Source organism: Chiloscyllium plagiosum, unplaced genomic scaffold (assembly GCF_037043375.1).
Source record: "Chiloscyllium plagiosum isolate Xiang-an unplaced genomic scaffold, Cpla_swu_hap1 HiC_scaffold_38, whole genome shotgun sequence".
NCBI lineage: Eukaryota > Metazoa > Chordata > Chondrichthyes > Orectolobiformes > Hemiscylliidae > Chiloscyllium > Chiloscyllium plagiosum.
The window spans coordinates 31,098,200-31,170,025 of NW_028270176.1; the positions used below are offsets into that span (position 1 = coordinate 31,098,200).

The window sequence follows — 71,826 nt, forward strand, 5'->3', positions numbered from 1 at the left end:
TTGAGAGGCTGAATCGGCTGGGGCTATTTTCGCTGGAGCATTGCAGGGCCTTATAGAGGTTTATAAACTCAAAAGGGTCATGTATAAGGTGGATAGCCAAATTCTTTTTCCCAGGGTAGGAGAATCCGAAACTAGAGGGCATAACTTTAAGGTGAGAGGGGAAAGATTTAAAAGGGACTTAAGGGGCAACATTTTCATTCAGAGAACGGTGCGTGTATGGAATGAGCTGCCAGAGGAAGTGGTGGAGGCTGGTACAATTACAACATTTAAAAGGCATCTGGATGGATATATGAATAGGAAGGGTTTGGAGGGATATGGGCCAAGTCCTGACAAATGGGACTAAATTGGGTTGGGATATCTGGTCGGTATGGATGAGTTGGACTGAAGGGTCTGTTTCCGTGCTGTACATCTCTATGACTTTAAGAGTCCAATTTTTTTTTTAGATTAGATTCCCTACGGTATGGAAACAGGCCCTTCAGCCCAATAAGTTCACACCGACCCTCTGAAGAGTAACCCACTCAGACCTATTTCCCTACATGTACCCCTGACTAATGCTGAAAATGTGTTGCTGGAAAAGCGCAGTAGGTCAGGCAGCATCCAAGGACCTGCCTGACGCTTTTCCAGCAACAAGGACCTGCCTGACCTGCTGCGCTTTTCCAGCAACACATTTTCAGCTCTGATCTCCAGCATCTGCAGTCCTCACTTTCTCCCTGACTAATGCACCTCACACTACAGACAATCTAGCACGGCCAATTCACCAGACCAGTACAACTTTGGATTGTGGGAGGAAACCAGAGCACCCAGAGGGGACCCACGCAGACACGGGGAGAATGTGCAAACTCCAGACAGTCACCTGAGGCTGGAATTGAACCCAGGTCCCTGAGTGCTAACTACTGAGCCACCATGCCGCCCCCAATGATGACCATTAATCCATTGTTGATTGTCAGAAAATCCCACCCAGTTCACTAATGTCCTTTAGGGAAGGGAACTGCCATCCTAACAGTCTGACCTGTGTGTGACTCCACCTACAGCAATGTGATTGATTCTTTACTATCCTCTGGGCAATTAGGGATTGGCAATAAATGCTGACCTACCCAGCCATGCCCTCATCCCATGAAAGAATCATCTAAAAGATTTGTTTTCCATTAATGAAATTGGGCTCGAAGAAACCTACCAAAGTATTTCAAATTGCAATGTTTCTCCACATTACACTCAAGTGTCCACAATTCAATACTCAGTGTTCACCATGTGCACTCCTTATCGGGCATATAGCCAGGGTCTGACAGTGTTTTTAGCTCTCTCATTGTAGATACCTTTGAATTAACCAGGTCAGAGGTGTTATGATATGGCTCTGGAGCAGGTGGGATTTGAACCTGTGACATTCTAGCTCAGAGGATGAAGTCGATAGGAGTCCTGTCCTTGTACCACGTCCGAAACAAGGGGCTTTCACCATTGTATCTGCGAAGATTTTATTGCAGCCCCTTAACCTGTAGTCCTGGGCCTTGGAAAGTGCCAGTCTGTAACACTGGGTCATGAACAACTCTTTCCAACAGCTTGTGGGGACACCCAAAGAGGGTCTTTCACCGAATTGTTGGGACGTTGTCTGCAAGGTCATGTTTATCTCAATACATCTGCGTGTAACCAGCCCGCACAACACAGAGCCATGTATTACAGAACTGCCCAAGATGAACACAGGACATAAACCGTTGCATCTCGCCCCAGAATGTAATCCCAGGCCGAATAGCTGTGACAAATGAGATGAGAGAAATAAAGAGCTTATCTTTTGGCTGTTTATCTCGTGTCAGTGTTCTATTCACAAAATGGAAGGAAGTGCATTAGATCAGAACACAGTTCAAATAAGATCCCTCCTTTTCACTTATTCCAAGTGGAAAAACTTTGTAAATTCAAAATGAGGAATTCATTCATAGAATCCCTACAGTGTGGAAACAGGCCATTTGGCCCAACATGCCCACGCTGACCCTCCGAAGAGAAACCCACCCAGACCCATTCCCCTAAAGTATTACTCGACATTTACCCCTGACTAATGCTGGAAAATCACAGCAGGTTAGGCAGCATCTGAGGATCAGGAGAATCAACATTTCAGGCAGAAGCCCTTTATCAGAAATGAGCAGATGAAGGGCTTATGACTGAAACGTCAATTCTCCTGCTTCTCGGATACCGTCTGACCTGCTGTGCTTTTCCAGCACCACACTCTCAACTCTGATCTCCAGCATCTGCAGTCCTCACTTGCTCCCCTGACCTAATCACCTAACCTAAACATCTCTGAACACTATGGGACAATTTCCCATGGCCAATCCATCCTAACCTGCACATCCCTGGCCACTATGGGACAATTTCCCATGGGCAATCCACCCTAATCTGCACATCCCAGGACACTATGGGACAATTTCCCATGGCCAATCCACCCTAACCTGCACATCCCTGGCCACTATGGGACAATTTCCCATGGCCAATCCACCCTAACCTGCACATCCCTGGACACAATGGGACAATCTCCCATGGCCAATTCACACTAGCCTCCACATCTTTAGACTGTGGGAGGAAACCCATGCAGACACGGGGAGAATATGCAAACTCCACACAGACAGCCATTCAAGACTGGAATCGAACCCAGAGGCCTGGCAGTGTGAGGCAGCTGTGTGAACCACTGAGCCACCATGTCACCCAATTCACATGGGGTTGATTGATTCGTACCTGATGGTACCCACCGTTTTGTAGGATATAGTGGGACTTTGACTGTTTAAAGCCAGTTTTAATAGAACCTAAAAGGGAGAGATTGAAAGCCTGAACTGTTTGAGCTGAGCAGTTCAATATGAAATGTGCTACACTGGCATTGATGAGGAACCTTTGGATGGGGAAACAGAGACACTTCTGCAAACCCCAGTTTCTGCATTACCAGTTTGTGCTGCCACTCCATGGCCACCCCTTTGAAAGCTTGTTTTTATCACTGAGTCTACAGGGAAAGAAAGGGAGAGACCAGCACTGCTGCCTCACAGCGTCAGGGGCCAGGGTTCGATCCCAGCCTCGGGCGACTGTCTGTGTGGAGTTTGCACATTCTCCCTGTGTCCCACCTGGGTTTCCTCCGTGTGCTCCGGTTTCCTCCCACAGTCCAAAGGTGTGCAGGCTATGGTGGATTGGCCATGGGAAATTGTCCCATAGTGCCCAGCGATGTGCAGGTTAGGGTGGATTGGCCATGGGAAATTGTCCAATAGTACCCATGGATGTGCAGGCTAGGGTGGATTGGCCATGGGAAATTGTACTATAGTGTCCAGGGATGTGCAGGTTAGGGTGAATTGGCCATGGGAAATTGTCCAATAGTACCCATGGATGTGCAGGCTAGGGTGGATTGGCCATGGAAAATTGTACTATAGTGTCCAGGGATGTGCAGGTTAGGGTGGATTGGCCATGGGAAATTGTCCTGTAGTGTGCAGGAATGTGCAGGTTAGGGTGGATTGGCCATGCTAAATTGCCCTACCGTGTCCAGGAATGTGCAGGTTAGTGTGGATTGGCCATGGGAAATTGTCCTGTAGTGTGCAGGAATGTGCAGGTTAGGGTGAATTGGCCATGGGAAATTGTCCTGTAGTGTGCAGGAATGTGCAGGTTAGGGTGAATTGGCCATGGGAAATTGTCCTGTAGTGTGCAGGAATGTGCAGGTTAGGGTGAATTGGCCATGAGAAATTGCCCCATAAAGCTCAGGGATATGTTGGTTTGGTGCACTATGTAGAGTAATAGGGAAAGGGAAGGGATCTGGGTGGGTTATTCTTCGGAGGGTCAATGTGGACTGGTTAAGCCGAAGGGCCTGTTTCCGCACTGTCGGGTTTCTATGATTCTGTGATCCCTACAAAAGCTTGTTTTTACTCACTGCGTCTACAGGGAAAGAAAGGGAGAGTGTCCACAAGGCTATCAGTGAGGACTTCAACAAAGTACTAACCCTACAGTCTCCTACAGTGGAAGTATTTGGCCTTTCTGAGGTTGTATTGAGTCGAAACTCATCAGACTGGAAGCAGAGCCTAGCAGGGAAGACAGTAGAGCAAAAATGGCAGGAGTTTGTGGGTAAAATTGAGGACACTATACAGAGGTTCATCCCCAAGAAGAGAAAGATTATCCGGGGAGGGATTAGACAGCCATGGCTGACAAAAGAAGTCAGGAAATCTATCAAAGAAAAAGAGAGATCCTATAAAGTGGCCAAGAGCACTGGGAAATCAGAAGATTGGGAAGGCTACAAAAACAAACAGAGGATAACAAAGAGAGAAATAAGGAAGGAGAGGATCAAATATGAGGTTAGGCTAGCCAGTAATATTAGAAATGATAGTAAAAGTTTCTTTCAATATATAAGAAACAAACGACAGGCAAGAGTAGACATTGGGCCACTTCAAACTGATGCTGGAAACCTAGTGATGGGAGATAGGGAAATAGCAGGAGAACTTAATAAGTACTTTGCATCAGTCTTCACAGTGGAAGACATGAGTAATATCCCAACAATTAAAGGGAGTCAGGGGTCTGAGTTGAGTATGGTTGCCATTACAAAAGAGAAAGTGCTAGAAAAGCCAAAAGGTCTTAAAATTGATAAATCTCCTGACCCTGATGGGTTACATCCTAGAGGTCTGAGGGAGGTGGCTGAGGAAATAGCGCAGGCGTTGGTTGGGATCTTTCAAAAGTCACTGGGGTCAGGGAAAGTCCCGGATGATTGGAAGATCGCTGTTGTAACCCCCTTGTTCAAGAAAGGATCAAGGCAAAAGATGGAAAATTATAGGCCAATTAGCCTAACCTCGGTTGTTGGCAAAATCCTAGAATCCATCATTAAGGATGAGGTTTCTAAATTCTTGGAAGAGCAGGGTCAGATTAGAACAAGTCAACATGGATTTAGTAAGGGGAGGTCGTGCCTGACAAACCTGTTGGAGTTCTTTGAAGAGGTGACAAGTAGGTTAGACCGGGGAAACCCAGTGGATGTGGTCTACCTAGACTTCCAAAAAGTCTTTGATAAGGTGCCACATGGGAGGCTGCTGAGCAAGGTGAGGGCCCATGGTGTTCGAGGTGAGCTACTGGTATGGATTGAGGATTGGCTGTCTGACTGAAGGCAGAGAGTTGGGATAAAAGGTTCTTTTTCGGAATGGCAGCCGGTGACAAGCGGCGTCCCGCAGGGTTCAGTGTTGGGGCCGCAGCTGTTCACATTATATATTAATGATCTGGATGAAGGGACTGGGGGCATTCTAGCGAAGTTTGCCGATGATACGAAGTTAGGTGGACAGGCAGGTAGTACTGAGGAAGTGGGGAGGCTGCAGAAGGATCTAAACAGTTTGGGAGAGTGGTCCAGGAAATGGCTGATGGAATTCAATGTGAGCAAATGCGAGGTCTTGCACTTTGGAAAAAAGAATAGAAGCATGGATTACTTTCTAAACGGTGAGAAAATTCGTAAAGCCAAAGTACAGAGGGATCTGGGAGTGCTAGTCGAGGATTCTCTAAAGGTAAACATGCAGGTTGAGTCCGTGATTAAGAAAGCGAATGTTGTCAATTATCTCAAGAGGGTTGGAATATAAAAGCACTGTTGTGCTACTGAGACTTTATAAAGCTTTGGTTAGGCCCCATTTGGAGTACTGTGTCCAGTTTTGGTCCCCACACCTCAGGAGGGACATACTGGCACTGGAGCATGTCCAGCGGAGATTCACACGGATGATCCCTGGAATAGTAGGTCTAACATACGAGGAACGGCTGAGGATCCTGGGATTGTATTCATTGGAGTTTAGAAGGTTAAGGGGAGATCTAATAGAAACTTACAGGATAATACATGGCTTGGAGAGGGTGGACGCTAGGAAATTGTTTCCGTTTGGCGAGGAGATTAGGACCCGTGGACACAGCCTTAGAATTAGAGGGGGTAAATTCAGAACAGAAATGCGGAGATATTTCTTCAGCCAGAGAATGGTGGGCCTGTGGAATTCATTGCCGCAGAGTGCAGTGGAGGCTGGGACGCTAAATGTCTTCAAAGCAGAAATTGATAAATTCTTGATGTCACAAGGAATTAAGGGCTACGGGGAGAATGCGGGTAAGTGGAGTTGAAATGCTCATCAGCCATGATCGAATGGCGGAGTGGACTCGATGGTCCGAATGGCCTTACATCCGCTCCTATGTCGTATGATCTTATGGTCTTATAGAATCTCCCACTGTTAAAGGTAGTTTTTTAATGTTAAAATGGAAGAATCATTTGTAGCTCCATTCTTGTCTGTAATGAACATTGAACCATTAACAGAAAGTTAACGAAGTTCCGATCTTAGAGATGGCTGCTGATAACATAGGTATCTTTTCTGAATATCATTGCTTGCCAGAAACTGTACAAGCTCCCTTGGGATTTTAAGATAAATTATGATGCAGAGTTTAATAAAATCCCACCTCTTGCAGTGGACACAGAATGATGCTGTAACATGTGTTTTAGTTATTGCCCATTCCCAATTCCCCAGGAAGCAGTTAGGAGTCACCAACATTGCTATGGTTCTGCAGTCACGTGTCGGCTCAGACCAGGTAACGATGGTAGTTTCCTTCCCAAAAGGACATGACTGAACCCAGATGGGTTTCTTTCCGACCATCCTCAGTGGTTTCATGGTCATCATTGCACTCTTTTATAAGTCCAGACTTTTTGTTTTAAAATTAAAGTCAAACTCCATCATCTGGCCTGGTGGGATTCAAACCTGCAACTTTAGCTGGGTCGCTGGACTAATCATTTAGCGGTAATATTGCGAGGCCATCACCTCCCCACATTCTGTCAGGTATTGTCCTTGAAGGTTCAGATTATGCCCCAGTTTCGATTGGAACTGCCAACCCTTCTGCTGTGACATGAGGTCCTGTTTGACATTGTGGGTACTGCCCTCAGAGGGGCCTGACTGAGTCCCATTAGTAACCAAGACGGCCCACCATCAAGGTCTCAGCCTGGGCAAGTGGTGAAGGACTTTCTGGCCAATACTACCACCTCCTGAGGACAAGGGCATGAAAAGGAAGTATACTCAAGCTCATAAACATGCAGCCTGTCTGTGAAGGTACAGCTTTCAGATTAGCCAGAGCGGCTGCACACTTGGTAAGCCTGTCAGACAATCAAGTGAGGCCCTGGTAACGGCAAATTCCTGGGGAGTGTTGCTGAACAAAGAGAGCTTGGAGTGCAGGTTCATAGCTCCTTGAAAGTGGAGCCTCAGGTAGACAGGATAGTGAAGAAGGCGATTGGTATGCTTTCCTTTATTGGTCAATACATTGAGTATAAGAGTTGGGAGGTCATGTTGCAGCTGTACAGGACATAAGTTCAGCCATATTTGGAATACTGTGTTCACTTCTGGTCTGCCTGCTGCAGGGAAGATGTTGTGCAACTTGAAAAGGTTCAGAATAGATTGACAAGGATGTTGCCAGGGTTGGAGGGTTGGAGCTACAGGGAGAGGATGTTTTCCCTGGAGCGTCGGAGACAGAGGGGAAGTCCAGGAGGGGAAGTGTCAGGAGGGGAAGTCCAGAACTAGAGGGCATAGGTTCAGGGTGAGAGGGAAAAGATTTAGAAGGGACCTGAGGGGCAACATTTTCACCCAGGGGGTGGGACGTGTATGGAATGAGCTGCCAGAGGAAGTGGTGGAGGTTGGTACAATTGCAATATTTAAAAGGCATCTGGATGGATATATGAACAGGAAGGGTTTAGAGGGATATGGGCCAAGTGTTGGTGAATGGGACTGGATAAATTTAGGAGATCCGGTCGGCATGGACGATTTGGACTGAAGGGTCTGTTTCTGTGCTGGATATCTCTATGACTGTAAGTGAGAGGATATTTCTCAGTTAACTAACCAGTAAATCCAGCCAAGACAGCGAGATGCATCAGCTGGAATGACCCTTGTTCTGAGGATGTGGATATTGGATGGCACGGTGGCTCGGTGGTTAGCACTGTCCCCTCCCAGCACCAGGGACCTGGGTTCAATTCCAGCCTCGGCCATCTATCTGTGAGGAGTCTGAACATTCTCCCAGTGCCTGCGTGGGTTTCCTCCCACACTCCAAAGGTTAGGGTGGATTGGCCATGATATAATTACCCATAGTGTCCAAATATGCGCAGGCTAGGTGGATTAGCCATGAAATGCAGGGTTACAGAAATTGGGTGGGATGTTCAGTGTGAGTTTGAGAGGCAGAATGGCCTGCTTCCGTGCTATAAGGATTCGAAGAGAGAAACCAAGTGTATTCAACTGCTGACTCAAGATAGTTCCTCCATCAGATCAATATCGTTTGTGCTATCCCATCTCTCTGTGGAGTTTAAATAAGTCTTTCATTTCATGTGGATATCACTGGCAATGCCAGTGTTTGTTGTCCATCTCTTATTGTCCATGAGAGATTGATGGCTCCTCTCGAACCCTTCAGGGATATTTTATCATGATGTGAGATCTCTAAATCCTTGCCAGCATTCAGCTCACTTGACTCATCTTCATTATCAGTATTGTCAGGTTTGTCATTGCGCCCTGGAATAAAGAAACATGATCATAAAGTGGGGAGACAATGAAATACTTAAAGCAGAGTTAAGATTTGATGGACTAACCTTTGACTGTGTGCAGTTTCAGTCTCCTAGTCTGAGGGAGGAACATTCCCGCTATTGAGGGACCCCAGCGAAGGTTCACCAGACTGATTCCTGGGATGGTGGGACTTATATATGGGGAAAGACTGGATCGACTGGGATTGTACTCACTGGAATTTTAAACAATGGAAGGGTGGTGGATTCTTAGAGAAACATATAAAATCCTGATTGGACTGGACAGGCTGGATGTGGGAAGGATATTGGAGAAGTCCAGAACTAGGGGTCACAGTCTATGATTTAGGGGTAAGCTATTCTGGACTGAGATGAGGGAGAATGTCTTCACTTAGACAGTTGGGCACCTGTGGAATTCTCTCCCACAGGAAGCTGTTGGGGGCCAGTTCATTGGATATATCCAATTGGGAGCTGGATTGGACTTGGGGGCTAAAGGGATCAAGGAATCTGAAACTCTACAGCCTTCTGGACTCATTATTGAGTTCAACAATTTTGGGGCTGGAGGTATGTTCTCCCATGCCCTTATCCCAGACCCCACACACCAGGCCTTGCTGTCACATGGTCTGTTACTGCACACAACCGATTGGGGAGAGGGTGGGAATGGGATCCTGAGATTGCATTGTCAGCCATGATCGTATTGAATGGTAGTACAGGCTTGAAGGGCCGAATGGCCGACTCCTGCACCCATTGTCTATGTTGCGAGGTTTCAGAGAGCAGTCCTGCTCAATCAGGTTAGCCACTCCAATTAGCAATGCCCATCGAGATGCCTTTGAAATGCTGTCATTGTACCAGCCTCCACCACTTCCTCTGGCAGCTCATTCCATACACGTACCACCCTCTGTGTGAAAATGTTACCCCTTAGGTCCCTTTTAAATCTTTCCCCTTTCACCTTAAGTTTTGGACTCTACTACCCCAGGGGTAAAAGACCTTGTCTATTTACCTTTTCCATGCCCCTCATGATTTTATAAACCTCTATAGGGTCACCCCTCAGCCTCCGATGCTCCAGGGAAAACAGCCACAGCCTGTTCAACCTCTCCCTGTAGCTCAGACCCTCCAACCCTGGTAACATCATTATAAATCTTTTCTGAACTCTTTCAAGTTACACAAAATCTTTCCTGTAGCAGGGAGACCAGAACTGAACACAGTATTCTAAGAGTGGCTGAACTCATGCCCTGTACAGCCAGGACATGACCTCCCAACTCTGATACTCAATGCACCATCTGATAAAGGAAAGCATTCCAAACACTTTCTTCACTAGTCTTTGTTGCTGAACAAAGAGACCTTGGAGTGCAGGTTCATAGTTCTTTGAAAGTGGAGTTACAGGTAAACAGGATAGTGAAGCAAGCATTTGGTATGCTTTCCTTTATTGGTCAGAGCATTGAGTGTGGGAGTTGGGATGTCATGTTGCGGCTGTATAGGACATTGGTTAGGCCACTGTTGGAATATTGCATACAATTCTGGTATCCCTGCTATAGGAAGGGAGTTGTGAAATTTGAAAGGGTTCAGAATAGATTGACAAGGACATTGCTAGGTTTGGACATTTGAGCTTTAGGGAGAGGTTGATTAGACTGGGGCTGTGTTCCCTGGAGCGTCGGAGGCTGAGGGGTGACCTTATAGAGGTTTATAAAATCATGAGGGACATGGATAGGGTAAATAGACAAAGTATTTTCCCTGAGGTGGGGGAGTCCAGAACGAGAGGGGCATAGGTTTTGGGTGAGAGGAGAAAGATTTAAAAGGGACTGAAGGGACAACGTTTTCACCCAGAGGGTGGTACGTGTATGGAATGAGCTGCCTGGGGAAGTGGTGGAGGCTAGTACAATGACAACATTTAAAAGGCATCTGGATGGGTCTATGAATAGGAAGGGTTTAGAGGGATATGGGCCAAATGGTGGCAAATGGGACTAGGTTAGGTTGGGATATCTGGTCGGCATGGACGGGTTGGACCGAAGGGTCTGTTTCCGTGCTGTACATCTCTACGACTCTATGAGCAAATCCTGACCCTATTGGCAGGAGGAACCATCCACTCCACATCCACCTTGTGAAATCCCCTCAGGTCATCTTGTGTTTCAATCAAGTTAATCTTTTAAATTCCAGTTTCAGATGTCAACAGCAAAGGGGGAAAAAAAGACCTTTTGGACCATTGAGTTTGAGCTAGTCAAAGCCAAGCACCTAATCCCATTTCCCAACACTTGGCCCATAGCCTTGGTTTGACAAGTGTACATCTAAACTCTTCTCCAATGAGCTGAGGGTGTCTGCCAGTTCCAGCCTCACAGTCAGTGCGTTCCGGATTGCCACCACTCTCCCCTAGTGTAGTCAGCAGCCTGGGGTTGATGCTCCTTTTTTGCATCAGGACTTGGCACTGACCCAGCCTTGGCTCCAGCCTGACAATACCCAGTTTGCCACTCTATCCTCTAGGCTGCACCTAGCACGGCACTTAAACTGTGAAGAGTACTCTGTGCTGCAGACAAAAGCTCACCCTTCTGTTCCAATCTCCAGTAGGGGGAGCACATTGACATTCTGTAAGACAGTTGTAAAAACATTGTCAGTGTTAACGAGAACAAGCAAATGATCAACCAACATAAGCCTTTGAAATGGCACAGTCTGGCTTCACTTGAGGAGAATATTGTCATGCTATTCAGAGGAAAAGAGAGGACCGTGGTATTTGAAGTTGACAGGGAGTTGTAGGCAGCTGCATTATACTCAGTTATGGACCATGTCCTCACTCTGTCTTTTGAAACATCTCTGTTGAAAATGGAAGCTGAAAGGATCCACTGTCTGGGAAATTACATCAGTTTAGAGATAACTAACCAGAATAAACCAGCCTCGCTATCACTGGATTCTCAACACAATTTTCCCATTCAATCACTCTCAAAGTTGCTCAGTTGTTCCTGATCAGACTTTATGAATAGCTGATCTTGGACACCAAAAAGTTAACAATTCATTTTAATTAGATAAACCTTTTCAGAACACAGATGAACTACAAAGTAATCCAATTAGTATCTATGGCAGAAACCCAATTGTCTCTGAATATGAATCTTCACTCACACATCGACAGACACAGTTAAGGGATAAAAATCATAAGTTGCCAGTTTGACAGCCGTTTCGAGGATTAACACCAAGCCTTCATGAAATCCAGGCATCTGGATTATATTCTGCATGAATTCTGGAGTTATATATGCAAACAGCATCTGCAGATCTCTGGACATATTTCCTGATTTGGTATAGACTGGTTTTCTTTTCTGTGGATGTTCAGAAGTTAATAACTGGAGAATAATTAGATCAAAGATGGAAATGTGTTGCTGGAAAAGCGCAGCAGGTCAGGCAGCATCTAGGGAACAGGAGAATCGACGTTTCGGGCATTAGCCCTTCTTCAGGAGAAGAAGGGCTGAAGAAGGGCTAATGCCCGAAACGTCGATTCTCCTGTTCCCTAGATGCTGCCTGACCTGCTGCGCTTTTCCAGCAACACATTTCCATCTCTGATCTCCAGCATCTGCAGACCTCACTTTCTCCTCAATAATTAGATCAAAGCCAAATAAACCTCACAGCTTCCAAAATCTCAGTCAAAGCCCCTTCCTCCTTTGCTTTCTGTTTCTTGCTCTGTGATTGGCCAGCCAGCATCGGTCTTCCCTCAATTGGCTAAGTCATCATCCAACCGGCTTTCAGTACCCAACATCTTGGGCGTGGCTCGGTACTGAGTCATCCATAGTGTCCTCAGAGCAGTAATTCACCTGCATTATCTTTTGAGACCAGTTCCCAGATAAACAGCAGTCTTTAGTTCCCTCCTTATTTCTCTTTCTAAAACAAGCCCTGCTCAAATTTCAAAGTCCAATTTCCAAGGTCCAAACCAAAAACTAAAAAGGAAAGAAAAATAGTAATGGTCTCAACATCATCTTTTACCATCAGTAAATATCTCCGTCTCCTATCCATAGCTTGTGATACTGTAGACAAGGCCTTTTCCCTGCCTCATTGTCTGAAATTAAAGTTCCAAATTACTTCCATACTCACCCTCAAAGACTGAGGGACATGAGGGAGCAAGTTGGGAGAGGGCAGATCAGTGATCTCATCATAGAATTTGAAAATTTGATGTGCATAGCTCTGTTTGATGCCAATGGAGGATATGAAAGGCTCAAGGAATTCATTTTTGAGGCCTGGAAATTCTAACTATGATATCCTGAGCTCAGAAGACGAGCGGATATACAATATAAGATTACTGAGGGCAGAGAAACAGATGAACATTGGCCAGCATCTGTAGATCTCTGAAAGTGGCTTGGCAGGTAGATAGCGTGGTCAAGAAAGCATACAGGACATTTGCTTTTACAAGGTGAGGTATAGATCCTAAGATTTGAGAGATCATGCTGAAGTTGTTGTCAAGAACGTAGTGCTGGAAACGCACAGCAGGTCAGGCAGCATCCGAGGAGCAGGAGAATCAAAGCAAAGATCACAAACTGCCTCGGTTTTTCACAAGCAACTGCCTGGAGAACTTCACCCGTGATTCTGGTAGCGTGATGATTCTTGAATGCTGCCTGACCTACTGTGCTTCTCCAGCATCACATTGTCGACTCTGATCTCCAGCATCAGGAGGGTCTCACTTTCGTCTCCATGCTGAAATTGTGTTTGGTTTAGCAAGGGAGAGGACACGCTGCACTTTTTCTCACATTTAGGGTGCTGTTGAATACATTTGAGAAAGATAAGGTAACTGCATGAATTTCAGAGAAAAAATAGATGCCAAAGCTCTTTGGAGAGTTGGTATGGACTCAATGGGCTGAATGGCCTACTTCCACAATGCTGGGATTCTATGATCCGATGGAGGACCTAGAGCTGTCCATAGAGATGCCTGTAATTTACCATGCATTTACAGGATTAGTTGTGTACATGAGAGGGATGTGGCTAATAATGACATCAATATCGCAGGTCATCATTGTAACGTGGGATGTGTAAAATGGACTGAGAGAGGCAGAATGTCCAGTGGAAATTGTTCCTAAGGGCTCTGGTCTCCCTGCTATCGGAAGGTGGTTGTGAAATTCGAAAGGACTCAGAAAAGATTTACAAGGATGTTGCCAGGGTTGGAGGATTTGTGCTACAGGGAGAGGTTGAATAGGCTGGAGCTGTTTTCACTGGAGCTTCGGAGGCTGAGGGGTGACCTTATAGAGGTTTACAAAATCATGAGGGGCATGGATAGGGTAAATAGACAAGGTTTTTTATCCCCCCAGGATAGGGGAGTCCAACACTAGAGGGTATTATAACTGTACCCACACATCCCATTTCCTCAGGAAATTCATTCCGCACATGGACCACCCACTAAAATTTGTCCCCCCTTCCTCTCTTTTAAATCTCCCTCCTCTCACCTTAACAATGTGCTCTCCAGTCTTGCATTCCCTCATCCGCGGGAGAGTACACCTACCGTTAACTCTATCTATACCCTTCATTGTTTTATAAACTTCAATCAGGTCTCCTCTCAACCTCTTAGGCTCCAGTGAAAAAAGTCCCAGCCTATCCAGCCTCTCCTTATAACATAAACCCTCCCGTTCCTCACAACATCGCCTCTGAACCCACTCCAGCTTGATAATATCTCCACCTACTGGACTGCGCTAGTATTGCTTCTAGATCTGCTTGGACCTTGGACAAGATTTTACACCGACTCTGTGTTGCATCCCCCTGCTGGGTCAATTTAAAATCTCCCAGATCAATTACGATCTCTTTAAGATCTTAGATCTCTGAAAATATTTGATCTCTCAAGAAAATTAATCCTTTCCCATCCAGGGACAACCCATCCATAGTGTAGAAATCCCATCTATCCCAAAAGCTGTCCCAATGATGCAAAAATCGAACACCCTTCCTCCTACGCTATCCCTTTAGCCAGTTATGGCTGGAGTTCTGTGTATAGTTCTGGTCCCCACATTACAGGAAGGGTGGGATTGTACTGGAAGGGGGTACAGAGGGCGATGCATCAGGATGTTGCCCTGGGATGGAGAATTTGAATTGAATTGAATTGAGTTTATTTATTGTCACGTGTACCGAGGCACAGTGGCAAAGTTTTCCCTTGTGAGCAATCCAGGCAGATCACAGAGTTAAGTAGCATAGATTGTAAATAATAGGTAAACAGCGGCAAAAACCAAAACACAGGTACAGGAGAATGTTAAGAGCTTGTGAGATTTCAGTGATTGAGAGAAAGAGAGGCGGAATTCGCTCAGAATTTTTTTTTTTGGAGCTGAGATGGTTGACGGGGGATTGATAGATACAGGAGTAGGCCAGTCAGCCCTTGGCACCTGCACCACCATCCAACACGATCATGGCTGACTGTACAATCTCAGGATCCCATTCCCACCCTCTCCCCTTGACCCCTTTAGCCCCATGATCCACATCCAGCTCCCTCTTGGATATATCTAATGAACTGGCCCCAACAGTTTCCTGTGGGACAGAATTCCACAGGTTCCCAACTCCCTGAGTGAAGAAATTCTCCCTCATCTCGGTCCGGAATGGCTTACCCCTCTATTCTGAGGCTGTGACCCCTAGTTCTGGACCTCCCCAACATCGGGAACATTCCTCCCGCATCTAACCCATGCATTCCCACCAGGATTGCATATGTTTCCATGAGAGTTCCTCCCCCTCATTCCTCTAAATTCCAGTGAGTACAATCCCAGTCCATCCAGTCTTTCCCCATATGTGAGTCCTGTCATCCCAGGAATCAGTCTGGTGAATCTTTACTGGGATCCCTCACTAGCGGGAATGTCCCTCCCTCAAGACTAGGAGACCGAAACTGCACACAGTCCTCAAGGTGTGTCCTCACCAAGGCCCTGGGTAACCGCAGCAAGACACCCTTACTGCAATACTCCAATCTTGTCGCTATGTTGCAGGTGTACAGGACATTGGTGAAGCCACTTTTGGAACATTGTGTGAAATTCTGGTCTCCTTCCTATCTGAAGGATATTGTGAAACTTGAAAGGGTTCAGAAAAGATTTACAAGGATGTTGCCAGGGTTGGAGGATTGGAGCTACAGGGAGAGGCTGAAGAGGCTGGGGCTGTTTTCCCCGGAGCGTCGGAGGCTGAGGGGTGACCTTATAAAGGTTTACAAAATTATGAGGGGCATGGATAGGATAAATAGACAAAGTCTTTTCCACAGGATAGGGGAGTCAACACGAGAGCGCATAGGTTTAAGCTGAGAGGGGAAAGATATAAAAGGGAGCTGAAGGGTCACCTTTTCATACAGAGGGTGGTGCGTGTATGGAATGAGCTGCCAGAGGAAGTGGTGGAGGCTGGTACAATATAACATCTAAAAGGCATCTGGATGGGTATATGGATAGGAAGGGTTTGGAGGGATATGGGCCGGGTGCTGGCAAACTGGACTAGATTGGGTTAGGATATCTGATCAGCATGGATAAGTTGGACCGAAGGGTCTATTGCCATGCTGTATACATCCATAACTCTCTGATCCTATTTTGGCAAAGAATTCTTGGTAAAGATTGACTTGTGCTGAACACAGGAACTTAAGACTCCTCTTTGACATCTCTCCCCAACACACCCACATATTCAGCTACATTCACTCTCAATGTCTCACTCACGGTTTCCCACTTTCCCTCATCCACTCCCTGAGTCATGGCCTCCCTCTCATTTCTTTTCAGATGCTGACTTTCAGGGAGACTTGTTATAGACAAGGCCAGACCCCCTCAAAACATTTCAAGGAGGTAGCGCAGACCCTAACGCTGCTAGTTGCTTTAAGCAGGTGTATAGTGGATATTCCAGGAGGGATGCAGCTGCTCAACCCACTTAGTTTTAAACAAAACCGAATTTACTTACAAGGTTATCGAATGAAACACAACCAAAGAGAACAGAATACAAAATAAGTTAACCAATCTGTAAACCCAACAGACTATCACAACTTAATGATGCTGTTCCAAATACTTGCAACAATCCCCATAAACACCTCTTGGCACAAAACGTAAAATCAAACACAGAGTCTCACAGCAGAGAGAGAGAGAGAGAGAGAGATGGCAGCATGGACCATCCTCTTCCATGGAGCTGTTTCTTAGACCTGCAGCCTCACTGTCTGTTTTCAGTGAACACCCAGACTGCTAAAACCAGACCAAACCAAACCAGAGAAAAGCTGACCTGAGAGAACTGGCCACTCCCCTTTCATTGTCCAAGTGTTTATTTTTAAACTTGAAAGCCTTTTACCGAGGCAGTATCTGTTAGTTATACTCAAACTGACCCTAAAACCTTTCAAACCCAAGCATTTCAGAACCTGTATCTTTACAACCTCCTGAAAAAAAAACAAAGACAACACAACCTTGTTAATGGAGCACCATTGTCACAGACTGCACTGGACTACATCCCCTCCTGACCATCTCAGTAAAAACAAGGGCTGCAGATGCTGGAAACCAGATTCTAGATTAGAGTGGTGCTGGAAAAGCACAGCAGTTCAGGCAGCATGCGACCTGCTCCTCGGATGCTGCCTGAACTGCTGTGCTTTTCCAGCACCACTCTAATCTAGAATCCTGACCATAAGACCCTGTGCCATAGGGTGGCATGGTGACTCAGTGGTTAACACTGTTAGGTCACAGTGCCAGGGGCCCAGGTTCGATTCCAGCCTTGGGTGACAGTGTGTGGAGTTTGCACATTCGCACCGTGTCCCCGTGGGTTTCCTTTGGATGGTCTGGTTTCCTCCCACAATCCATAGATGTGCAGGTCAGATGACTTGGCCATGCTAATTTGCTCATAGTGTTCAAGAATATGTGTAGGTTAGGGGCTTTGTTCGGCTATAAATATAGGGTTGGGGAATGAGTCTGGGTGGGCATTTCGGTGTGGACTTGTTGGGCCGAAGGGCCTGTTTCCACGCTGTAGAGATTTGATGAAATTCTACCATTGAACCAGCTCTCAGCCATTTTCTCCCATTTTCCCAAGATGCTGTTTGACAAGTAAGCAGTCCTGGTTGGTTGCTTCACCAGGTTGATACCCATGCCACCAGCTGTCTCACACTCTCAAATGCAAGAGCAGTCTGCTGATACCATGGTGACTTGACATTTCACTTACATCGACTAGGGACCTGAACCCATGGCTGGGAAGAGTGATGGAGACAGAAAGTCCATTACACCCCATTTGGGTTCTGCTTTAACCTGGAAAGCTACAAACCAAGTGCTGAAAAGTGCATGACGCTGGGTACCCAACCGTCAGTTGGCAGGGACGTGATGGATCGAGTGGAGACGTTCCAGCTGTAAATTGTGATGCCTTCTGTGTTTAAATTGACCAGAGTAACCCCCGGGAAATCTGATGAAGTAAAATGGGTTTAGAAATGTGAAACGCAATTGCTTGTATACAAGTGGATAAGTTGTATTGAGGTCAGCTACACACAGTACCACGCTGAGCATTAACCTCCCTCTGTCTTCCTGAACTCCCTCACTGAATGCAGAAAGATCCACTCTCAAGGAAATCTCTTAGTTGTTTACTATCTCATCACGGGAAATACCGCTCTCTTCCTCCCATCTCCACCGTCGACTGCAGGGAAACCTTTTTTGCCCATTCCCTGTGTCAATTGCAAACTAAAAGCTCCAAATTACTCACATTATCCTGAGTTGCATCTGTGAGTTGTCTTCTGTTATTGTCCTGCTAATGAAAATATCACAATAAGCAAGGGAGGGTCAAGAGGCAGCAAAAAGGTGCTATTAATGGTAAGGTCCTAAGGAGTGTTCCTGAACAAAGAGACCTTGGAGTGCAGGTTCATAGCTCCTTGAAAGTAGAGTCACAGGTAGATAGGATAGTGAAGAAGGCGTTTGGTATGCTTTCCTTTATTGGTCAGAGTATTGAGTACAGGAGTTGGGAGGTCATGTTGCAGCTGTACAGGAAATTCGATTGGCCACTTTTGGAATATTGCGAGCAATTCTGGTCTCCTTCCCTTCGGAAGGATGTTGTGAAACTTGAAAGGGTTCAGAAAAGATTTACAAGGATGTTGCCGGGATTGGAGGAATTGAGCTACAGGGAGAGGCTGGACAGGCTGGGGCTGTTTTCCCTGGAGCGTCGGAGGCTGAGGGGTGACCTTATAGAGGTTTATAAAATCACGAGGGACATGGATAGGATAAATAGACAAAGTCTTTTCCCTGGAGTGGGGGAGTCCAGAACTAGAGGGCATAGGTTTAGGGTGAGAGGGGAAAGATACAAAAGAGACCTAAGGGGCAACTCTTTCACACAGAGGGTGGTACGTGTATGGAATGAGCTGCCAGAGGATGTGGTGGAGGCTGGTACAATTGCAACATTTAAAAAGCATCTGGATGAGTATATGAATAGGAAGGGTTTGGAGGGATATGGGGCCGTGTGCTGGCAAGTGGGACTAGATTGGGTTGGGATATCTGGTTAGCATGGACAAGTTGGACCGAAGGGTCTGTTTCCTTACCGTACACCTCTATGACTCTATAACAAGTTAAAAGCTGCTGAGTGTTGATTTGCAGTATTCCGACCGGGAAGTCTCAATGTCGAACTGGCGGGATAATTTCTAATCGCTGAAACCAACAAGGACAAGTGAAGGCACAGGGACTAGTCGGATCCTGAGAGAGGTGTGTCGATGAAGACAAGGAGAGTATGTGAGGGACAGCTGTGCAGATGGGTAAAGTGGCAAGTCACTGTGTTGGTCGATTGTCTTAACTGGAGCTGTTGTCCTATTAAGGAAGTCATAGTTTCTCACCAGTTAGTACACTGATCAAGTCTGTAATCCTCAAGATTGTGTCCATGTTTGAATCAAATCATTTTTATGAAATACTTACTTGTCTATTCCAGCATTTGTTTATCATCCTGCAAATGAACGCATCACTGTCAGAAAACAGGAATCTGAGTTTGTATTCTCATAAACTATAATCTGTTTTGTTTCATTTATTTATTTTGCTTGTTTTTTTTTCAACCTATAACCAGTACTTGTTTTGAATGAAGTTTATATCTCTTGGCATCAGATCTATAAAAGGCTCCTGGAATATTTTCAACTTAGGTTACCGTGATAAGGGAATATCACACCAATATGTCTTTATTTTCTGCTCATTTTGCAGGCATCATTGTCCATCTCTCATTGCCCATGAACTGAGTAGCTTGATCGTCCACTTCAGGGGTCAGGTAAGAGTCAACTACATTGTTTTGGTGTCTGGAGTCACACGGGTAGGCCAGGCCAGCTAAGAATGGCAGATTTTCTTCCCTATGGGAGGTGAGTGAGCTAGGCATTTTTTTAGGACAGTCTAATAGATTTTGTGATTGGTCTGCTAGGATTTTCTGACAAATCATTGCTTGAGTAAGACTAACAGAACACTACTATGCTACAATATTAAGAATTAACATGAATGTTTTCAAGGCTTTGGGGAGGGAGGAAAGAAGGTTTACCAGAATGCTGCCTGGACTGGAGGGCTTGCCTTATGAAGAAAGGTTGAATAAGCTCAGACGTTTCTCTCTGGAGAGAAGGAGGAAGAGAGGAGACCTGATCCAGGTGTACAAAATAATGAGAGGCATGGATAGAGTCAATAGCCAGAGACTTTTCCCCAGGGGCAGGATTGACTGGTACGAGAAGTCATAGTTTGAAGATATTGGGAGGAAGGTATAAAGGAGACGTCAGGTTCTTTACACAGAGAGTTGTGAATGCATGGAATGCATTACCAGCGGTGGTGGTGGAAGCAGAGTCATTGGGGACATTTAAGTGACTGCTGGACATGAGCATGGACAGCAGTGAGTTGTGGGGTGCATAAGTTGTTACTATATTTTACATTAGGATTAAATCTCAGCACAACATCGTGGGCCAAAGGGCCTGTTCTGTGCTGTACTTTTCTATGTTCTATGTTCTATGTTTGACACTGATATCTTTGAAGGTTTATTTTAAGATTAAATCACTGCCATTTTCTTGAAATTGAAACTTACTGCCCCAATTCCTGCTAAATTAAATGCAGTGAATTAATTTGCGACAATTATTTTAAATGCAGTTTTTTTTCTCATTCAAATTCAGTTTGGTCTCTGTATTATGTAGCACTTACCAAACGATCCAGATGATTACGCCAAGACAAAAGAATACCAAGCCCACAATTATGTAAGTCTTGCCTTCATGATTCTTAACTTCTTGACACCACTTGTAATTTTCAACTACAGAGGAGATTAAAGCTTGCTTATTAGACATGGTTGAGTTGTCACATCGGTAGACAAAGCACACACCACACTTCCTTTCCAATGATGTTGTCCCTTGTTGCCCAAGACCTCCGACAGAAAGCCACAGAGCCCGAACCAAAGCTCTATTGGTGAGGATGGACCTTCCTGCCATGACCATCTGATGTGCCCGTGTCTCACTCTCTTCCGCTAACTGCCCTCAAGCTGGTTTGGACAGGGAAGAGCCAGTTGCTACAAACCTCTTTCTGCAACCTGACTTTGCAAAGCAAAGGCTAGGAAGTGTCCCCAAATCCTGCTGAGGTGCTAGGGTGATGTGAATGTGTTCTTTTCAGACGAGAGAACACAAGAACAGGGTATTATTTAAATTGGGCAAAGCTGCAGAGAGCTGTAACACAAAGGGTCTTGGGTTGGAATTCTGCACGAAACTCAAAAAGCGAGCGCACAGGGCAGTAGGTAATCAGGAATGTTAATGAAATGTTGGTCCTTATTTCCAGGGTGTTGGAGTGTAAGAGTAGGGAAGTCTTACTGCAGCTGTACAAGGTGCTGGGGAGACCACATCTGGAGAAATGTGAGGAGTTTTGGCCTCCTTATTTAAAGAAGGATATCATTACATTGAAGGCAGTTCAGAAAAGAATGATCTCTGCTATGGAGGGATTATCTCCTGAGCAAAGGTTACACAGGTGGGGACTCTACTCACTGGAGTTTAGAACGAGAGGCGATCTCACTAAAACATTTCGGATTCTGAAGGGGCTGGACAGGGCCAATGCTGAGAGGGAGGGTCCCCCCCATGGGAGAGTTTAGGAGCAGAAGGCACTGTCTCAGAGTACAGGGGCACCAAATTCAGACTGAGATGGGGGGGGAATTTCTTCTCTCAGAGAGGTGTGAGTCTTTGGAGCTCCCTGCCACAGAAAGCGGTGGGAGCAGAGTCCATGTGTACATTTAAGAAATTCCTGATCAGTCGGGAACTCACAGATTACAGGGATAGGACAGAAAAGTGGACATGAGGAATGGCGGATCAGCCATGATCCTACTGAGTGGTGGAGCTGACTTGAGGGGCCGAATGGCCTACTCCAGTTCCTATTTCTTCTGGCCTTAAATGCAGCAAGTATCATGCAGCATTGGAATAAACTGATGTGGTTTGTACCAAGGAAATATACACTCTGAGTGGTCACAGTTTCATACAGCACAGAAACAGACCCTTCGGTCCAACTCAATCATGCTGACCAGATATCCTAAATTAATCTCGTACTATTTGCCAGCACTTGGTCCATATCCCGCCAAACCCTTCCTATTCATATATCCATCCAGATGGCCTTTAAATGTAGTTATTGTACCAGCCTCCACTACTTCCTCATTCCATGCATGCATCACCCTCTGCGTGAAAAAGTTACTCCTCAAGTCCATTTTAGATCTTTCCCCACTCACCTTAAACCTATGCCCCTCTAGTTCTGGACTCCCCAGTGCTGGGAAAAAGACCATGGCTATTCACTCTATCCGTGCCCCTCATGATATTAAAAGCCACAATAAGGTAACCCGGACTTTCATACATTTCATAAATAATACCTCTTGGAAAAATTGTCATATTTAACAAAGAGAAAACAATTATCCCATTGTTCTTCATTGTTGCAAATCCAGGCTCTATAGACTAAAGATGTGCAGGTTAGGATGGATTGGCCATGGGAAATTGTCCCATAGTGCCCAGGGATGTGCAGGTTAGGGTGGATTGGCCATGGGAAATTGTCCCATAGTGCCCAGGGATGTGCAGGTTAGGGTGGATTGGCCATGCTAAATTGTCCCATTGTGCCCAGGTATGTGCAGGTTAGGGTGGATTGGCCATGCTAAATTGTCCCATAGTGCCCAGGTATGTGCAGGTTAGGGTGGATTGGCCATGCTAAATTGTCCCATAGTGTCCAGGGATGTGCAGGTTAGCGTGGATTGGCCATAGGAAATTGTCCCATAGTGTCCAGGGATGTGCAGGTTAGGGTGGATTGGCCATGGGAAATTGTCCCATAGTGCCCAGGGATGCATAGGTTAGGGTGGATTGGCCATGGGAAATTGTCCAATAGTGTCCAGGGATGTGCAGGTTAGGGTGGATTGGCCATGCTAAATTGTCCCGTGGTGCCCAGGGATGTGCAGGTTAGGGTGGATTGAACATGCTAAATTGTCCCATAATGCCCAGGGATGTGCAGGTTAGGGTGGATTGGCCTTGCTAAATTGTCCCATAGTGCCCAGGGATGTGCAGGTTAGGGTGGATTCGCCATGGGAAATTGTCCCACAGTGCCCAGGGATGTGCAGGTTAGGATGGATTGGCCATGGGAAATTGTCCAATAGTGTCTAGGGATGTGCAGATTAGGGTGGATTGGCCATGGGAAATTGTCCAGTAGTGCCCAGCGATGTGCAGGTTAGGGTGAATTGACCATGCTAAGTTGTCCCATAGTGTCCAGGAATGTGTAGGTTAGGGTGAATTGCCAGTGGGAAATTGTCCATATTGTTCAGTGATGTGTTGGTGCATTAGTCAGGGGTAAATATAGGGTAATCGGGTAGGAGAATGGGTCTGGGTGGGTTACTGTTCAGAGGGTCAGTGTGGACTTGTTGGGCCGAAGGGCCAGTTTCCACACTGTCGGGATTCTATTTATTTCTGTGACCCATCTCTACAAATTCAGATTTTTACCTTAGGACTGAGTCTCATTCCATACAACACATTGCAGAATATCAGAGCACTGATAGCCAAAAGCTACCTGAAGATGCAGAACTGGATGCCAAGTGAAGCAAGGAGGTACTAGATCTGGTAACCAAAACACGAGTCGCGGAAATAGGTTTGAAGGAGTGGTTTAATGAGGTTGTGGCATGTCATGGTTCCAGGACTAAGAGGCTACGCAGCTGTAGTGATGGACATGTGGAATGAGAGGAAATTCCTCCAAACTTGGAGGGATACGGAGATCCCAGACGGTGTAGCATCATTCAAGGTGAGACTCAACTAGAATGGGTCCCTCTATAAATACAGGAAAGATAACACTGTTGGTGCTGAGAATACACAGAAAGGAACATTGACCTTCCTGGTCAATAATTTCACAGACAGGTCACACCATTGGAAGGAGAATGGAACTGCACTGTGACAAGTTGACATCATTAATCCCATTCTAAGTGTAGATGCTGGATCTACCGCAGACTGAACATTCAGAGAACCCCTACGGTTCGGAATCAGGCCATTCAACCCATCAAGTCCACAATCACCCTCTGATAAGCATCCCACCCAGACCCACCCCTCTCCCCTACCCTTACAATCCTGCATTCCCCATGGCATCCAACCCAGTCTGCATTTTCAGCACTTTATCGATAGGGATATTATTTAAATAGTAGCATTATATTCAATTATTCCACAAATGCCATTTTTATAAACGTGTTTAACACTTACTAGATATATTAAATTGCACTTCCTTCTGATTTACGTCATTCTTAATGACACATTTGTATGACCCACAATCAGATTCATTAATAGCAACAATCATCAAAACAATGCCACTCTCTGATATTGAATGTCTGCTGTCATTGGTCAATGTTTCATCATCCTTTTCCCAGTGAAATTGTGGATTTGTTCCGTTTTCAATCTTACATATGAAGGTATGGTTGCCACCTATATCGAACTCCGTCTCGTTCCATTTAACACTGGGTGTTGAAATAGATTCTGTGAAGAACAAAAGGGTTGACAAACAGCAGAGAAGCTAATTACAAACCAATGCACCAAGAATGATTGGTCTACAGCCTCTGATTTGATTGGTTGTTGTTGCATGTACCTAAGTGCAGTGAAAGGTTTTGTTATGTGCGTAGTACGGGCAGATCCGAACGTACAAGGACAGACAGATCATAGGGTGTTTAGGCTGAGTGAGACGTACAGGTTACACTGCACAGGAGGTTCACAATAGTGGGATTGACATTAGATTTGAACTTTGAGAGGCCTGTTTAGCAGTCTAATAACAGCAGGAAAGAAGCTGTTTTTCACCCTGTTGGTGCATGTGTTCAGGCGTCTGTACCTTCTGCCTGAGAGGGGAGGTTGGAAGAGATTATTACCTGGGGGTGGGAATCCTCAATAAATACATAATAAAAAAACAAGAGTCATTCTTCTCTCGGGGATTGTGGGTCTTTGGAACTCCTGCCACAGTCACCCGTGGGGGCAGATTCCTTGTGTATGTTTAAGGCTGAGATAGATTCTTGATCAGTTGGGTAATCAAGAGTTATGGGGCAAGGGCAGGAACTTGGATGTGAGGAATGTCAGCTCAGACATGATCCTATTGAGTGGGGTAGCAGGCTTGGAGGGCAGAACAGCCTCCTCCTCTTCCCCTTCCTTATGGTCTATGGTCTTAAGGTTCTGAACCAGACCAAAACTGGTCATCGTGACTTCAGCTGTCTGGGTGGAAGACCTGGAAAAATGGTGCACTGAGAACAACCTAGCTTCCTGGCAAAACCAAGGAATTCATTATAGGGGAACCTCGATTATCCAAATACCAATTATCTGAAAATCGGATTATCCGAAGGAGGTCCCGGTAGAAACGTTACATCAAAGACATCTTTCCAGCACTGATCGTGTCTTTTGTTTACAGTGATTAAACAGGCACCCTCTCCAAATGACTGACCTCCCACCCTCTCTCTCTCCCCACACACTTTCCCTGGAGTACCCTAACCTCCCCACCTCCCTCCCTTTCCCAGGAATGATCTCTCCAACGTTGTCCTGTACAGGGCAAACGTGAAACCTGTCAAAAGTTTGCAGTAAAAAGTTGTGTGTGTGACTGTGGCTGTGTCTGTGCGCTATTTGGAGACTTACCCCACAAACGTAGCTGCCGCAGTAATCTTATTGTTGGTGTGCAGTCTGGATGCCCTGGAGAGGGATCGGGGATGGACGGGGTGGGGGGGGGGGGTAGTGGTGGGGCGGGGGGAGGGGAGTGGGGGCGCTGTGTTGGGGGCAAGGGCTCGCACGCTTTGTGCTGGGGGTCTGGGGTGGTGTTGGACTGGGTGGGGGCGGGTTTGGACCGGAATGGGGCCGGGGGGCAGGTTTGGACGAGGTTGGGGGGTGGGGCGCGGGTGGATTTGGACCTGATTGGGGGGGGGGGCGGGGTTGGATTGGGTTTGGGGGCGGGGCCTCACGCACTGTGTGTTGCTGCAGGCTCCTGAACAGGGAGCAGACTTAAAAATTCCGAGCCCTCGAGGAAAGGCATTTAATCGATTTTCCGAATAATCGATTATCCGAACGAAATAGTGTCCGCCCATCTCGTTCGGATAATCGAGGTTCCACTGTATTGGTTTTCAGCGGGATGTTACTCATGTCCCCCTACACATTAATAGCACAGAGGTGGAATGAGTGGAGAGTGTCAAGCTCCTGGGAGTGGTCATCCACAACAGGCTTTCTTGGACTCATCATGTGGGTGAACTGGTTACAAAGGCCCAACAACGTCTCTTCTTCCTCAGGCAGCTGAGGAAATTTGGCATGACGGTGAATACCCTAGCCAACTTTTATAGGAGCGCCATCGAGAGCATTCTGCTTGGATGTATCAGTACCTGGTATGGCAACTGTACCATTCAGGATCGGAGATGGTTACAGAGAGGGGTGAACTCGTCCCGGACAATCACAAAGGCCAACCTCCCATCTACAGAATCCATCTACCAGGGCCGCTGTCAAGGAAAGGCCACCCAGTATTCTCAAAGATCCATCCCACCCCGGCAGTTCTACAACCTCTATCATCGGGGAGAAGGTACAGCAGCCTGAACTCACTAACCAGCCGGTTTTGTAACAGTTTCCACCCTACTGTCGTTAGAATACTGAATGGACTCTCAAACTCTTAACATTCTCCTGTACCTGTGTTTTGGTTTTTGCCGCTGTTTACCTATTATTTACAATCTATGCTACTTAACTCTGTGATCTGCTTGGATTGCTCACAAGGGAAAACTTTGCCACTGTGCCTCGGTACACGGGACAATAAATTCAGTTCAATGTTCCGAATGTCTCTGCTTTTCTCTTCAAACTAAGCGTAAGTTTACATTTTACTGAGTGAAATTGGAACAAAGGAACAAAGGGGTCTAGAGGGGACAGGATGAGAAAGAATCTCTAACCTTTCGCTGAACAAGTTACTATTCATGTCACTGTGATATATATGTCTCAAATAGGGATCGATGGGGATGATTCCAGAAGACAGCGTGAATAGGTGAGGATTCGTTTCCTGTGTCAAGACATGGTTTATGGGCGGCGTTAAAATCGCAAAAGGGCGTCATAGAATCATCAAAAGAATTGGCACAGGAAGAGTCCATTGTGTCTGTACCAGTTCTTTGAGAGACCCATCCCCATAATCCCATTCCATTTGATTGCTACCTTGCAATGTCTTTCTTCCTGAGTATTTGGGAAGTGGTGGTGGATTAGTAGTTCCGAGTCTCAGGCTAATGCTCTGGGCTATGAGGTCAAATGTCCAACGTGGCATAACATGAAATTTGAATTCAGGTAGAAGCCAGCAGGTGTATAATCTAGCTTGCTGTTGACCATGTACCTGCTGCTGAAAGCCGTGGAGTCCCATGTGGTTCACTAATGACCTTTCAGGAAAATCTGTACTCCTCATAATCTGGGGATCATGGTGGGACAGTGGCTAAAGGTCAGTAGGCAGGTACAGCAGGCAGTGAGGAAAGCAAATGGTGCGCTGGCCTTCACAGAGTTAGAGAGTCAGAGAGCTGTACAGCACAGAAACAGACCCTTCGGTCCAATTCACCCATATCGACCCTAACCTACACTAGTCCCATTTGCCAGCACCTGGCCCATATCCCTCTAAACCCTTCCTATTCATATACCAATCCAGATGCCTTTTAAAAGTTGTCGTTGTACCAGCCTCCACCACATCCTCTGGCAGCTCATTCCAAACACCCTGTGCAAGAAAGTTGTCCCTTAGGTCTCTTTTATATCTTTCCCCTCTCACCCTAAACCTGTGCCCTCTAGTTCTGGACTCCCCCACCCCAGAGAAAAGACTTTGTCTATTTATCCTATCCATGCCCCTCATGATTTTATAAACCTCTATAAGGTCACCCCTCAGCCTCCGACGCTCCAGGGAAAACAGACCCAGCCTGTTCAGCCTCTCCCTGTAGCTCAAACCCTCCAACCCTGACAACATCCTTGTAAATCTTTTCTGAACCCATTCAAGGTTCACAACATCCTTCCGATAGGAGGGGAACCAGAATTTCACGCAATATTCCAAAAGTGGCCGAACCAATTTCCTGTACACCTGCAACATAGTGGGAGGATTAGAGTATCACAGTAAGGGTGTCTTGCTGCGGTTACCCAGGGCCTTGGTGAGGCCACTCCTTGAAGACTGTGTGCAGTTTCGGTCTCCTAGTCTTGAGGGAGGGACATTCCCGCTATTGAGGGATCCCAGCGAAGGTTCACCAGACTGATTCCTGGGATGGTGGGACTCATATATGGGGAAAGACTGGATCGACTGGGATTGTACTCACTGGAATTTAGAGGAGTGAGGGGGAGGAATTCTCATGGAAACATAGAAAATCCTGATGGGATTGGATAGGCTGGATGTGGGAGAAATGTTGGGGCAAGTCCACAACTAGGGGTCACAGTCCAAGAATAAAAGGGGGAAGCCATTCCGGACCGAGATGAGGGAGAATTTCTTCACTCAGGGAGTTGGGAACCTGTGGAATTCTGTCTCACAGGAAGCTGTTGGGGCCAGTTCATTAGATATATCCAAGAGGGAGCTGGATGTGGATCATGGGGCTAAAGGGATCAAGGGGAGAGGGTGGGAATGGGATCCTGAGATTGTACAGTCAGCCATGATGGTATTGGATGATGGTTCAGGTGCCAAGGGCTGACTGGCCTACTCCTGTATCTATTTTCTGTGTTTCTATCGATCCCCCGTCAACCATCTCAGCTCCAGCGAAAACATTCCGAGCGTATTCCTCCTCTCTCTCTCTCAATCACTGAAATCTCACAAGCTCTTAACATTCTCCTGTACCTGTGTTTTGGTTTTTGCCGCTATTTACCTATTATTTACAATCTATGCTACTTAACTCTGTGATCTGCCTGGATTGCTCACAAGGGAAATCTTTGCCACTGTGCCTCGGTACACGTGACAATAAATAAACTCAATTCAATTCAATTCAAATTCTCCATCCCAGGGCAACATCCTGATGCATCGCCCTCTGTACCCCTTTCCAGTACAATCCCACCCTTCCTGTAATGTGGGGACCAGAACTATACACAGAACTCCAGCCATAACTGGCTAAAGGGATAGCGTAGGAGGAAGGGTGTTCGATTTTTGCATCATTGGGACAGCTTTTGGGATAGATGGGATTTCTACACTATGGATGGGTTGTCCCTGGATGGGAAAGGATTAATTTTCTTGAGAGATCAAATATTTTCAGAGATCTAAGATCTTAAAGAGATCGTAATTGATCTGGGAGATTTTAAATTGACCCAGCAGGGGGATGCAACACAGAGTCGGTGTAAAATCGTGTCCAAGGTCCAAGCAGATCTAGAAGCAATGCTAGCGCAGTCAAGTAGGCAGAGATATTATTAAGTTAGAGCGGGTTCAGAAGAGATTTACCAGGGTGTTGCCAGGGACAGAGGGTTTATGTTATAAGGAGAGGCTGGATAGGTTGGGACATTTTTCTTGGTGTGTAGGAGGTTGAGAGGAGACCTGATTGAAGTTTATAAAACAATGAAGGGCATAGATAGAGTTAACGGTAGGTGTACTCTCCCGTGGATGAGGGAATGCAAGACTGGAGAGCACATTGTTAAGGTGAGAGAAGAGAGATTTATAAAAGACACGAGGGGCAAATGATTTTGTACAGAGAGTGGTTCACATGTGGAATGAACTTCCTGAGGAAGTGGTGGATGTGGGGACAGTTACAATGTTTAAAAGTCATTTGGATAAGGACATGAACAGGAAAGGGTTGGAGGGAGATGGGTCCGGAGCAGGGCAGGTGGAACTGGGTTAGTTTGGGATTACAGGTCTTTCTGTTATGACATGCATTTCATCAGCATGAATTTGCTGCAATGCAATTGACGAATTGTGGATACTGTTTCTAAAGCACAAATGTTTAAAATGGGTTTTGGCTGTAACACGATTACAGCGCTAACCCTTTAAGCACTGTTTCTAAAGCACGATTATACTATAACACAGGTTTGCACAAGACATAGCTATAGTGTTATAGAAGAACTGACCCTACGTTTGGCATGGACTGGTGGGTCCACAGTGTCTGTTTCCGTGTGGTATGAGTCTATGACTGCGTGATGGGCACAATATGCCTAACTGGGGGTGGTCTAAAAAGCTAAATTGTATCCATACTAATGCAAGAGGGGCTTTACTGGTAAGACAGATGAACTGAGAGCATTGATGAGCAAGTGGAAATATGATGTTGTTGCAAACACTGAGAGATGGTTGAAGGAGGACAGAGCCAGCAAATCAACACTCTCGAGTCAAAACGTTTCAGGCATGACTAGGATGCATGTAAGAGAGGTACAGGAATTATATAATCGATAAAGGAGATCGTCACTGCAGTAATGAGAGAGGATGTTCAAGAAGGTCCTTCAAGAGACGCCATCTGAGTGGAGCTCAGATACAAAACAGGGATGATTACTTAACTGGGATTATGCTACAGGCCTCCCAATAGTCAGAGGAAGCTGGAGGAGCAGTTCTGAAAGCATCACAAAAAGGTGTGAGGGAAACAGGGTTCCAGCTGTAGGGGGGATTTTGACTTTGCTAATATTACTGGGATAGTAGACCCAGCCAATCTGTGCTACCGCACGCCGTCCTCAAAGTGGCTGCAGGGGTTTTAAGGCTGTTTCACATTTCCTGCTGGAACGTGGCTTTGTAAAGGAAGTCTGGAGGAAGATACAGTGGTCTGTGTCGAGGTTCATCCCGAGCAGCTCTGTGATGCTGGTCTCCGCGATATACGGTCTGTTCCCTGGACGCACACCGAGACAAACATCGACAGTACCTGGAGGACCATCAACTCAGTGAAGTTCACTCTTAGGTCTGCCCGAAACGTGCTAGTCTTGAAGGAGTTGACCTTGACCCAGGGTTGCAGACTTGCACATTCCAAGGTCCAGGACTATGTGCTGAGGGACATGGTAAAGCTTGAGCAGCTGCTGCTAAGGGGCAGTGGGGAAAGACCACACTCTGAGGTCTTCCTGCTGAAGGTAAATGGAGGTCCATTCAGTTAGCGGACCCTCCTGTTGCCTCAAGTTTCTGTAAATATGAGGATTGTATGTGCAAGGGAGGTCTTTGGGTATTTTGGATAGAGTCAAAATCCAATGTTTTGTTTATTTACTTGGTATACAACTGTACAGAATCGAACTGTTTTTGTGACAATGTATATACACAAAGAGATTTTTTTGTTGGAGATGGGGCTGTGCTGGAGAATCCTGGGGAAATAAAGCTGTCACATGGTTGAAGTTTCAGTGAGTGAGATAGTGACCATAACTCCAGATGTGTCAAGGTCATTATGGAAGGAGATATAGTTTCAGCTGAGGTTAAGTGTCCATGTAGGCCAATTTCAATATCATTAGTCAGGATCTGTCGAACATAGAGGGGGAGGAGCGACTTGCAGGTAAGTCTCCATTTGCAAAATGAGAATCTTCTAACAGTAGTACAGTGAAAATTCAGGGCTAGCATCTTCCTCTTAGAGTGAGGGGCGAGGGCAGAAAGTCCAGGGAACCCTGAATGTCAAGGAATATCAACAGGTTGATAAAGGAAAAGAAGGACACATATGTCAGGTACCCTGCCTTAAAAGAAAAAAGGGAGGCTTTTCAAAAGTACAGGGGGCTGCTAACACACAAGAAGTTAGGAGGGCTAAGAGGAGCCATGAAATATCTTTGGGAGATAAGATTAAGGAAAGCCCCAAGGCTTTTGATCTGTACGGAGAGAAAGTGAGGACTGCAGATGCTGGAGATCAGAGCTGAAAATGTGTTACTGGAAAAGCGCAGCAGGTCAGGCAGCATCCAAGGAACAGGAGAATCGACGTTTCGGGCATAAGCCCTTCTTCAGGAATCATTCCTGTAGAAGGGCTTATGCCTGAAACGTCGATTCTCCTGTTCCTTGGATGCTGCCTGACCTGCTGCGCTTTTCCAGCAACACATTTTCAGTTTTGATCTGTACATCAAGAGCAAAAGGAAAGAGTGAGACCTACTGAATGCAAAGGGGTAACTGTACCTGGAGCTTGCTATAGGAGGCAGGGAGAAGCTTGCTGGGGTCCTGGTAGAGATATTTAATGCTTCACTGGTCACTGGCGAAGTGCCAGATGACTGGAGGATAAATAATGTGGTTTCTTTGTGCAAGAAGGGTAGCAGAGACAGGTCAGGTAACTGCACTCCAGTTTGTCTCACGTCAGTGGTAAGCAAGGTCGTGGAAAAAAAATTCTGAGTGACAAGATTAATTGGGAAGGTAGGAATTGCTCAGGGGTAGGAGAAAGTGAGGACTGCAGATGCTGGAGGGTCAGAGTAGAGAGTGTGGTGCTGGAAAAACACAGCCGGTCAGGCAGCATCCGAGGGACAGGAGAGTCGACGTTTCGGACATAAGCTGATGTGGATTCCTGATGAAGGGCTTATGCCCGTAACATCAATTCCCCTGCTCCTCGGATGCTGCCTGACCTGCTGTGCTTTTCCAGCGCCACTCTCTGTACATTGTTCAGGGGTTGTCAGCATTGATTTGCGAAAGAGTGATCCTGTCTGACAAATTGGATTTGAAGAGGTGACTCATTATCTAATTGAGGGCAGTGCAGCTGAAGTGGTTTGCATGGACTTCATGAAGGCCTTTGACAAGGTCCCATGCAGTCCTTCATTTACCTCGATGATTTTAACCCTACTGCGAATCCTCTTGCAAGGATGCCTGCCTTGAAGAAGTTTTCCTCCTCTCTCTACAAGAATCTCAGGGAGTCCCTCTCCCACTGTAACTCCCAGGTCATTCCCTCTCATTTATCTCTCCACCCTTCAGGCACCCTGCCTCTATTCCTGATGAAGGGCTTTTGCCCGAAATGTCGATTTTCCTGCTCCTCGGATGCTGCCTGAACTGCTGTGTTTTTCCAGCACCAGTCTAATCCAGAATCTTTTTGCCCACATAGAAAACAAGTCCAAAAGGGAAGAGACCATGGGATCCAAGGCAAGTTGGCAAACTGGATCCGAAACTGGGCTGCGATTGCAAGCAAATAGTGATGGTGGAGGGTTTAGTTTTGCGATTGGAAGCCTGTGACCAGTAATGTACTCAATCAGGTTCCCCCTCAGCCTCCTCGGCTCAAAGGGAAACCAGACTCTGACCACCCAGTCTCTCCTCGTAACTGAGAGGTTGTTGCTTGTTACATACTTTAACAACTTGGATGTGAATGTCAAATGTAAGCTTGAGATTGCCATGAAAATGGCTGGTGTTGTTGGTCCTGAGTAGGATGGTCTCAGGTTACAGTCAAGGACCGCAATTTCCCCCCCGACGTGGTCGACGATGCCCTCCACCGCATCTCTTCCACTTCCCGCTCCTCCGCCCTTGAGCCCAGCCCCTCCAACCGCCACCAGGACAGAACCCCACTGGTCCTCACCTACCACCCCACCAATCTTCATGTACAGCGCATCATCTGCCGTCATTTCCGCCACCTCCAAACGGACCCCACCACCAAGGATATATTTCCCTCCCCTCCCCTATCAGCATTCCATAAAGACCACTCCCTCCGTGACTCCCTCGTCATTTCTACACCCCCCACCAATCCAACCTCCACTCCTGGCACCTTCCCCTGCAACCGCAGGAGGTGCAAGACTTGCGCCCACTCCTCCCCCCTCACCTCCCTCCAAGGCCCCAAAGGAAACTTCCATATCCGCCACAGATTCACCTGCACCTCCACACACATCATCTATTGCATCCTCTGCACCAGATGTGGCCTCCTCTATATTGGGGAGACAGGCCGCCTACTTGCGGAGCGTTTCAGAGAACACCTCTGGGACACCCGGACCAACCAACCCAACCACCCTGTGGCTCAACACTTCAACTCCCCTCCCACTCCACCAAGGATATGCAGGTCTTTGGACTCTTTCATCGCCAGACCACAACAACATGGCGGTTGGAGGAAGAGCGCCTCATCTTCCGCCTAGGAACCCTCCAACCACAAGGGATGAACTCGGATTTCACCAGTTTCCTCATTTCCCCTCCCCCCACCTTGTCTCAGTCAAATCCATCGAATTCAGCACCGCCTTCCTAACCTGCAATCTTCTTCCTGACCTCTCCGCCCCCACCCCAGTCTGACCTATCACCCTCACCTTGACCTCTTTCCACCTATCACATTTCCGACACCCCTCCCCCAAGTCCCTCCTCCCTACCTTTTATCTTAGCCTGCTGGACAAACTTTCCTCATTCCTGAAGAAGGGCTTATGCCTGAAACGTCGATTCTCCTGTTCCCTGGATGCTGCCTGACCTGCTGCGCTTTTCCAGCAACACATTTTCTGCTCTGGATTGCACTGGAGAGGGTGCAGAGGACATTCACCAGGATGTTGCCTGGGGTGGAACCTCTCAGTTACGAGGACAGACTGGGTGGTCAGAGTCAGTTTTCCCTTTGAGCCGAGGAGGCTGAGGGGGAACCTGATTGAGGCGCACAAAGGTGCGAGAGGCTTGGACAGGTAGGTCGTGAGAATCCCATCCCTGTGGCAGGTAAGTTGAACACCAGAGGGCATCAGTTTGACATGAGGAGTAAGTGATTTAGTGGAGATCTGACGGGAAAATCAAACTTTATCTCAAGGTTGATAGGAATATGCCTGAGAGGGTGATGGAGGCAGGTCCTCTTGCAACACTTAAGAAGAATTTGGAGCACTTAGAATGCCAGCCATAGGAGGTTATGGGTCAAGTGCAGGTAAATGGGATGAGTGTAGTTTGTTGGTCGGCATAGAATTGATGGGCTGAAGGGCCCACTTCTTTGCTGTAAGACTCAATGTTTCGGTGACTCTATGATCTACTCCCTGTCCTATTTTGAGGGCAATTAGAGAGACAAATGGAGACAGCAAGCTTCCAACTCCTCGGACACCTCTCCAGCTCCACACTGTCCACTCTGAGCCCTTGTTGTCTGTTGCTGTGATGGGGCACATCTCTCATCCGAACCCCTCGCACGGAATGTGAGCAACTCGACATATTGATTTCTGATTCCTGCCACCTTCCTCATTCGTTCGTTCGCCAAATCCGTCGGCCTAACGTCGAGAAAAGCCGGAAATTTAGGCGCTCACTGTTCACTCACCATAGAGTTTGACTGCAAACTGAACATTTTCCTTTTCCCCCTCATCTGAGACCAGTTCGAGGGTGTAAGTGCACACATCATTGGGAAAGAAGTTTCTCAGCGTTAACGAGATGTTGGAATTCTGCAATGCGCAATCCACTCGCTCTTGAGCTCCAGAGATCCGGCTGGTACTCTTTTGGCATTCTGCAATCTCTCTCACATCTTTTCTCCAAGTGCCACTATAGATGGTATCCTTTGGTTCCACTGTGAAGTTGGCAAACAGGGTGAGGTTGTGGCCAGGGATGACATAAAACTCAGTCAGCCCGGGCTCGATTTTGATTGGTGTCAACGTACCTGCACAGGGGAAAACGGTTTATGTCACAGGCTTGCCACGTTGAGCATCTGAAAGACAAGTCGCCTTTACTTTCGTGAGCAGTGAGCGGACAGGGCAAGTGTCAATATGTTGTGCCACACTCGGATCGGGGTCAACATACAAAATGTCACAGCAGCTCCCTATTTAAACTGGGCTAGTGGAGAAATGTCCCTGGATGGGGGCAGCTCCAAAAACACTCGAGAAGCTCAACACCACCCAGGGACAAAGCAGCCCTCTGCTGGATTGGCCCCAAACATCCCCTCCCTCCCCCCACCGAGGCTCAGTAACAGCAGTGTGTACCATCCCCTCCCTCCCCCCACCGACGCTCAGTAACAGCAGTGTGTACCATCCCCTCCCTCCCTCCACCGAGGCTCAGTAACAGCAGTGTGTACCATCCCCTCCCTCCCCCCACCGACGCTCAGTAACAGCAGTGTGTACCATCCCTTCCCTCCCCCCACCGAGGCTCAGTAACAGCAGTGTGTACCATCCCTTCCCTCCCCCCACCGACGCTCAGTAACAACAGTGTGTACCATCCCCTCCCTCCCCCCACCGACGCTCAGTAACAGCAGTGTGTACCATCCCCTCCCTCCCCCACCGAGGCTCAGTAACAGCAGTGTGTACCATCCCCTCCCTCCCCCCACCGACGCTCAGTAACAGCGGTGTGTACCATCCCCTCCCTCCCCCACCGAGGCTCAGTAACAGCAGTGTGTACCATCCCCTCCCTCCCCCCAACGACGCTCAGTAACAGCAGTGTGTACCATCCCCTCCCTCCCCCCACCGATGCTCAGTAACAGCAGTGTGTACCATCCCCTCCCTCCCCCACCGATACTCAGTAACAGCAGTGTGTACCATCCCCTCCCTCCCCCCACCGACGCTCAGTAACAGCAGTGTGTACCATCCCCTCCCTCCCCCCACCGAGGCTCAGTAACAGCAGTGTGTACCATCCCCTCCCTCCCCCCACCGACGCTCAGTAACAGCAGTGTGTACCATCCCCTCCCTCCCCCCACCGACACTCAGTAACAGCAGTGCGTACCATCCCCTCCCTCCCCCACCGAGGCTCAGTAACAGCAGTGTGTACCATCCCCTCCCTCCCCCCACCGACGCTCAGTAACATCGGTGTGTACCATCCCCTCCCTCCCCCACCGACGCTCAGTAACAGCAGTGTGTACCATCCCCTCCCTCCCGCCACCGACGCTCAGTAACAGCAGTGTGTACCATCCCCTCCCTCCCCCCACCGATGCTCAGTAACAGCAGTGTGTACCATCCCCTCCCTCCCCCACCGACACTCAGTAACAGCAGTGTGTACCATCCCCTCCCTCCCCCCACCGACGCTCAGTAACAGCAGTGTGTACCATCCCCTCCCTCCCCCCACCGACGCTCAGTAACAGCAGTGTGTACCATCCCCTCCCTCCCACACCGACGCTCAGTAACAGCAGTGTGTACCATCCCCTCCCTCCCCCCACCGACGCTCAGTAACAGCAGTGTGTACCATCCCCTCCCTCACCCCACCGATGCTCAGTAACAGCAGTGTGTACCATCCCCCCCCTCCCCCACCGACGCTCAGAAACAGCAGTGTGTACCATCCCCTCCCTCCCCCCACCGACGCTCAGTAACAGCAGTGTGTACCATCCCCTCCCTCCCCCCCACCGACGCTCAGTAACAGCAGTGTGTACCATCCCCTCTCTCCCCCCACCGACGCTCAGTAACAGCAGTGTGTACCATCCCCTCCCTCCCCCCACCGACACTCAGTAACAGCAGTGTGTACCATCCCCTCCCTCCCCCACCGAGGCTCAGTAACAGCAGTGTGTACCATCCCCTCCCTCCCCCCACCGACGCTCAGTAACATCGGTGTGTACCATCCCCTCCCTCCCCCACCGACGCTCAGTAACAGCAGTGTGTACCATCCCCTCCCTCCCGCCACCGACGCTCAGTAACAGCAGTGTGTACCATCCCCTCCCTCCCCCCACCGATGCTCAGTAACAGCAGTGTGTACCATCCCCTCCCTCCCCCCACCGACACTCAGTAACAGCAGTGTGTACCATCCCCTCCCTCCCCCCACCGACGCTCAGTAACAGCAGTGTGTACCATCCCCTCCCTCCCCCCACCGACGCTCAGTAACAGCAGTGTGTACCATCCCCTCCCTCCCACACCGACGCTCAGTAACAGCAGTGTGTACCATCCCCTCCCTCCCCCCACCGACGCTCAGTAACAGCAGTGTGTACCATCCCCTCCCTCACCCCACCGATGCTCAGTAACAGCAGTGTGTACCATCCCCCCCCTCCCCCACCGACGCTCAGAAACAGCAGTGTGTACCATCCCCTCCCTCCCCCCACCGACGCTCAGTAACAGCAGTGTGTACCATCCCCTCCCTCCCCCCCACCGACGCTCAGTAACAGCAGTGTGTACCATCCCCTCTCTCCCCCCACCGACGCTCAGTAACAGCAGTGTGTACCATCCCCTCCCTCCCCCACCGACGCTCAGTAACAGCAGTGTGTACCATCCCCTCCCTCCCCCCATCGACGCTCAGTAACAGCAGTGTGTACCATCCCCTCCCTCCCCCCACCGACACTCAGTAACAGCAGTGTGTACCAACCCCTCCCTCCTCCCCACCGATGCTCAGTAACAGCAGTGTGTACCATCCCCTCCCTCCCCCCACCAACGCTCAGTAACAGCAGTGTGTACCATCCCCTCCCTCCCCCCACCGACGCTCAGTAACAGCAGTGTGTACCATCCTCTCCCTCCCCCACCGACGCTCAGTAACAGCAGTGTGTACCATCCCCTCCCTCCCCCCACAAACGCTCAGTAACAGCAGTGTGTACCATCCCCTCCCCCCGCCACCGATGCTCAGTAACAGCAGTGTGTACCATCCCCTCCCTCCCCCCACCGACGCTCAATAGCAGCAGTGTGTACCATCCACTCCCTCCCCCACCGACGCTCAGTAACAGCAGTGTGTACCATCCCCTCCCTCCCCCCCCACCGAGGCTCAGTAACAGCAGTGGGTACCATCCCCTCCCTCCCCCCACCGACGCTCAGTAACAGCAGTGTGTACCATCCTCTCCCTCCCCCCACCGACGCTCAGTAACAGTAGTGTGTACCATCCCCTCCCTCCCCCCCCCACCGACGCTCAGTAACAGCAGTGTGTACCAGCTACAAGATGCACTGCAGAAACTCACCAAAGACCTTCAGGCAGCATCTTCCAAACCCATGGCCACTTCCATCTAGAAGGACAAGGGCAGCAGGTACATGGGAACACCACCCCCTGCAAGTTCCCATCCTCTCACCATCCTGATTTGGGAATATATCGGCCGTTCCTTCCTGGGTCAGAATCCTGGAATTTCCTCCCTCAGGAACATTGTGGGTCTACCCTACAGCACATGGGCTGCAGCGGCTCAAGAAGTCCGCTCACCCCCACCTTCTCAAGGGGGGCAACTAGGGACAGGGCAATAAATACTGGGCCCAGCCCACAACACCAATATCCCATGAGTGAATTTTTAAAAATATGAAACCTGCTGATGTTGCGACCTACATAATGAGCTCTGCACACTCTGTGTCTTATAACTGAGGATAGGCTAAATGTTTAATATGACCCTCACTCTTGTCCCATTAGACACAGTAACAGGGTCAAGCCTCACTGTTGTAAGAGAAAGAACTAGAGTTTAGATCAGCCCTGCCCTTCGAATGAGACAGCACAGGAGGAGCCCACTCAGTGGGCGGCATGGTGGCTCAGTGGTTAGCGCTGCTGCGTCACAGTGGCTGGGACACGGGTTCAATTCCTGCCTTGGGCAACTATCCGTGTGGAGTTTGCACATTCCCCCTCTGTCTGCATGGGTTTCCTCCCACAGTCCAAAGGTGTGCACGTTTGGGTGGATTGGCCATATTAAACTGTCCCATAGGGTCCAGCGATGTGCATGTTCGGGTGGATTGGCCATGCTAATTATCCCATAGTGTACAGGGATATGTAGATTAAGGGTCTTACTCAGGGGTAAATGTAGACTAATAAGGTAGGTGAATGTATCTGGGTGGGACACTCTTTGGAGGGTTGGTGTGGACTTGTTGGGCTGAATGGCCTGTTTCCACGCTGTAGGGATTCGATGATTTAATTCATTACGCCGGTGCTAGCTCTTTGAAGGATCTCTTCAATCAGTCCTCCTGCTCACTCCCCCACAGTCCTCCAAATATTTCTCTGAAGATTCCAACAGAGCCTACGTCCAATGCCTTTTCAGGCATTGCAGTCCCAGCTCATATCTCTCTACGAAAATACTCGTCATCTCCAACAGCACCCCGTCTTACCCTCACCCACCGCTCCCTCCCATTTCTTTTTCAAACCCCTGCTTCCTAATCCTCCTGCCACTGGGGGGATGCAGTATTCTGGATGTTAATGTGGAGCGTTCCAATGGTGTGATGTGACCCTCTGCCCGTCAGGGTGGGAGAGGCAGACACCCTCATTTCACTGAAGAAGGGTCTTCAACGTGCACTTGCAATTCCAAGGCTATGGGCCAAGTGCTGAGAAATAGGATTAGGATAGGTAGATGGTTGTTTTTGACTGGCACGGACACAATAGGTCGAAGGGCCTTTTTCTGTGCTTTTGACCTCAGTGTCTCCAAGCTGTGACTTGGACTCTTGGAGGACTCTTGGGGGGAGGCATGGTGGCTCAGTGGTTAGCACTACTGCCTCACAGCGCCAGGGACTCAGGTTCGATTCCAGCCTCAGGCGACTGTCTCTGTGGGGTTTGCACATTCTCCCCGTGTCTGCGTGGGTTTCCTCCGGGTGCTCCGGTTTCCGCCCATAGTCCAAAGATGTGCAGGTTAGGATGGATTGGCCATGGGAAATTGTCCCATAGTATCTAGGGATGTGCAGGTTAGGGTGGATTGGCCATGGGAAATTGTCCCATAGTATCTAGGGATGTGCAGGTTAGGGTGGATTGGCCATGGGAAATTGTCCCATAGTGCCCAGGGATGTGCAGGTTAGGGTGGATTGGCCATGGGAAATTGTCCCATAGTATCTAGGGATGTGCAGGTTAGGGTGGATTGGCCATGGGAAATTGTCCCATAGAGCCCAGGGATGTGCAGGTTAGGGTGGATTGGCCATGGGAAATTGTCCCATAGTATCTAGGGATGTGCAGTTTAGGGTGGATTGGCCATGCTAAACTGTCCCATAGAGCCCAGGGATGTGCAGGTTAGGGTGGATTGACCATGGGAAATTGTCCCATAGTGTCCAGGGATGTGCAGGTTAGGGTGGATTGACCATGGGAAATTGTCCCATAGTGTCCAGGGGTGTGCAGGTTAGGGTGGATTGGCCATGGGAAATTGTCCCATAGAGCCCAGGGATGTGCAGGTTAGGGTGGATTGGCCATGGGAAATTGTCCCATAGTGCCCAGGGATGTGCAGGTTAGGGTGGATTGGCCATGCTAAACTGTCCCATAGAGCCCAGGGATGTGCAGGTTAGGGTGGATTGGCCATGGGAAATTGTCCCATAGTATCTAGGGATGTGCAGTTTAGGGTGGATTGGCCATGCTAAACTGTCCCATAGAGCCCAGGGATGTGCAGGTTAGGGTGGATTGGCCATGGGAAATTGTCCCATAGTGTCCAGGGATGTGCAGGTTAGGGTGGATTGGCCATTGGAAATTGTCCCATAGTGTCCAGGGGTGTACAGGTTAGGGTGGATTGGCCGTGGGAAATTGTCCCGTAGTGCCCAGGGATGTGCAGGTTAGGGTGGATTGGCCATGGGAAATTGTCCCATAGTGTCCAGGGGTGTACAGGTTAGGGTGGATTGGCCGTGGGAAATTGTCCCGTAGTGCCCAAGGATGTGCAGGTTAGGGTGGATTGGCCATGGGAAATTGTCCCATAGCGTCCAGGGATGTGCAGGTTAGGATAGATTAGTCAGGGGTAAATGTAGAGGAAGAGGGGAATGGGTCTGGGGTGGGATACTCTTTGGAAGGTCAGTGTGATTTGTTGGGCCAAATGGCCTGTTTCCACACTGTAGGGATTCACTGATTCTCTAAATCCTCCCCTTTGCAGCTGAGAGAGAGAGAGAGAGAGAGACAGACCAGGATGAAAACTCCTTTCACAACCCTCAACTCATGACATTCAGAATGGGTTACTCTTGCATTTCTGTGAGAGACATTAACTCCTGTTTATTGCTGACTGACAGGGCACCGATGTCACAGTGTTGACATTTTTCTGTCCTGACTCTCCAACAGTTAACCTTCAATTGAAATGAGACCCAACAGGTTGCTCTGCATTCCATGGCTCTGCGGGGAGTGAGTTTCCTGTTCAGAACGTGTTTACCTGCTGGAGTTACCTTGGTAACGACAAAGAACTGCAGACAGCTACAGGGCTGCAGAGTAGACCGGGCCTAAGGTTCTCTGCTGAGAGTTGGGTCGGTGTTAAATTTCCTTTTACCGTACTGACTGAGAGGTAAAACCCAGAACAAGGTGGAGTACACTGCATTGAAAAAAATGTCTTCGCCTTGCGTCTTAATTATGTCGCAAATTGTGCTTTCTAACATGTGACACGGAAAAGGGTTTTTGGTGAGAGTTGCAGCTCAGGACTCCCAATGCCTCTTCTAACGTAAAACTTCTGTCCATGTAAAGGTCTCTGTCTATGCTGTTTTACCAAACCGAGAGGGAGGGAGAAGGAGCAGGGTTGGGGGGGGGGGGGGTGGTGGGAATAGGAAGCAGAAAGGAAGAAATAAAAGGAGGAAAGGGGAATAGACAGGAGGTGGAGGAATGGCGAGTCAGCGAGGGGAGAGAGGGGTGGGAGAGGCAGGGGAATGGGGAGGGGATGTTGGAAGATAGATGGAGGTGGAAGAGGGAGTGAGAGTGACAGCGAGAGAGTTGGAGGGTGGAAGAGGGAGTGAGGGTGACGGGGAGAGTTGGAAGGTGAAAGAGGGAGTGAGGGTGACAGGGGGAGAGTTGGAAGGTGAAAGAGGGAGTGAGGGTGACAGGGGGAGAGTTGGAAGGTGAAAGAGGGAGTGAGGGTTACAGGGAGAGAGTTGGAAGGTGGAAGAGGGAGTGCCGGTGACAGGGAGAGAGTTGGAAGGTGGAAGAGGGAGTGAGGGTGACAGGGGGAGAGTTGGAAGGTGGAAGAGGGAGTGCGGGTGACAGGGAGAGAGTTGGAAGGTGGAAGAGGGAGTGAGGGTGACAGGGAGAGAGTTGGAAGGTGGAGGAGGGAGTGAGAATGAAAGGGAGAGAGTTGGAAGGTGGAAGAGGGAGTGAGGGTGACAGGGAGAGAGTTGGAAGGTGGAGGAGGGAGTGAGGGTGTCAGGGAGAGAGTTGGAAGGGTTGTAGGTACTCTGAGGGGATAGGATAATGTGAGGGGGCAGAGAGAGAGTTGAGTTAGGAACAAGGAGACATTGAGGAGGTGAAGGAAGGTAAGGAGGGAGAGGGGAAAAATGGGGAGAGGTGGGTGAGAGGTATGGTGAGGGTGAGGCCGGGTGAGAAGGAGACAGGGAGAAAGAGAAGTGTGAACAGAGATGGGAACAGTGTGGATAGTGAGGAAGGAGGAGACGTCGAAGAAGGGGTAGAGTGAGTGAAGGGGTGAGGAGGCAGTGGCAAGGAGGGAGAGAGAGGAGAGTGACTGAGGGGCTGTAGAGATTGGTAGGGAGAGGTGAACGAGTGAGGGGGAGAGGGGAGATCTAGGAAAGAAGGGGATTAGAGTGAGGACAGAGTGAGGATGGGAGGGTGAGGGGGAAAGAATGAGTGAGCTGGCAGGGAGAGTTGGGAAAACAGGGAGAGAGAGCTAAGTGGGGATGGGAAAGACAGTGAATAGTGGGAGGTGGGAGACCGAGAGAAAGCTGGGGAAGACAAAGAGGGTTGTGTACGGAAGAGCGAGCATGCGGGCAGACAGAGAGAGAGAGAAGAAGAGTTGAGGGGAGTGTAAGAATATATGGTTGGTAAGGGGAAAGAGATAATGGCAAGAACTCAGGGAAGAGAGGAGATGGAGGATCAAAGGGGAGAGAGGCTGGGGAGGATGTGGAAAAAGAGAGGTAGAGTCAAAGGGAGGAGAGTAGAAAGGAGAGTATTGGGGCAAGGGAGAGAGAGAACCGGGGGCAGTTGAAGGGAGACAAAAAGACAGAGAGTTGAGGGGAGAGAGACTACAGGTAGAGTGAGGGGAAGAGAGGTTGAGAGAGAGAGACAGAGATTGGAGAGAGTGAGGAGAGAGAGAGAGAGGGAGAGACAGAGATTGTAGAATGAGGGGAGACAGAGAGAGAGGGAGAGACGGAGATTGGAGAGAGGGGGGAGAGACAGATTGGAGAGAGTGACGAGAGAGAGGGAGAGATAGGAGAGAGTGACGAGAGAGAGGGAGAGATAGGAGAGAGTGACAAGAGAGGGAGAGACAGAGATTGGAGAGATTGAGGAGAGCGCGGGGAGAGACAGAGATTGGAGAGAGTGAAGAGAGAGAGGGGGGAGAGACAGATTGGAGAGAGTGAGGAGAGAGAGGGAGAGATTGGAGAGAGTGAGGAGAGCGAGGGAGAGATTGGAGAGAGTGAGGAGAGAGAGAGGGGAAAGACAGAGCTTGGAGAGAGTGAAGAGAGAGGGGGGAGAGACAGATTGGAGAGAGTGAGGAGAGAGAAAGAGGCAGAGATTGGAGAGAGTGAGGAGAGAGAGAGGGAGAGACAGAGGTTGGAGAGATTGAGGAGAGAGAGAGAGGAAGAATTGAGGGGAGAGAGAGAATACATGGAGAGTGAAGGGAACGAGTCAATGACAGAGTTCAGTGAAGAGAGGAGATGGAGGGTCAAAGGGGAGAGAGGCTGGGGAGAGTGAGGAGAGAGAGTGAGGTAGGGTCAAAGGGAAGAGAGTAGAAAGGAGAGCATTGGGGGGGCTGAGAGAAAAATGGAGATAGTTGAAGGGAGAGGAAAAGATAAGTAGAGAGGTGAGAGGAGACAGAGTACAGGTAAATTGAGGAGAGGGAGAGACAGAGAGAGAGGACCAGAGGGAGGGACAGAAATTGGAGAGAAGGAGGAGAGAGAGAGGGACAAAGGGAGAGCTGAGGAGAAAGAAACAGGGCGATTGAGTGGAGGGAGAGAAGCAGAGGGAAGAGCGAGAGTTTGGGGAGAGTGGGGAGAGAGAAACTTGGGGAGAGTTGAGAGAATCAAGACAGGAGATGGGGAGAGAGGAGGATTCAAGATGTTGGAGAGAATAGATAGATAATCTCTCTTTTGTACTACCGCTGGAAATACAATTACTTTCTGATTTAACCCTGAAATGACCGAGTGGTAGAATATTTGGAATTGCTTTAGTTCCTCCAAACAATGACATTTGCCTCCCGGTAGGATCCCTGCCTCATTTCCAGCGCCTTGATTCTGTCAAACATTGGCCACGTAGACCTCCAAAACAAAAGATCAAATCAACAGCTGCTTGTGGTCAGGGTTATTGGGATTCCACTCCCAAACGGCTGGGATTGCTTCAAGTTTTTTGACCCAGAGAGTTCAAAGTAAAACCAAAATCCCCATTGATCTCCTTCCTCCTACCAACTATTTTCGTATAAAACCTGCCCTACCCAAATAATGACCAACTCAACAAAGTTTCCCAGGCTGGTCAAAAGGTCCCCACCGACAGCACCCCCAGCGACAGGTAGACTCACGTGTGAGAAACAGAAGTACCAAGGGTAACCGGAAAAAGCTGGGTCCATTCGACATATTCCAAACAGTGCCGAATCGTGAAACAAGGATAGGCACCGTTGACTGACGTATTGGACCGAAATGTGCGATGTGGCTGATTTGCATTTCTCTGAGCCTTTTGGAAACAAGAATCTGACAGCACCGCATAGTATGAGGAAACAGAGAGAGACGCAGGTAACATTCCAGAAATGCCTGTGACTTGGACAATGCATCACAGTAGCTTCGACCTCCCTTGGTCAGTTTGATTTACATCAATTACCTTTCCTCACAATGCAGAGGGCGTACATTAATGGCAGCTCAGTTGGCTGGATGCCTGTCGAGTGATGCCAAGCATACGGGTTCCAACTCCCCCGGCTAAGGCCGCCATGCTGTTGTTGGTGTCTCGACGTTGGCCATCGGCTGAGATGGGCTGACCTTCATATTAAAGCAGTTATCTCCCTTCCTTGAGAGTGCAGTCCACTGGGACTACAGTAACATTACCCCCACACTGTTACGCAATGCTTAGCAGGTCCGAGTAGGATGGGACAGAGTTGGCATTTCAAGTCAGCAAGCTTTCAATAATTTCCAGCTGTGGCCATATTTTGCCATAATAACCATCCAAGATGAAAACAATCAGTGAAGAAGGTTATCTAAGATTAAAAAAAAAGATCTTGATCAATTGGGCCACTGGGCTGAGGAGGGGCAGTTGGAGTTTAATTTGGATAAATGTGAGGGGTTGCATTTTGATAAAACAGACGAGGGCAGGGCTTTTGCCAGAAACGTCGATTTTCCTGCTCCTCGGATGCTGCCTGAACTGCTGTGCTTTTCCAGCACCACTAATCCAGAGTCTGGTTTCCAGCATCTGCAGTCATTGTTTTTACCTTATACAGTTAATGGTAGGGCCCTGGGTAGTGTTGTAGAACAGAGAGGTCTATGGGTTCAGGTACATCATTCTCTAAAGTTTGTCTCACATATAGACAGGGGGGTTGAGAAGGGGCTTAGCACGCTTGCCCTCATTGCTCAGCCCTTTGAGTGTAGGAGTTGGGGACGTCATGTTGGGGTTGTACAGGACATTGGTGAGGCCCCTTCTGGAATACTGTGTCCAGTTCTGGGCGCCCTGTTATAGGAAGGATATTATTAAACTGGAGAGGGTTCCGGAGAGATTTGCCAGGATGTTGCCGGGAATGGGAGGGTTGGAGTTATAAAGAAAGGCTGGATAGGCTGAGACTTTTTTCACTGGAGCGTAGGAGGCTGAGGGGTGACCTTATAGAGGTGAATGGCAGCTCCCTCCAGGATGAGGGATTTTGAGACTAGAGGGGCATATTTTTAACATGAGAGGAGAAAAGACACAAGAAGTAAGTGCTTTACACAGAGAGTGGTTCGTGTGTGGAATGACCTTCCTGAGGAAGTGGGGGGGTGTAGGTACACTTACAACATTTAAAAGACATTTGGATAAGTAGCTGAAAAGGAAAAGTTTGGAAGGATATAGGCTAAGAGCAGGCAGATGGGGCAAGTTTGGCATTATGATTGGGATAGACCAGCTGAACTGACGTGCCTGTTTCGGTGCTGTAGCATCCTGTGACTCTAATCTGTTTACAATTTCCACCACACATCACCAACATCAAAGACTGTCAGGAACGTCACATGACTTCACCCCCCCCCCAACCCCACCCCCCACTCTCTGTCATCTCCGTGCCCATTTTAACTCATGGCAAGTCCCTATTTTCCTGTGCTTGCTGACCCACATTGGTTTGAGTCAAGCCTCGATCGTTAAAATTCTTCACTGTGTTTTCAAATCCCTTGATCAGAAGATACAGGAGCAGAAAGTGGCCATTCGGTCCATCGAATCTGTTCCGCCATTCAATAGCTGATCTGAGAACCCTCAACTCCACTTTCCTGTCTTTTTCCCATAATGCTTGGTTCCCCTTACTGATGAAAAATCTTGAATATATTTAGTAATCCAACCTCTGCGTCCCTCGACAGTGAATAATTCCACAGATTCACTCAGAGAAGACATTCCTCCTCATCACTGTCCTAACTGGATGACCCCTTATCCTGAGGTTACACCGTCTGTCCCTTGACTCCCTCACAAGCGGAAATAGCCTCTCCACATCTACCAAGTCCCTGGGGAACCTCTCATCTTTCAATAAGGTCACTTGTCATTTTTCTAAACTTCAAGACAGCATCATGCTGGAAAAGCACAGCTCTGGAACCTCTCAGGATATATGTTTCACATGTAGTGAGTAGGGGAGAGTAGCTTTATTTGTTGTTTTTACCATATACAGCTGGTACAATGAAAACAGGGTGTAGGTTTGCACACTGAGCTGTAGGTTTAATATCCAGACGTTTCATTACCTGGCTAGGTACCATCATCAGTGGCGACTTCCAAGTGAAGCGAAGCTGTTGTCTCCTGCTTTCTATTTATATGTTTGTCCTGGATGGGGTTCCTGGGGTTTGTGGTGATGTCATTTCCTGTTCGTTTTCTGAGGGGTTGATAGATGGCATCTAGATCTATGTGCTTGTTTATGGCGTTGTGGTTGGAGTGCCAGGCCTCTAGGAATTCTCTGGCATGTCTTTGCTTAGCCTGTCCCAGGATAGTTGTGTTGTCCCAGTCGAAATGGTGGTTTTTTTCATCCATGTGTAGGGCTACGAGGGAGCGAGGGTCGTGTCTTTTTGAGGCTAGCTGGTGTTCGTGTATCCTGGTGGCTAACTTTCTTCCTGTTTGTTCTATGTAGTGTTTGTGGCAGTCCTTGCATGGAATTTTGTAGATGACGTTGGTTTTGTCCCCGGGTTGTACTGGGTCTTTTAAGATTGTTAGTTTTTGTTTGAGAGTGTTGGTGGGTTTGTGTGCTACTAGGATTCCGAGGGGTCTTAGTCGTCTGGCTGTCATTTCTGAAACCTCTTTGATGTATGGTAAGGTGGTTAGGGTTTCTGGCTGTGTTTGGTCTGCTTGTCGTGGTTTGTTCTTGAGGAATCTGCGCACTGTATTTTGTGAGTATCCGTTCTTCTTGAATACATCGTACAGGTGGTCCTCCTCTGTTTTCCGAAATCCGTCTGTGCTGCAGTGTGTGGAGGAACAAACCACGTTATCAGGAATGAAGGGCTTTTTCCTGAAACTTTGATTTTCCTGCCCCTCGGATGCTGCCTGACCTGCTGTGCTTTTCCAGCACCACTCTAATCGAGAATCTGGTCTCCAGGAATTATGATGACAAATGTTGAGAGCATCATACTGTATTGGAAGAAACTGATTTGGTTTTGTACCGAACATAACGTTAACTTTGAATGTTTTTAATGGTCATTTTTATTTTGGAAAAAGAAGAAAATTCCCAATTATAATTGTTCCGGTCATATGGCCTTTTTCAAAAAATTGACTAACAAGATGTGGGTGTTGTTGGCTCTGGCCCAGTATCTATTACCCCCTGTCCCTAGTTGCCCCCCCTTGAGAAGGTGGGGGTGAGCTGCCTTCTTGAAATGCTGTCCCTGAGGGGGGGAATTCCAGGATTTTGACCCAGGAAGGAACAGCTGATATATTTCCGAGCTGGGATGGTGAGGAGCTCGGAGGGAGACTTGAAGGAGGTGGCGTTCTCATGTATCTGCTGCTGTTGCCCTTCTAGAGTCATAGCATCGCAGAGTTGTACAGAACAGAAAATGACCCTTCAGTACAACTCGTCCATGCTGACCAGATATCCTAAATTAATCTAGTTGAGATGGAACTGGTTGTGGGTTTGGAAGGTGCTGCCTGAGGATCTTTGGTGAGTTTCTGCAGTGGGTCTTGTAGCTGGTACACACTGATGTTACTGAGCGTCGGTGGGGGAGGGAGGGGATGGTACACACTGCTGTTACTGAGCATCGGTGGGGGGAGGGAGGGGATGGTACACACTGCTGTTACTGAGTGTGGGTGGGGGAGGGAGGTGATGGTACACACTGCTGTTACTGAGTGTGGGTGGGGGAGGGAGGTGATGGTACACACTGCTGTTACTGAGCGTCGGTGGGGGGAGGGAGGGGACGGTACACACTGCTGTTACTGAGCGTCGGTTGGGGAGGGAGGGGATGGTACACACTGCTGTTACTGAGCGTTGGTGGGGGGAGGGAGGGGACGGTACACACTGCTGTTACTGAGCGTTGGTGGGGGAGGGAGGGGATGGTACACACTGCTGTTACTGAGGGTCGGTGAGGGGAGGGAGGTGATGGTACACACTGCTGTTACTGAGCGTCGGTTGGGGAGGGAGGGGATGGTACACACTGCTGTTACTGAGCGTTGGTGGGGGTGGGGAGGGGATGGTACACACTGCTGTTACTGAGTGTCTGTGGGGGGAGGGAGGGGATGGTACACACTACTGTTGCTGAGTGTTGGTGGGGGTGGGGAGGATATGGTACACACTGCTGTTACTGAGTGTCTGTGGGGGGAGGGAGGGGATGGTACACACTGCTGTTACTGAGCATCGGTGGGGGGAGGAAGGTGATGGTACACACTACTGTTACTGAGCGTCGGTGGGGGAGGGAGGCGATGGTACACACTGCTGTTACTGAGCGTCGGTGGGGGGAGGGAGGGGATGGTACACACTGCTGTTACTGAGCGTCGGTGGGGGGAAAGAGGGGGTAGTACACACTGCTGTTACTGAGCGTCGGTGGGGGGAGGGAGGGGATGGAACACACTGCTGTTACTGAGCGTCGGTGGGGGGAGGGAGGGGATGGTACACACTGCTGTTACTGAGGGTCGGTGGGTGGAGAGAGGGGATGGTACACACTGCTGTTACTGAGCGTCGGTGGGGGGAAAGAGGGGGTAGTACACACTGCTGTTACTGAGCGTCGGTGGGGGAGGGAGGGGATGGTACACACTGCTGTTACTGAGCGTCGGTGGGGGGAGGGAGGGGATGGTATACACTGCTGTTACTGAGTGTCGGTGGGGGGAGGGAGGGGATGGTACACACTGCTGTTACTGAGCGTCGGTGGGTGGAGAGAGGGGATGGTACACACTGCTGTTACTGAGCGTAGGTGGGGGGAGGGAGGGGATGGTACACACTGCTGTTACTGAGCGTTGGTGGGGGTGGGGAGGGAATGGTACACACTGTTGTTACTGAGCGTCGGTGAGGGGAGGGAGGAGATGGTACACACTGCTGTTACTGAGTGTCGGTGGGTGGAGGGAGGGGATGGTACACACTGCTGTTACTGAGCGTCGGTGGGGGGATGGAGGGGATGGTACACACTGCTGTTACTGAGCGTCGGTGGGGGGAGGGAGGGGATGGTACACACTGCTGTTATTGAGCGTCGGTGGGGGAGGGAGGGGATGGTACACACTGCTGTTACTGAGCGTCGGTGGGGGGAGGGAGGGGATGGCACACACCGCTGTTACTGAGCGTCGGTGGGGGAGGGAGGGGATGGTACACACTGCTGTTACTGAGCGTCGGTGGGGGGAGGGAGGGGATGGCACACACCGCTGTTACTGAGCGTCGGTGGGGGAGGGACGGGATGGTACACACTGCTGTTACTGAGCGTCGGTGGGGGAGGGAAGGGATGGAACACACTGCTGTTACTGAGCGTCGGTGGGGGGAGGGAGGGGATGGCACACACCGCTGTTACTGAGCGTCGGTGGGGGGAGGGAGGGGATGGTACACACTGCTGTTACTGAGCGTCGGTGGGGCGAGGGAGGGGATGGTACACACTGCTGTTACTGAGCGTCGGTGGGGGGAGGGAGGGGGTGGTACACACTGTTGTTACTGAGCGTCGGTGGGGCGAGGGAGGGGATGGTACACACTGCTGTTACTGAGCATTGGTGGGGGGACATGGAGGGGATGGTACACACTGCTGTTACTGAGGGTCGGTGGGGGGAGGGAGGGGATGGTACACACTGCTGTTACTGAGCGTCGGTGGGGCGAGGGAGGGGATGGTACACACTGCTGTTACTGAGCATTGGTGGGGGGACATGGAGGGGATGGTACACACTGCTGTTACTGAGTGTCGGTGGGGGGAGGGAGGGGATGGTACACACTGCTGTTACTGAGCGTCGGTGGGGGGAGGGAGGGGATGGTACACACTGCTGTTACTGAGCGTCGGTGGGGGGAGGGAGGGGGTGGTACACACTGCTGTTACTGAGCGTCGGTGGGGGGGAGGGAGGGGATGGTACACACTGCTGTTACTGAGCGTCGGTGGGGCGAGGGAGGGGATGGTACACACTGCTGTTACTGAGCATTGGTGGGGGGACATGGAGGGGATGGTACACACTGCTGTTACTGAGGGTCGGTGAGGGGAGGGAGGGGATGGTACACACTGCTGTTACTGAGCGTCGGTGGGGCGAGGGAGGGGATGGTACACACTGCTGTTACTGAGCATTGGTGGGGGGACATGGAGGGGATGGTACACACTGCTGTTACTGAGTGTCGGTGGGGGGAGGGAGGGGATGGTACACACTGCTGTTACTGAGGGTCGGTGGGGGAGGGAAGGGATGGTACACACTGCTGTTACTGAGGGTCGGTGGGGGGCGGGAGGGGATGGTACACACTGCTGTTACTGAGCATCAGTGGGGGGGAGGGAGGGGATGGTACACACTGCTGTTACTGAGCGTCAGTGGGGGGAGGGAGGGGATGGTACACACTGCTGTTACTGAGCGTCGGTGGGGGATGGAAGCTCTGGAATATCTTCCACTCCACTCCCCCTCTTCTCTCGTTCAAACTCCGTGACCACTCCCCTAACATTTCCGCTTGTGGCTCAGTGACAGCCTTTGCTTTGTCGCGCTCCAGTGAAGTTGTTTCATGTTACTGAAAGTTACTCCACAAATGTACATTGTTGTTGTTGTTCATTTGCATGCCCCGACAAATCACCTCAACCACAGTGGCCACTCCATACAGTTTGTTTCCGGATCAAAACTGTCATATTTAAAGCTACCTTCCATCTGCATTACTTATAGAAAGATAGATAATAGGAAAAGCAGTCGGCCATTCGGCCCTTCAAGCCTGCTACATGTTCAGTGTGACCTTGGCTGATCATATAAATCAGTCCCCTGTTCCCACTTTCTCCCCATGTTTTTTGGCCCTTTGAGCTCTGAGAATTATATCTAACACCTTGAAAACATTCAATATTTTGGCCTCAACTAGTTTCTGTGGGCGAGAATTCCACAGGGACCCCCCCCCCCCACTCTCTGGGTGAAGACATTTCTCCTCATCACAGTCCTAAAGGGCCTACCCCATATCTTTAGCCTGTGACTCCTCGATTCTGGTCTCCCCCGTCATTTGGAACATCCTTCTTGCGTCTACCGTGTCTGGTGTTTGAACTTTTTTGTTTCGTACAAGATTCCCCGGTCTCCATTCTTCCGGTGAATATAATCCAAACTGACCGAACCTTCTCCATGCATCAGTCCTGTCATCCCAGGAATCAGCCTGGGAAATCTTCACTGCACTCTCTCCATCACCAGAGCATCTTTCTTCAGATGCAGAGATCCCAATACTGAATGCGTGGTCTCACGGAGACACTGCACGATTGTAGCGATAAATTGACAAGGATGTTGCCAGGATTCAATGGTCTGAGTTTAGGGAGAGGTTAGACAAGCTAGGATCTTTTTTCTTTCAACAGTAGGAGACTGAGGGGGGGGACCTTAGGTAAAAACAATGATTGCTGATGCTGGAAACCTGAGTCTCGATTAGAGTGATGCTGGAAAAGCACAGCATCCGAGGAGCAGTAAAATCGACGTTTCGGGCAAAAGACCTTCATGTGGGGGGACCTTACCGAAGTGTATAAGATCATGAGAGGCATGGATAGGGTGAATGTACTCAGTCTTTTCCCCAGGTTGGGGAATCGAGGACTAGAGGGCATCAGTTTAAGGTCAGAGGGGAAAGAATAATAGGGAACCTAAGGGACAACTTTTTTTACACAGAGGGTGGTACGCATATGGAATGAGCTGTCTGAGGAAGTGGTTGAGGCGGGTACATCAACAACATTTGAAAGGTATTTGGACAAATACATGGGTAGGAAAGGATTAAAAGGATATGGGCCAAGTGCGGGGAAATGGGGGGTTAGGATGGACGGACATTTTGGTCAGTGTGGACCAGTTAAAGATGAAAGGGGCTGTCTCTGTGACTCTATCCCTGCTCCTGTACTCAAATACTCACGGGTGCGTCCTGTCGATGTGTAGAAACTTTCAAGCAAGCACCAAGATATGCCCCCTGCATGATGCTGGTTCTCTATTTATCGCTCCCTCACATCCCACCTCACAACCTTGACTTGCTTATGGTCTTGCTTATGCTCTCTAAGTGGTAAAGAACCACTCTCTCCCTATTGCACCTTAAATTACACCTAATTCACATCTCTTTTTCTCTCTTGCCACCATTAACAGCTCAACGGGCATCCACACCATAGATTGTCTACAGAGTGGAAACAGGTCCTTCAGCTCAACAAGTCCACACCGACCCTCCGAAGAGCAACTCATATAGACCCATTCCCCTGCCCTGTTATTCTACGTTTACTCCTGACTATTGCACCTAACCTGCACATCCCTGGAGCCTATCAGACGATTTCCCATGGCCAACCCACCCTAAAATGCACATCCCTGGACACGATGGGTCAATTTCCCATTACCTATCCACCCTAACCTGCATATTCCTGGGCACAATGGGAAAATTTCCCATGGCCAATCCACCCTAACCTGCACATCCCTGGGCATTATGGGACAATTTCCCATGACCTATCCACCCTAACCTGCACATCCCTGGGCACTATAGTACAATTTCCCATGACCAATCCACCCTAACCTGCACATCCCTGGGCACTATGGGACAATTTCCCATGGCCAATCCACCCTAACCTGCACATCCCTGGACACTATCGGACATTTTAGGATGGCCAATCCACTCTAACCTGCACATCCCTGGGCACTATGGGACAATTTAGGATGGCCAATCCACCCCAACCTGCACATCCCTGGGCACTAAGGGACAATTTCCCATGGCCAATCCACACTAACCTGCACAATCCTGGGTACTATGGGATAATTTCCCATGGCCAACCCACCCTAACCTGCACATCCCTGGACACTATGGGACAATTTCCCATGGCCAACCCACCATAACCTGCACATCCCTGGACACTATGGGACAATTTCCCATGACTAATCCTCCTTAACCTGCACATCCCTGGGCACTATGGGACAATTTCCCATGGCCAATCCACCCTAACCTGCACATCCCTGGGCACTATGGGACAATTTCCCATGGCCAATCCACCCTAACCTGCACATCCCTGGGCACTATGGGACACTTTCCCATGGCCAGTCCACCCTAATCTGCACATCCCTGGGCAATATGGGATAATTTCCCATGGCCAATCCACCCTAACCTGCACATCCCTTGGAAATATGGGATAATTTCCCATGGCCAATCCACCCTAACCCATACACCTTTGGCTTGTGGGCGAAAACTGGAGGACCCAGAGGAAGCCCACACAGACAGAAGGAGAGTTTGCAAATCTCACACAGACATGGGTGGAATTGAACCAATGTTCCTAATGCCATGAGACCGCAGTGCTAACCACTGAGCCACCACACCATTTAGTACAATGTTTGTGATGTCGCCCTTAAAGAGTACACGGAAGCAGATACTAACAGATAGTTTCAAGACAATTCATTGTGTGCCAGTGGGTGAAAGTGTGTACTGTGTGAGTCTCAGTGAACAAAATTCCTCATCAACCCTGTACTGCAGGTAATAAGAAAGGCAGAATCTCTCTCTCTCTCTTTACTAAAAACAATGACTGCAGATGCTGGAATCCAGATTCTGGACTAGTGTGGTGCTGGAAAAGCACAGCAATTCAGGTAGCATCCGAGGAGCATGCAAATCGACATTTCGGGCAAAAGCTCTTCAGGAATTCCTGATGAAGGGCTTTTGCCCACAACGTTGATTTTCCTGCTCCTCGGATGCTGCCTGAACTGCTGTGTGTTTCCAGCACCACTCTCTCTCTTTGCCAGAAGCCGGAAACTGCAGTTTGAAAGGACACAGCACAAAGGCCATTCACCCATTCACCTGACCTGCAAGCATCTTGAATCAACTGTTGTGACTCTCTGAGGTAAAGCGGTAAAGTCATCATTGTCCTGGAAGACTAGAGGGCTGACCATTAATTGGGAATTAGGAATCCAGTACCACACTGGTGTCAGCACAAATATAAAAATACATAATCAAACTATCCAAAGTCCCTGATTTAGCAGACTACCAAACCCAGACGTTTATTTATTGTAAATAGATTGTTCTTAACTGCTGGTCGAAAAGAAGCAAGAATTATTAACCTTTAATTCTCTTTAAAATCAATTCTACACGTTCCAATAAAAATTCCATGCACATAGAAGCAGATGCACAAGGCGAGAAGATAAGACAGAAATAAGACAAGTAATTACCAGTAAAGCAGAGTCCTGGCACCAGTCCGGGTGTCATTTCAATGCTTTCCTTCAGTCTTCTTCTGATTCCTTTCAACTGTTTGAGGATGATACAAGGTGTGAATACACCACAGCATGACATTTTAAAAGAAAACTCATCCTTTCAGAGTACCTGAAGTAATTTTGATTTACCCATTTTCCTTTTCAATTAGAGTTTTTATGGGGGTGGAAGAATAACTTGTTGCTTGGGATCTCCTTTTACTCCCTTTTACTCACAGAAAGGAATGAGATGGTTTCTCCTGCACTGGCTGGACATGCTTCATTGTCCAAACATAAAACTGTCGCCGATTTCCCAGGAACCAATCAGGCAGTTGTTACTATGCTGAGTACTCTTGAACACACACAAGCAGCTGTGGTTGAAAAACCAATCAAAAGGCTGTCACTGAGCAAACTAGCCCCTGGACGCATACCCACAAAATCCAAAGATGTACAGGTTGGGTGAATTGACCATGCTAATTTGCCCTTAGTGTTGAGGGTTGTGTCAGATAGGGTGGATTGGCCACGCTAAATTGTCCCATAGTGTCCAGGGATGTGCAGGTTAGGGTGGATTGTCCAGGGGAAATGGTCACATAGTGTCCAGGGATGTGCAGGTTAGGGTGGATTGTCCAGGGGAAATGGTCACATAGTGTCCAGGGATGTGCAGGTTAGGGTGGATTGTCCAGGGGAAATGGTCACATAGTGTCCAGGGATGTGCAGGTTAGGGTGGATTGTCCAGGGGAAATGGTCACATAGTGTCCAGGGATGTGTAGGTTAGGGTGGATTGGCCATGGGAAATTGTCCCATAGTGTCCAGGGATGTGCAGGTTAGGGTGGATTGGCCATGCTAACTTATCGGAGAAGGGCTTATGCCCGAAACGTCGATTCTCCTGGATGCTGCCTGACCTGCTGTGCTTTTCCAGCAACACATTTTCATGCTAACTTATCCGAAAGTGTCCAGGGATGTGCAGGTTAGGGTGGATTGGCCATGCTAAATTGTCCGATAGTGTTCAGGGATGTGCAGGTTAGGGTGGATTGGCCATGCTAAATTGTCCCATAGAGTCTAGGGATGTGCAGGTTTGGGTGGATTGGCAATGCAAAATTGTCTCATAGTGCCTAAGGGATGAGCAGGTTAGGGTGGATTGGCCATGCAAAATTGTCTCATAGTGCCCAGGGATGTGCAGGTTAGGGTGGATTGGCCATGCTAAATTGTCCCATAGAGTCTAGGGATGTGCAGGTTTGGGTGGATTGGCAATGCAAAATTGTCTCATAGTGCCTAGGGATGAGCAGGTTAGGGTGGATTGGCCATGCAAAATTGTCTCATAGTGCCCAGGGATGTGCAGGTTAGGGTGGATTGGCCATGGGAAATTATCTCATAGTGTACAGGGATGTGCAGGTTAGGGTGGATTGGCCATGCTAAATTGTCCCATAGTGTCCAGGGATGTGCAGGTTAGGGTGGTTTGGTCATGGGAAATTGTCTCATTGTGTCCAGGGATGTGCAGGTTAGGGTGGATTGGCCATGGGAAATTGTCCCATAGTGCCCAAGGGTGTGCAGGTTAGGGTGGATTGGCAATGGGAAATTGTCTCATTGTGTCCAGGGATGTGCAGGTTAGGGTGGATTGGCCATGCTGAATTGTTCCATAGTGTCCAGGGATGTGCAGGTTAGGGTGGATTGGCCATGGGAAATTGTCCCATAGTGTCCAGGGATGTGCAGGTTAGGGTGGATTGGCCATGGGAAATTGTCCCACAGTGCCCAGGGATGTGCAGGTTAGGGTGGATTGGCCATTGGAAATTGTCCCATAGTGTCCAGGGATGTGCAGGTTAGGGTGAATCGGCCATGCTACGTTGCCCATTGTGTTCAGGGGCCACATTAGTTAGGGGTTAGTGTAGTGTAGAAGGGGAGTGGGTCAGGGTGGGTTACTCTTTGGAGGGTCGGTGTTGACTTGTTGGGCCAAATGGCCTGTTTCCACACTGTCGGGATTCTATGATTCTATGATTCCAACAGAAGCATCCAGCATTGTATCCTACTGCTTGAATAAGTCCAATTTACAACAAATTCCCGCAGATCATTCATTTTCTTAACTGCAATATGTTTCTCCACTGTCCCTTAGTTTGAAGTGGTAACCTTTTCCATTTTTAGACTCAGTTATAGGAAGGATATTATTAAGCTGGAGAGGGTTCAGAAGAGATTTACCAGGATGTTGCCAGGTTCAGAAGGTTTGAGTTATAAAGAAAGGCTGGGACTTGTTTCATTGGAGTGCAGGAGGTTGGGAGGTGACCTGATAGATGTTTATAAAATAGACCGAGTTCATGATCATTGTCTTTTCCCAAAGGAGGGGAATTTCAAAACTACGGGTGATAATCTTTAAGGTGAGAGGAGAGAGATTTAAAAAAAGACATAAGATGCAAAGTTCATGTGTGGAATGAGCTTCCTGAGGAAGTGGGGGTGGTGGGGGTGGGGGGGGGGGGGGGGGGGCGGGTGGGGACAGTTACAACATTTAAAAGACATTTGGATAAGGACATGAACAGCAAAGGGTTGGAGGGAGATGGGCCAGGACCAGGCAGGGGGGACTAGTTTAGCTTGGGACTATGGTCGGCATGGACTGGTTGAGCCGAAGGGTCTGTTTCCATGCTGTATGACTCTATGATCCAAAAAATAAAAGCTACTGTTACACAATCCACTGTCTGACCAACATCAGGGCTACCACCATCACTCAATGTAATGGTGCCAATGTCCCACCATCTGCATGTCACAGAAATCAGAGATTGATCTGTCTACCTTTTCTAACTTGTATTTTCTTTGCCTCTCCTTTCTAATCTTGTTATATTACAGTTAGGCACAAAGATGTCATGTTCTATGACACATAGCAGGACCCATAAACTTTTGGAATGACTTGAATCACACCATCACCAGACGCTGTGCTCAAGGGGTCACAGTGGAGCTGAAACAACTGCCTTATTGCTATTCTATCAGTCAGAAAGGAACACGGTGATTTTGTGTGTAACTGGTTTGTATACTGTGAATTTGTGTTTCAATATATAGACACACACATTCACATAAAAACTCACAAACACACACTCTCTCTCACACACAGATACACACAGATGCACACACACATACACACAGACATACACTCACTCGCACACGCACACTCAGTCTCACACTCAGATACACACACTCTCTCCCACACACTCTCACACAAAAAACACAGGCTCACTCACACATTCACACTCACATACATACATACACAAATACACACTCATTCTCTCACCCCCCCCCGCCCTGAGAAACAGATCAGGAAATGACATCACCAACCCAAGGAAACATAAAAACATAAATAAAAAGTGGGCCATACCACCTGTGCTTCACTGGAGGCTCACTGATGATGTCACTTAGTATGGTGACACAACGTCTGAAACCAAACCTTCCAGCTCAGCGAGCAAACCTACATCCACACACAGACACTCACTCATATACACATACACACATGCACACAGTCACTTGCTCACTCACTCATACACATAGACACATTCATACACATATACCCACTCACACACATTCATACACATATACCCACACACACACACGTATACACACGCATACTCTCACACGCACACACACTCACAGACAACATTTACACTCACTCACTCACATACACACACGAAACATAAAGAATAATGGCTGCAACTCAACACGATGAGGAATAATACCTTATAGAAACAGATTAGGTTACAGAGATGTTTATCTCTATTAAAGAAAGCTACAGAGTTTGCTGCCTGCTTTCTTTTGTGTCATCCCCTCCCTAACATGCCATCACCTTGAAAAATTCAAAGTAACAGACACAGTACCTCTGTACTAAATTCAGCCAACGTTAGGAATGCTCAGCAGATTTGGAGCATCAGTGTAGACAACAACAGAGTAAGTATCTGAGGTGATGCAATCTTGATTAGAATCTGATTTCCAACAGTTGTGGTGTTTCACCCTCATGTTGCCGTGATGACAGACCATTGCACCAAATCACTGAAGGACATATTGACTTGTTACCTCCAGCATGAGTTTTTCAAAAAAAAAAACGACAAGAACCGAGAATGCAAATTTTGAGCAATGCATATATCGACTGCCTGGAAGATCTATCTCGATTATCCCATCCTTGAGCTAGACCTTGGAGTGTCACACATGATGGGTGTTGAGAAATATTTAAATGCAGAAATGCACTGCAAACTGGGTTCCTTAGAGAGAAGTTCTCCTCTGTCAGTGTTTGAACAAGACCGTCGTGTAGATCAAATATGCAGTGTGTTCTGGCACCTCCCTTTAGACAGATCATGGCTACCATTTTCCCTCTTTGTGTGTTTGTGTGCGCGTGTGAAAGTGTGTGTGTGAGTGTGCATGTGTGTGTAAGTGTGTATGTGAGTATGCGTACCTATATGTGAGCGTGTGTGTATGCATGTGTGAGAGAGTGTGTGGGCGCGTGTATGAATGATTTTGTGTGTGCAAATGAATGTGCATGTATGTGTGTGTGTATGAAAAGGTCTTTGTGTATAACCGAATGTGTGAGTGTGTGTGGAAATAAGTGACTGTGTGTAATTGTGATGTGGAGGAGCCAGTGTTGGACTGGGGTGGACAAAGTTAAAAATCACTCAACACCAGGTTTATTTACAAGCACAAACTTTCAGAGCACTGATCCTTCATCAGATGGTTGCGGAGCATAAGAAGAAAATGACATAGAATTCATCACAAAAGATTACAGTGTCATGCAACTGAAATGATATAGTGAACAAATTGGGTGAACAGACCCTGCTAGCTAAGTTCAGTACCCATGACGATGGCCTCAACTGGGACCTTGTGTTTTTGTCACACTACAGGTGACCCCATTACACTATACACTCTCACACATACACACACATAGAAGCATACATACACACACACTCTTACATGCTCACACACTCACGCAGACCCTCTGTCTTACACAAGCTCTCTCTCATACGCACACACACACATACACCCCCCTCTTACACTCACACCCATGCACTTACCCTTTCACGGGCATATAATCCATCACACGCACACATTTACTTTACCAAGCTTTCACAGATGCAAACGCACACTGTCTCATGTGCACTCAAACTGACACACACACACTCACATGCACACACTCACTCTCTCTCTCTCTCTCTCTCTCGGCACACACACACATATATCAGTCAATGGAGTGAAATTGTATTTACAGAATTATATATAGCTCAAAAATGCACAATCTACAGGCAATCAATCCATGTAATATTTTGTAAATTCCATTTTGGAAATAGAACCAGTCTGACTCAAGACTGGGATATAGACAGACTCTAGCCTCACACATTTTAATGCATTGTCTGAGCTGAGGTGTCACCTTTTGTTATAAAACCTTAAGTTATCTCGAGAAGGTGACTTAACAGAAGTTCTGGGATTTACATATTAATGAACCAAAACCTGCAACCCAAAAGATGAAAGACTTAACAACAATCCAGGTTTGTTCAATGTATCATTTCAGTTGCATGACATTGTAATCTTTCACTATAAACTCTGTGTCGTGTTCTCTTATGCTTGACATCCACCTGATGAAGGAGCAGCGCTCCGAAAGCTAGTGCTTCCAAATAAACCTGTTGGACTATAACGTGGTGTTGGGTGATATTTAACTGTGTGTAAATGAGTGCGTATCTAAAGCTGTCCCCTTTCCTTTTGCACCATAGTTGCACAACTGCTCACAAACAGTACAATAAAGGCCCTGCAGTCTATAGTGTACACACTGATTAAAAAAAGCTCCTGATCTATGGTAGACCCACTTTGCAGTGCTCGGCCAAAAACCTTGAATATTATGACCCCTCAAGTGCTGATCCAAGTCCTTTGGAAATGTTGTGAGGTTTCCTGCCTCAATTCCCCCCCCTCATGCAGTACATTCCAGATCCCTACCACTCTCTGGGTGATATTCCTTTACACCAAAACCCCTCAAAACCTCCTGTCTTTCACTTTAAAATGATGCCCCCCCCCCCCCCCCCCGCCCCCTCGTTGTTGATCCTTCAATTAAGGGGAGCAGCGGCTTTATCACCTCCAAATATTGCTGTCTCACAGCACCAGGGTCCCAGGTTCGATTCCAGCCTTGGGCAACTTTCTGTGTGGAGTTTGCACATTCTCCCCGTGTCTGCGTGGGCTTCCTCCGGATGCTCCGCTTTCCTCCCACAGTCCAAAGATATGCAGGTCAGGTGAATTGGCCGTGCTAAATTGCCCATAGTGTTAGGTGCATTCGTCAGAGGGAAATGGGTCTGGGAGGGTTGCTCTTTGGAGGGTCGGTGTGGACATGTTGGGCCGAAGGGCCTGTTTCCACTCTGTAGGAAATCTAATCTAATCCCCAATTGCCCAGAGGACAGTTAAGAGTCCATGACATCGCTGGTGGAACCACATGTCAGCCAGACTAGTTAAGGGGTAACTGTCACTAGGGGGTAGCAGTGAACCAGGTGGGTTCTTAAATCACAATCAATTGGAAGAGATATTTTATTTCAAATGTTTTTTTTTAAAAAATGAACACATATTTCACCACATTTCATGGTGGGATTTGAACAACAGCTGGGGATTCTAACAGAAAACAGAAATTGCTAGAAAAGCTCGGCAGGTGTGGCAGTGTCTGTGGAAAGAAATCAGAGGTAACATTTTGGGTTGAGTGATACTTCCTCGGAACTGGGGATCCCAGTCCAGTGACAGTATCACTACACCACAGCCTTCTGTTTAACACATCAGATTTATTTGGGAGCTCCCTCTCTCTTTGGCTCACAAGTCTGGGTGTCGTCTATTCCATTGACAATAGCGTACCCAGTGCTTGACATGTGAAGTAAAAATAGAAAGAGTGTTTTTTTTTTAAAAAAACCGGTGAAAGCCAGTGCTGAAAGAATCAGATTGAGAAACAAACACATCGGAGAGTTAATGAGAGTCCTTTGGGAATTCACTTCAGAAACAGTTCCATTTCAATGTAATAAAAAAAACCAGAGCTGAGGGAATTCCCAAAATGATAAGGCAGTCTTAGTGTGGTGTCCAATGTACTGGACTGACAGTGACTGTGCCACAAGGGGTTTACCTGGCTGTATAAGTAAGGTGGCCTTTTTAACTTGGGAATCTGAACTGTAGATTTGGTGAATAGGATTGCTTATCGTGAACAATGCAAGGACCAATAATACTGCAGATCCTAAATATTTTCTTTCATTTCCTCACCGTTCTCTGTGTTCCAGGTGAGCTGATCCTTCTCCTTCATTAAATGAGTGTATTTCTACCTGTGTTCCTGGGTAAGATATTTGATGAATGATATATTGTTATAGAGTTTCACAGACCCTTCAGCCCAACCCGTCTGTGCTGGCCAGGTTTCCTAAGCTAAACTAGTCCCATTTGCCAACATTTGTCCCACATCCTTCTGAACCTGTCTTGTTCATGTAGCTGTGCAAACGTTTTTAAAATGTTGTAATTGTAACCACCTCCATCACTTACTCTTTCAGTTCGAGCCAACCTCTGTGTGAAAAAGTTGCCTCTCTAGTCCCTTTTCTATCTTTCCCCTCTCACCTGAAACTTATGCCCCCTTGTATTGAATTCCCCAAACTGGGGCAAGGACCTTGTCTATTTATCCTATCCATGTCCTTCATGATTTTATAAACCTCAATAAGGTCACCCCTCAGCCTCTGATGCTCCACGGAGAAAAGTCCCAGCCTAACCAAACTCTCCTTATAACTCAAACCCTTCAATCGGGATAACATCCTTGTAAATATGTTTTGTTAGTTGTCTATGTCATGCTCCAGATGGGGTGCTGGAGAGTGAACAGAATGGTTCCAAGGATTAAAAAAAAACCTTACGGAGCCATAGAGTCTTTGAGATATACAGCAGGGAAACAGACTCTTCAGTCCAACTTGTCCATCCAACCAGATAATCTTAATACCTGTAAATCTGGTCGTATTTGCCAGCATTGGATCCAAATCCCTTGAAACCAATCCAGATGCATTTAAATATTGTAATTGTACCAGCCTCCACCACTTCCTCTGGCAGCTCATTCCATTCACGCACCACCCTCTGTGTGAAAATGTTGCCCCTTATGTCCCTTTTATATCTTTCCCCTCTCACCCTAAGCCTATGCCCTCCAGTTCTGGACTCCCTCATCGCAGGGAAAAGACCTTCTCTATTCACCTGGTCCATGCCCCTCATGGTTTTATAAACTATTGTAATATCTCCCCTCAGCACCCGACGCTCCAGAGAAACCAACCCCAGCCTATCTAGCCTCTCCCGAGAGCTCAAACCCTCCAAACTTGGCAACATCCTTATAAATGTTTTTGGAACCCTTTCAAGTTTTGCATCACCCTTCATGTAGCAGGGAGACCAGAATTTCACACAATATTCCAAAAGTGGCCTAGCCAATGTCCTATACAGTTGCAACATGACCTCCCAACTCCTGTACTCAATACCCTGACCAATAAAGGAAAGCATACCAAACGCCTTCTTCACTATCCTATCTACGTGTGACTCTACTTTTGAAAAACTATGAACCTGCACTCCAAAGTCTTTTTGTTCAGCAACACTCCCCAGGACCTTACCATTAAGTGGATAAGTCCTGCCCTGGTTTGCCTTTCCAAAATGAAGTACCTCATAGACATTTATCTAAATTCAACTCTATCTGCCTCTCCTCGCTCGGCCCTTTGTGAAGGTGGTTTTAGATCCCCTCAGGCAGTGTTCATCTGATGGGAGAAGAGAGGGTCTTTCCTATTTGAACAGTCCCCTGTGCAGACTGTGGAAGTCATTTGATGGAAATCACTTTCACCAGAACTTAGAAAAAAAACAAAGCCCCAGACATAACTTTTGTCCAACTTGGAATAGTGGGTCCAGTCAGATCCTTCCTGCACATATGGCATCCTATTCCCTTCCGCATGGTGTGGGTAGGGGAAGAGACCAGTGTTCACTTCCTTAAGGAATGTGCCTCTCAAAAGGAAATCTGGATATATTTAATTCATTGTCGCTAGCTCAGTGCCATTTATTTTCCGTTCCAAATTTTTCAAAGGGCAGTTAAGAGTCAACCACATTGCTGTGGATCTGTAGTCACATGTGGACCAGACTGGGTAAAGGTGACAGGTTTCCATCCCTAAAAGGCATAAATGAACCAGTTGGGTTTTTCCTGATAATCAGCTGTACCCAAGACACACACTGAGATTAGCAGAAGTAGGAAGGTCTGCTATTACACGACGTTGTGCTCCTCTGTGGTCTCGTGCTATAGAAAATTGTACTATAGAAGATCGCTGTTGGAAAATCACTATACCCATTTAGTAGAAACTCACGTGATCCAAGCAACATCCACTATTCATCAATTGTGTTATTGTTAATTTGCACTGTGTTATAGCAGAATGACCTGAACTTAGAACAAGGAAGGAATACATTTCAAAACGTTGTTGGATTTTGAAGCACTTTCGGAAGTTTGGAGGTGATGAAAAGTGTTTGCAAACGTTAAGATACTTTTTTCTAAATCCAAAATGCTCACACTGGTTTAGCCTGTTGGTATTTTCTACCAACATTTCTGTATTTTATCCTGATGCAGGTAAAGTTAATGAGATTGGTTCAATAGTTTTGAAACCACTGGAAAACTGCAATTTGATTTGCCTGACTATGCTTAATATTAACTTTGGCTATTTTATATGATGGATGAACTCTTTCTTTGTACCACAATGTAACAATGATGCTCCATCATCTTTAATATTCATCAACGTCTGAACTTATCTTACAGCTAATTTGATGACGATTATGGTTCTCTCTCAGGGAATGTGCGGGGTCACTAAAGGTATATCCATCTACCTAATGTCCATGGCAATGGCGGATCTACTGGCCGTTCTCTTCTGTGTCATCAACGATGTACTCTGTTATGAGTATTTCCCATTCTCCTTCCTCTTCTATAGAGCGGTGTGTAGTGCAAATGCCATACTGGGCTATGCTGCTATTGACTGCTCCGTCTGGTTGACCATCACTTTTACCTTTGACCGCTTTGTAGCCATTTGCTGCCACAATCTGAAAGCCAGATATTGCTCTGAGAAAACAGCAGCAGCCGTGGTAAGCACTGTTTGCCTGGTGAACATTTTGAGGAACATCCCATTTTACTTTAAGTACCAACCATATGGCACATGGGGTGGTGTACCCTGGGGCTGTGACATCAGACCAGAGTTCTTCATCTTGCCAGGATGGGTGGCATTTTTCTGGCTCCATCACCTGCTGAACCCATTGATCCCCTACCTCCTGATCCTGCTGTTCAATGCTCTGACCGTCAGGCACATTGTCTTGGCAAATCGGGCACGCAGGGGTCTTCGAGCTCCCAGTAACAGGCAGCAGAGAGGAGATGCAGAGATGGTCAACAGGCAGAAATCCATCATCCTGCTGTTTGTTGTCTCGGGCAGTTTTATATTGTTGTGGATGACCAAGGTCAGTGTTTTCTTACTGATGGAGATTACCAACAACCATTTTTACCCGAGTTATGACCATCCTGTTATGATCGCTGATATATCGGGGACTATGCTCTTCTACCTGAGCTCCTGTACAAACACTACCCTTTATGCTCTGACCCAGAGTAAATTCAGAGAGGAGCTGAAGAGGGCTCTGAAATATCCTTTTACTCTCATCCGTGAATTACTCCCGGCATTTAGGTAACAAATGTGGTTAGATCTCGAGCCACATCTCACAAAAGTGCAGAGAATACTGGAGAAATGCAGTGGTTACAAGCTCAGTAAGTTAGTGTTAAGGGCTTAGATGGGGTGGAATTTGTTAAGTGCACTCAGCCAAATTTCCTCAAGCATTGTACAGAGAGTCCTACTCTGAAAGGGGCAAAACTCGACCTACTCCTGGAAAATTGGGCAGGACTGAGGTGACATTGTGGGGAGAACTCTGGGACCTGTGCCCATAGTTCTATTAATTTTAAAATAGTTATGATGAGGAAGAAAACTGATCCATAGGTTCAAATTCTAAACTGTGGCAAGGTGAATTTTGATGGAATTAGACCGGAGCTGGCAGGGGTTAATTGGAGTAGTTTGTTTGCAGGCAAAGGGACCTCTGCCAAGTGGGAGGCCCTTCAAAGTGGGATAGCTAGACTTCAAGGTCAATAAGTTCCCATGAGGGTGACAGACAAGTTTGGGAGGAATAGGGAGCCCTGTATGACAAGAGATATTGAGGCTTTGACCGGAAAAAGAAAAGAGGTATGGTTCACATACAGGCAGCTGGGATCTTGGGAATCCCTGGAGGTATACAGGGAATACTGGAGTTTACCGAAAAAGGAAATCAGGAGGGTGTAAAGGCGACACAAGATAGCCTTGGCTAAGAAGATTAGGGTGAATCCAAAGAGATTCTTTTAGTATATTAAAGGAAAAAGAATATTCAGAGGGAGAACGGAACCTCTCAAGGACCTAAGTCCTCAATGACTATTTCTTTTCTGTGTTTACCATGGAGAAAGACATGAAGACTTGGGAACCCGGGCAAGTTAGTAGTGATATCTTCGGGACGGTCCGTATCAAGTCGAGGAAGTGTTAGATTTATTAGAAGGTATGAAGGTGGATAAATCTCCTGGTCCTGACCAGATATATCCAAGAGAACTACAAGAGGCTAGAGAAGAAATCATTGGAATCCTGGCTGATGTAAAAGCAATGCTGTTAGCCATGGGTCAGGTCCCAGAAGACTGAAGGGTGGCAAATGTTGTGCTATTATTCAAGCAGGGCTGCAAAGAAAAACCTGGGGCCTATAAAACCTAACATCTATGGTGGGTAAGTTACTTGAGAGGATTCTGAGATATAAGATACACATGCGTTTGCAAAGACAGGGTTTGATTAGAAGTAGTCAGCATGGCTTTGTGAGTGAGAGATCATACCTCACAAATTTGTTAGATGAAGTGACCAGGGAGGTTAACAAGGACAGGATGATAGATTAGATTAGATTAGATTAGATTAGATTAGATTAGATTACAGTGTGGAAACAGGCCCTTCGGCCCAACAAGTCCACACCGACCCGCCGAAGCGCAACCCACCCATTCCCCTACATTTACTCCTTACCTAACACTATGGGCAATTTAGAATGGCCAATTCACCTGACCTGCACATCTTTGGACTGTGGGAGGAAACCGGAGCACCCGGAGGAAACCCACGCAGACACGGGGAGGACGTGCAAACTCCACACAGTCAGTCGCCTGAGGCGGGAATTGAACCCGGGTCTCTGGCGCTGTGAGGCAGCAGTGCTAACCACTGTGCCACCGTGCCACCCACATAGATGTAATCTATATGGATTTCAGCAGGGAGTTTGAGAAGCTTCTATATTGTAGGCTGCTCTGAAAGGTTAGATTGCATGGAATCCAGGGGGATTTGGCAAATTTGATACACAATTGGCTTGATGATAGGAAGCAGAGGGTAATAATGGAAATATGCTTGGCAGACTGGAGGCCTGTGACTAATGGAGTGCCTCAGGCTTTGATGCTGGGTCCATCGTTATCCATATCAATGATTTGGATGAGAATGTACAAGGCATGATTAGTAAGCTTGCTGATGACACTAAAATAGGTGCTATCGTGGACAGTGAGGAAGGTTTTCAGAAATTACAGCAGGACCTTGATCAGCTGGGAAGTGGTCCCAGAAATAGCAAATGAAGTTTAACACAGATGAGCATGAAGTTTTGTGTTTTGGTAAGTCAAGACAAGGTAGGGGTTTCACGGAGAATGCTGGAGCCTTAAGGGTCATAATGGAACAGAGGGAACTGGAGTTCAACTGCACGGTTCTCTGGAAGTGGAGTCCCAGGTTGACAGGCCAGTGAAGGAGGCTTTTGGCACACTGGCCTTAATCAGTCAGGGCATTGAGTATAGAAGTTGGGAAGTTATGTTGCATTTATACCTGATGTCAGTGAGGCCACACTTTGAGTATTGTGTTCAGTTTAAGTCACCTTCTAATAGGAAGGATTTTATTAAACTGGAAAGAATGCAGAAGAAATTTACAAGGGTGATGCCAAGACTCAATTGTCTGAGTTATAGGTTGGGGTTGGGCAAGCAAGGTCTTTTTTCTTGAGAATGTAGGAGACTGACGGCTCACCTTACTGGGGGTGAATAAGATCAAGAGGGGCATGGATAGGGTGAATACATTCAGTCTTTTTCCCAGGTTTGGGGAATCGAGGACTAGAGGGCATTGGTTTAAGGTTAGAGGGGGAAAGAATAAAAGGGAACCTGAGGGGCAACTTTTATACACAGAGGGTGGTACGTATATGGGATGAGCTGCCAGTGGTAGTGGTTGAGGCGGGTACATCAACAACATTTAAAAGGCATTTGGACAAATACATGGATAGGGAAGGGTTAGAAGGATATGGGCCAAGTGCAGGGAAATGGGGTGAGAGTGGATGGGCCTTTTAGTCGACATGGACCAGTTTGGCCTGTCACTGTGCTGTAGAATTCTATGATTCTATGGCTCTAAATCTTGAAGAGTCAAAAACACAGTTCTGTCTCCGTCTCCCTGGAAGTGGCCAGAACTGTTGAGTTTCTCTCTGTGTTTGTGTTAGATATCCAGTATCTGCAGTATTTTGGTTTTATTGTAAGCAGACGGTTATCCTCCCCTGTGCTGGGATTAATTGTAAGTCTATCCAGTCAGTTGACAAAAGCCCACAAGCAAAATCCCACCTCTTCCCCATTCACCAACAGCTGACACGGTCCAAATCGCCATCCATGTTCCCATCCTCTGACCTACTCCCTGTGGATGTGAAATCAATGAGGCACTCAATGTTCTACACACCTTCCTATTTTATTCGCAAAAGCCTATCAGTGCTCTGTGCCATTTCGGTGTCCTTACTGTTAAACTGGCTCATCCAGCCCTGGTGTAAAGTCTGTGATAACAACTTGGAAACTGGGGAGATATGTCCACTCCTCATACCCTCCAATATATGGTTGTGTTATCCCACATCGCAAAGTCCGAATCTCTCAAACCATTACTCCTTCTGCAAAAAAATAAAAAGCCTGTGAGTCTTTTAAAGATTATTATGAAGGAGATAATCCTGTGATAAACAGAATTCAAATCCATTTTGTTGGAATTGTGTGCTTTTACTCAACATGACTGATTGATCTGCAATGTAAAAATCAGAACAGTAACTGTGACTGATCCAGGCTGCCATACCACAGTGGTAGTGTCCCTATCTCTGAGCCAGCAGGCCTGTGTTAAGTGTTGGGTCATAGCATCGCTGAACAAGTTGACTGTAAAGTTAAAAAAAAGTAAAAATCCTAAATTGTACCCAGAGAAACTCAACAGATCTGCACAGAGAGAAACAGAGTTGACGTTTCATGTTTGGTACGAGTATCTTCTTTCAGAACCTGGCTATGACTCTCTCCACTGATGTTTACCAGAGCTGTTCAGATTCTCCAATGATTGGGAAGAATATCCTTGAGGTGAGCTACACATGCCTCCAGAAACACTGAGGAGACCGTTGACTCTGAAGTGCCCTCTGTGAGATGGGGATGTATCTCTACAAGAACAGACACCTGCAGTGCTAGGGTCCTGATGCTGCAACTAATGGCTTTTACTCCGTCTGCAGCTGACAAAGTTCCTTAATAAACTTGTTGACTGAACCTGAACGTTGTCACATTTCTCTCCACGTTGTACCACACAATGGTAAAAGTTTCATAAAAGTTTCATCATACTTCACCCGTAAGCAATAGCTAGCCATGACTGAACAACTGAGGTTCTGTAGCACTGAAGGCCAGTGAGTGGGTGGGAAATGGCAGAGTTAACAGAGCGGGATTCTGGGCAGATTCTGAGGTCATGCCAAGCATGTAGGAAGGGAAACCATTGCAAGCAAGTGTCAACAAAGGGCTGGACGTTGACAAACAGAAGCAGGCCAGGACAAACCATCTGAGATAGGGCATTGAGACAGAGCCTTGAATGAAGGGCCATGTCATGTACTCAGAGTGTAATGATGTTCTCATGGCATTATCGCTGGAGTTTTAATCCAGAACCCAGGTAATTTTTTAGATTAGATTACTTACAGTATGTTCTGGGGAACTTGGTTCGAATCCCAACATGGCAGATGGTTTTGAATCTCATACAAATCTAGCATTCTGAGTTGAATTATGACCACGAATCCATTGTCAATTGTTGGAAAAACCCATCAAATTCACTGATGTCCTTTTCGGCAGGTTAAGTACCTGGTCTGGTCAACTTGCGACTCCAGACACACAACAATTTGATTAATGCTTAACTGCCCTCTGGGCAATTAGGGATAGGCAATAAATGGTTATCCAAGCTAGTGATGTCCATGTCCTGTGAATGATTGAAAAAGAGGCAGTGTGCAATAGTGTCCCCTGTAGGATTTCATTGGCAATGACAGTCACCCCACTGTGACAATGATGTGGTAAGCGCAGGATCTACTGGGGGAGCACTAGGCTCCCATCCCAACATTACAGGTCTGGTCGGTGTTCAGTTGTAAGGTTTTGTTGGATCTTCCTTTGTGATTCCAGGAATGAATGTTGTCCCAGACGCAAGGTTAATAAGTGTCTATCTAATTGAATAATTCTGTCACTATTTCACAGGAGATGACTGTCTCTTAACTAGTGTCATATTTATCATTGACATTTCACTGCCTTTTAGAAGTTAGTACGAAGCTATCTTCTTGAGCTAATGCAATCAAATGCCTTCTGACAGTCTGCTGTCCACTGAAACATCTTGCCTGTCTTTAGCAATTCAGTTAGTGGGAAGTGACACTGTTAAAATTTGATAAGAATTTTCGATAAAATCCACTCAATCCCAGTAATCATAGTACTGCTTTTCTTTTGTCGATGATCTGGGAAAATCTCCAATTTCCTTTGATTTTGCATCATGTGGGGCCATTTGTTCATATCCAATAACATGGCCCAGGAATGTGACTTGGGCTTTGGCAAATACACTTTTAGCCAGGTTTACCACTAAGTCTGCCTTCTGAAGTTAATCGACCAACTCTGATAAATATTCCAAATGTTCCCTCCATGCCTGACTAAAAATCACTAGGTCATTGAAAGAGACTACACAATCGGGTAACCCGAAGTGACCTTATTGGTTAATCTCTGAAATGTGACTGGCTCATTTTTCATACCAAAAGGCATGACTTTAAACTGATACAGTTTATTCAGTGTTACAAAAGCCACAATTGCCTTTGCTCTTTCTGACAAAGGTACTTGCCAGTACTGTCTGAGCAACTCCAACTTAGAAATGCAAGTTGCTTGTCCCACCTTATCAACACAGACTTCCAATCGTGGAATTTGAAATGCATCAGTCTTTGTAACTGCATTGACTTTGTGATAGTCTACACATAACCGTTAGATATCATCTCGCTTTGGCACCATGACAATGGGTGAGCTCCAGTCACTATAACTCAGTTCGATTATACCACCTTGGAGTATGCATTCTATCTCCTTCTGAACCCGGTGCCAACTTTGGAGGGTTATGCCCTAGGAGGATGTTGCTTAATTGGAACAGCATCTCTTATATCTACAGCATGCATAATTAGATTAGTATTTCCCAGCTTATTTCTACATATCTCCCCATGTGATTGTAGTAA

At 47.6% G+C, this 71,826-nt stretch overlaps 2 protein-coding genes across 3 annotated transcripts; one reads left to right on the forward strand and one right to left on the reverse strand.

The window, feature by feature from the left end:
- Positions 1-6,183: 6,183 nt before the first annotated feature.
- Positions 6,184-44,962, reverse strand: LOC148139376 (hepatic and glial cell adhesion molecule-like). Of its 2 annotated transcripts, none has more exons than XM_087980741.1 (8): positions 44,846-44,962; positions 34,910-35,242; positions 24,084-24,353; positions 20,542-20,647; positions 19,300-19,327; positions 18,107-18,148; positions 11,028-11,068; positions 6,184-8,486 (listed from the first exon to the last, which is right to left on the reverse strand). In XM_087980741.1, the coding sequence occupies exons 1-8, from the start codon at positions 44,898-44,900 to the stop codon at positions 8,477-8,479; spliced, it is 885 nt and encodes a 294-aa protein (XP_087836867.1). In that variant the 5' UTR covers positions 44,901-44,962; the 3' UTR covers positions 6,184-8,476. The 2 variants fall into 2 exon arrangements, with proteins under 2 accessions (XP_087836867.1, XP_087836866.1); XM_087980740.1 differs by having other exon boundaries at positions 18,107-18,151.
- A 17,469-nt stretch (positions 44,963-62,431) lies between these two features.
- On the forward strand, positions 62,432-65,934 carry LOC148139377 (putative G protein-coupled receptor 139). Its single transcript, XM_087980857.1, has 2 exons — positions 62,432-62,501; positions 65,024-65,934. The coding sequence occupies exons 1-2, from the start codon at positions 62,432-62,434 to the stop codon at positions 65,932-65,934; spliced, it is 981 nt and encodes a 326-aa protein (XP_087836983.1).
- Positions 65,935-71,826: the final 5,892 nt, after the last annotated feature.

Coding starts and splice junctions, on each gene's coding strand:
- LOC148139376 (XM_087980740.1), bottom strand. CDS start 44,900: ATGTCGAATGGACCCAGCTTTTTCCGGTTACCCTTGGTACTTCTGTTT. Junction 35,243..44,845: donor GGTACTTCTGTTTCTCACAC/GTGAGTCTACCT, acceptor TCCCCTGTGCAG/GTACGTTGACACCAATCAAA. Junction 11,069..18,106: donor CAGATGCAACTCAGGATAAT/GTGAGTAATTTG, acceptor ACTGTCTTACAG/AATGTCAATGTGCTCCCCCT.
- LOC148139377 (XM_087980857.1), top strand. CDS start 62,432: ATGCAAGGACCAATAATACTGCAGATCCTAAATATTTTCTTTCATTTC. Junction 62,502..65,023: donor CACCGTTCTCTGTGTTCCAG/GTGAGCTGATCC, acceptor CTTATCTTACAG/CTAATTTGATGACGATTATG.